This window comes from Phaseolus vulgaris, chromosome 3 (genome assembly GCF_000499845.2).
Source record: "Phaseolus vulgaris cultivar G19833 chromosome 3, P. vulgaris v2.0, whole genome shotgun sequence".
NCBI lineage: Eukaryota > Viridiplantae > Streptophyta > Magnoliopsida > Fabales > Fabaceae > Phaseolus > Phaseolus vulgaris.
Genome location: NC_023757.2, coordinates 38,118,189 through 38,190,277, shown reverse-complemented (window position 1 = coordinate 38,190,277; position 72,089 = coordinate 38,118,189). Strand labels below are relative to the sequence as shown.

At 31.5% G+C, this 72,089-nt stretch overlaps 8 protein-coding genes across 8 annotated transcripts in view; 2 read left to right on the top strand and 6 right to left on the bottom strand.

Moving 5' to 3' along the window:
* Positions 1-3,052, bottom strand: part of LOC137807509 (nudix hydrolase 19, chloroplastic) — a 3,802-nt gene extending 750 nt beyond the window's left edge. Inside the window, 6 exon segments of the mRNA XM_068608189.1 lie at positions 127-219; positions 1,161-1,260; positions 1,655-1,759; positions 1,850-1,990; positions 2,419-2,922; positions 2,924-3,052. Coding sequence (XP_068464290.1) covers positions 127-219; positions 1,161-1,260; positions 1,655-1,759; positions 1,850-1,990; positions 2,419-2,922; positions 2,924-3,037 — 1,057 coding nt within the window. The 5' untranslated portion in view covers positions 3,038-3,052.
* A 4,320-nt stretch (positions 3,053-7,372) lies between these two features.
* Positions 7,373-10,123, bottom strand: LOC137807508 (zinc finger CCCH domain-containing protein 39). The gene is made up of 2 exons (XM_068608188.1): positions 8,965-10,123; positions 7,373-7,963 (listed from the first exon to the last, which is right to left on the bottom strand). The coding sequence occupies exons 1-2, from the start codon at positions 9,725-9,727 to the stop codon at positions 7,692-7,694; spliced, it is 1,035 nt and encodes a 344-aa protein (XP_068464289.1). The 5' UTR covers positions 9,728-10,123; the 3' UTR covers positions 7,373-7,691.
* Positions 10,124-27,846: 17,723 nt separating this feature from the next.
* LOC137807507 (RNA-binding protein involved in heterochromatin assembly dri1-like) lies at positions 27,847-29,807 on the bottom strand. Its single transcript, XM_068608187.1, has 4 exons — positions 29,557-29,807; positions 28,900-29,220; positions 28,222-28,292; positions 27,847-28,103 (listed from the first exon to the last, which is right to left on the bottom strand). The coding sequence occupies exons 2-4, from the start codon at positions 29,214-29,216 to the stop codon at positions 28,090-28,092; spliced, it is 402 nt and encodes a 133-aa protein (XP_068464288.1). The 5' UTR covers positions 29,217-29,220; positions 29,557-29,807; the 3' UTR covers positions 27,847-28,089.
* A 6,971-nt stretch (positions 29,808-36,778) lies between these two features.
* Positions 36,779-38,541, top strand: LOC137805911 (uncharacterized). The gene is made up of 4 exons (XM_068605791.1): positions 36,779-36,893; positions 37,372-37,692; positions 38,124-38,194; positions 38,322-38,541. Exons 2-4 carry the CDS (start codon positions 37,376-37,378, stop codon positions 38,324-38,326), a joined length of 393 nt encoding a protein of 130 aa, XP_068461892.1. The 5' UTR covers positions 36,779-36,893; positions 37,372-37,375; the 3' UTR covers positions 38,327-38,541.
* Positions 38,542-49,889: 11,348 nt separating this feature from the next.
* LOC137807504 (pentatricopeptide repeat-containing protein At1g08070, chloroplastic) lies at positions 49,890-52,400 on the top strand. Its single transcript, XM_068608185.1, has one exon. The coding sequence runs from the start codon at positions 50,026-50,028 to the stop codon at positions 52,225-52,227; it is 2,202 nt and encodes a 733-aa protein (XP_068464286.1). The 5' UTR covers positions 49,890-50,025; the 3' UTR covers positions 52,228-52,400.
* A 95-nt stretch (positions 52,401-52,495) lies between these two features.
* Positions 52,496-53,621, bottom strand: LOC137807506 (early nodulin-93-like). Its single transcript, XM_068608186.1, has 4 exons — positions 53,291-53,621; positions 53,063-53,124; positions 52,882-52,957; positions 52,496-52,784 (listed from the first exon to the last, which is right to left on the bottom strand). The coding sequence occupies exons 1-4, from the start codon at positions 53,385-53,387 to the stop codon at positions 52,696-52,698; spliced, it is 324 nt and encodes a 107-aa protein (XP_068464287.1). The 5' UTR covers positions 53,388-53,621; the 3' UTR covers positions 52,496-52,695.
* A 5,096-nt stretch (positions 53,622-58,717) lies between these two features.
* LOC137805910 (early nodulin-93-like) lies at positions 58,718-59,715 on the bottom strand. The gene is made up of 4 exons (XM_068605790.1): positions 59,529-59,715; positions 59,301-59,362; positions 59,120-59,195; positions 58,718-59,022 (listed from the first exon to the last, which is right to left on the bottom strand). The coding sequence occupies exons 1-4, from the start codon at positions 59,623-59,625 to the stop codon at positions 58,934-58,936; spliced, it is 324 nt and encodes a 107-aa protein (XP_068461891.1). The 5' UTR covers positions 59,626-59,715; the 3' UTR covers positions 58,718-58,933.
* A 9,363-nt stretch (positions 59,716-69,078) lies between these two features.
* LOC137807503 (protein kinase PINOID 2-like) lies at positions 69,079-71,770 on the bottom strand. Its single transcript, XM_068608184.1, has 2 exons — positions 70,493-71,770; positions 69,079-70,089 (listed from the first exon to the last, which is right to left on the bottom strand). Exons 1-2 carry the CDS (start codon positions 71,197-71,199, stop codon positions 69,237-69,239), a joined length of 1,560 nt encoding a protein of 519 aa, XP_068464285.1. The 5' UTR covers positions 71,200-71,770; the 3' UTR covers positions 69,079-69,236.
* Positions 71,771-72,089: the final 319 nt, after the last annotated feature.

Here is a 72,089-nt window from a genome sequence, read left to right as displayed (position 1 = left end):
CATACACATGCTGTGCCTAAATCTCTCTAACAAATACAGTTTTACAGACTAACTCACCATTTTAAGTTATGCATATAAATAAATGGGAAGGGCTAAGTTATAGTAAAAGAAACGAGGTCAATGCACCTTCTAACTCTTTCTTGTCCACAGTTATTTCAAGGGATTTTGCATATGCAAAGAACCCAACCATCAACTGGCATGGAATGCCACTTGGTCCAACTAGAAACAAAAACAATAAAAATTGTGTAATTAATAGACAATAAGGGGAGGAATATAATTACAAAATTGATAAGAAAAATGGTAAAATCACAGAATTATGTTAACTCATCATTACATGAGATTATGTTCACCTATAGTTAAATTCTGAAAGCTGCCCACGTGTGTGAGAAGAATTAAGAGTTTCAAACATATTTAAGATATCAACAAGTTTTAAGTTACTTTGAACATGTCCAAACCACAACAGAACTACCAGCAATTAATTTCAAGAATTCATTCATGTTCTCCATTAGCCACATGCAACTACGCAAATAAAAGTAAGGTGTAAATAAATGGACAGGGACAATTCCTATTGCTAAGTGCGAATTATTTGAGCTTTTTCATGCTTGACCAAGTTCATTTGCGAGTTTGTGCCTCAAGCTAAGGTTTCTAAAGCTCGATGTCAAAAGCTCACGGGTAGCCCTTCTACATGTGTATGAGTGTGTACATAGAAGTACTATAGTGACCAAGCAATTTTAGTTTGACTTGTGAGGAAAGAGGCATTATGTTCCAGAAATGATCATACTTAATATGCAAATAAAAACTATATAAGATCATTAAAGTTATCTCAAAATGAATTATGAAAAGAAAATAAAAACTTCTATTTCAATTTTTTCTTCATTTTCAATCACAAATATGAATACTTAATTTGAAATTAACCAAATTCTTTTTTTATAAGCAAAGCTTGAGCTTCAAATGCTTATCTTGACTCAATTTGTTTCAACCCTAGTTAATACTATACAAGTAAAAGCATATTCAAATAATACAAATTGCCAATAAGATTTTAAATCACAAAGTTGTAAACTGAAAACCCTAAATGTTTCTCATGCAAACAAAAGAGAAATGATAAAATTATTAAAGAACATAGTTAAATTAAAATTAGGTGATGTTGCATAAGTTATAACCAGGCCACGGCTGAGAACTGTGATATACAACTTCTCCCACTTCAACACGAGTCTCTTCCCATGTTTCTCTTCTCACAGCTTCCTCCAAGCTTTCTCCTGGCTAAATGCCACAAGGGGATAGAAACTAATTAAATTTTTGTATAGAAGGAAAAAGGGATCAAATATAAAACAACTACGAAATGATGCCCGGACAAAAATGAATTCTCAAGCTCATGAAACCTGGCCTTATAGACATCATTTTTCCTTTTAAGGAGAAGGTTGAACTTTTCACAGATAAAAAAGTACACAGTTTTTGGCTGTCAGCACCTATAATACTGACCAATTTACAGAACCAAAGGAAGTTCAAGATTTCCAGACCACACATAAAAGGGAGGCTTTAAGGAACACAAACAGAAAAATGTCAATTTAGTAAGCTATGTTTCCTCATGCTATAACAACAAAAAACCTTTTTGAGTCCCTACAAAATGAAAGGTCTTAAAACTGTCGAAATCTACCTCTGTGAAACCTGATAAACAAGTATACAATCGATGTAGACGCATTGGTCGTTTAGCCAAAAGAGCACGGTCATTCTCTCTATCAATTACAAGCATAATGACCACCTACATAAGATCATGTAAGCAACAAATAATTGAGCAAACACTTGATCATCCTTTTATCAAATCAACACTTAAAAACAGAAGACAACTAACCGGATCAACACGTGGGTATATCTTTTTTTTGCATGAACCATTTGAACATTGCTTCCGTCTCCCAGCTTCCATAGGGACTGTTTTCTCACCACAATGTCCACAAAATCGTGAAATATTATGCCATTCTAGCAGTGCCTTAGCCTGGCCAGGCCAAACCCGGTTATTAAGAAGTTGCACTGACATTGCTCCGACAGTATCATACACTAATTCACTATAAAAGTAATAATTTGATAATAGGCCAACTAAAATAAGATAAGTAGATAACTACGAATTTGACTCCTCAAGTCAATTACGCATTTTAAATGTATAAAATGTTTGATTAAAATCCACAGTGGCAGTCACCAATTAAAGTGATAACTTTGATAACTCAAATATTACTTAATAGCAATATTTATAGTTTTTATTTCTCACAGTAACAAGAGTTTTTATTTTATATGCTTCATATATATATATATATATATTCGAATTTGTAACTATTTTAGTGAAAATGAATTGAGAAATCCATATACATATGTGTATTATGTAACAAAAAAACTTAGTGGATTGATCATGTTGCAAAATGAACTTACATGACCAGCAATAGCCAAGTTTCCCATTGCTTGCAAATCCGACCAGTCGGTAGCCACCATGAGAGTTCGAAGCTCCACAAAACGCAAACCCGTTTTGCTACCCAATTCAATTGCCTCAGCAGAAACATCGATTGCCCAGTAAACGGCGTCGTCCTCTGCACTCGAATTCAGATACACCAACGAGTCCACACTCAACTGGGCACCGGAATTGTCGTAAATAACCCTGAGATCGTCCAAGCCGAGCCAACCCAGATGCCAAATCGGCGGCGAGTCGCCGGAGCTGGTCTCGGAAGAAGCCAAGGGCCTCCCATTTCGGAAAGGTAGTACCTTGAAGCTCAGGGAGGGATACGAATGAGTATTTGGTTGACCAATTCGCACGTTGAGGGCTTCAAGAGCTGAAGAGGGTGGAAGGGGGTGGCCTGAAAGTGAGAATTTGGAGAGAAGAGGGTTGCCGGCGAAGGCATGGGAATGAACGTTTATGGACATGGTGGCGGGAGAAGCCTTGCTTTTGCGAGAAAGCTCTTGTTAGAGATAACAGGGTTTGGTGGGAGAGTCTGTTATGGAAGAAGAATTTTGCAAAGCATTTGAGAAACTTAACAAGTTCAAGTTTTGCTTCCATTTTTCTAGGTAAAAGGTCAAAAGGGAGACTAGTAATTGTAAGTGGTGATGATTGGTTGCGCAAGAGTATCAATGATGACGACACGTGTGACTTTTTCCAGTTTCAGTCCCACTCATGACTTGGCTAAACTACAAACCATAAAAAAAACATCAAAATACTAAATATTTTCCTATTCTTTTATATATGTATAAGTTAGGAATATCTATCTATCTATATATATTTTATTTTTTTTCTTTACTGGATGAATCTATGTATATAGTATAATATAATTTGTTATTTAATAAGAATGAATTGACAATAATACACGTAGTTAGAGTAAAAGTTTAGCACTTTATATTTTTTTATTAAATCTCAAAAACAATTAAATATAAATATATTATACTTCATCCATAAGACACTAACTTAATTCAAATATAGATGATATAAGATGTAAGTGTCTTGTTTGATAAACATAGAATATCTATGTAGTTGTATCTTTATGTTTGATAAACATAAAATATGTACATAATCTAAGTTAATCTAGTATCTTTCGAACTTTGTACCTCTCAAATATCTATATACTTATTCTATGTTGTAGGTGTTTCCCAGTTTCATCTACTAATGAAATTTGTTGTAAGCACAAGTCACATCAAATGATCTTTTGATTCTAAAACTATATTTCTTTAATAATTCTTTGGCGCTAACATTGACAATCCTGGAAAGACTATTTGTTTCGTATGATTATGTACTTTAAAAAAAGTCAAGACAAGACACACTATCCGAAGAGATAAGTACATCTAGTTTTTGGGAGATTACATAAAAGAAGAAAATGACATTTAATGCATAATTCACATCCAAGTTCCTCACATGAAAAAAGGATATTCAGAAAAGCTAAAGTTGCTCAACAACCTTAAATAGATTTACAACGGTTACTTTCTTCAAAACCTATATAAATCAATTCAAAAACAAGAAGAAGAAGAAGAAATGGTTAGACCATGTTGTATTTGTTTTAAAACTCTCCTAAAGTTTTTATGTTCCTCAAAAGTTTCAATGACAATGTTCTGTGTTCAATTAACAAACTATAGGAGAGTGTACAATTTTTGTGAGCAAGTATGTGATTTGTTGATCACCACTCAAATAATATTTTTATCTTAGTAAAAAATGATTGTTTGATAAATAATACTCGGTCATTAGTCAATAATGACTATTGTTCAAAGAATACTCGGTTAAATCAATAATGACTTATGAAAGAATATTTGATTAAGTAAATAGTGACTTGTGAAACAATACTTAATTAAGTCAATAGTGACTTGTGGAAAGAATACTTGGTTGAGTTAGGAGTGACTCGTTGAAAGAATATTTAGTTGAGTGTTTTGGAAAAGAATACCCAAAGGTTTAGTCATGAGTAACTATGAACCCAAACAATACTCAAGGAATTAGTAAGAACCGACTTCAAGCCCAAGCAATACAAAGAGTTAATCATTAGTGAATAAGAGCTCAAACAATACTTGTATTGGACTTTGAAACATTAGCTTAATTAGTGAAACTAAATTTATTGATCGAGAACTGAATGTAGTTTGCATGGTCAAATGAACCACTATAAAGATATCTTGGATATCTTGTATATTTATTCTTTCCTTTTATCATTTTTCAATACATTTTGTTCCATACAAAATATAATATGTTAAATAATTAAGAGGAAATGATATAATTATGTTAATTCCGATTATTTTACTTTGATAATATTATTCTTATGTAAAATATAAAATAATTGAGAGGAAATTATATAAATATGTTTAGTTGAATTACTCCACTTACACAAGATAAGATTATATTTGCCTTTTCTATTTTGTAAGTGATTTTTTTAGAGATTTTGTTATTGTTTGGGAGAATATTAAAAACTTATTTTATAAATTAAAAGGAATAAATGTAAGTTAATTGAAGAATGAATATATTATTATTTAAAAGTTATAAATATTTTACATAATATAAAAGAAATATATTCTTCATTTAGCTAACACATTTCCTCTTTATAAAATATACAAATTTTGTAATTTTTTTTACAGATTTATAATGTTCATTCTCGTCACCTTTACATCCTACTAAAGTATACCAATTAAAAAGTTAAAAAAAAAATAATTTGATCCATTAAGTATTTTAGTTTTAAGTTAATTTCTTCTTAAGTATCTAATTTTCTGCTTTGTTATTGCACGAATGTAGAATGATGGTTAAGGAACCAACCACCTTTAAAAGAAGAGTATTTTTTTTCTAACTATTAATTTTTTCTTTGCACTCTACCAATTAGGTGCAATAACCAAAGCGTTCCACCTAACTCCTCATTATTCTGAAAAATTTATTTTAAAAAACACATTCTGAAACGTATATAATACGTTTTAGAAAGTTTATTTTGGAAAATATTTTCTAAAAATATATTTCATGATTTCAAAAAGTATGTCATGAAAATATTCTAAAAAAATTATGTAATTTTTAAAAAGGATAAAACAATCTTTTCCAAAATTGATGGATTACAGGAAAAAAATTGTTAGGTGAAGGAAGAAACATCCTTAAAGGAGTTAATTTTTAGCATATGGGTCAATGGACTATTTTGGGTTACTTTAAAAAATAAAACATTTTTTTTAAAAGTATATATTTTTAAAATTTAAGTCATATTATTGAATTTAAATTTATATTTTAAGCATAAAAATATGTTTGGACTGAATCATACCTTTATGAGTAAGTATTTACTAGTTTTTCTTGTCTTAGAACAATTTCTTAAAGAACACAAAAATCAAGGTAATATAAACTAGTTTTAAAATGAAAACTGAAAGATTTAAATTTGGAAATAAAAAATTTATTAAGAGTAGGCTTTTAATTTTACATTCACATAAAAGTTGTGAGTAATTTGTATAAAATATGAAATCTATACCTATAAATGAAAAAGGAGATTTTCTATTATAATATTTTTTTTTTAGCGTACATAATTTTTTTTATTCTATTCTTATTTAATATATTTTATTAATACAATGAAATATTTTGTTATTTCATATGAATTACTTAAAAAATATTTTTAAATATTTTTAAAATTAATATTAATGTATCGTTTTTATATGACTCTCACTCTTTCCTTAATTTCTTATTTTAAGACAATAACAGAAAGTTGACCACACTATCACACATTTTTACACAAAATCTCATATAAATCATTTACCATCACTCTCTGCACTCTAATTTTTGCTTTCCAATTTTGATTCATATAAAATTATTTATGTATATGTGTTAAATTTCTATCATAAAAATCGAGTAAAAGAGAAAATCGTAGATACATAGTCACGCGCATTTATTTCAGTTACTATATAATATCTATTAAATTTTGTGTTGACTCACTTCTCATTCTCTACAGTGATAATCTTGATATATAAACCAATGATGTTGACATGTTTAAACCTTTAATTATGTAAACTTTTTTGTTGAATAGTTTAAATAACTAAACTTGGTAAATACATATACATGAATATATATATATATATAGTTTATTTGTGAACAGTCAGTTTGAAGTATTACCGTTAATGTATTAAATTTATATAATTATTTACTTTCTCCATTATTAAGCATGATGATCACATATCATCAAAAAAACACATGTTGAACTTAAACAAGATTTATAAAATTATTGAAAAATAAATATACAAGGTTCTTATTAATAAAATGAGTTTCTTAAAATATATAATAATATAATAAAAGTATATTTTTTAAAAAAAAATCCTGGATTAGACTAAACCTTTCTAAAATGTCTATAAGAAGTAGCTAAGTCAAACTTAAGCCTACCACTTAACCCATACATTTGTTTGATTATTCGGAGGCATGGGTATTCAAGGGTTATTTAAATATTCTAGCTATAATTATTTAGTAACTATATTATTATATATAATATAAAAATATCATAATTAAATTATAACTAATCTTTCTTAACAAATTTTGGTTTCTTAATCAGTTTTAATTTTAAAAAAGTTAGTTACATCACCAGTTATAATCAGAAATAACAAATCAGAAAATTACTATCAAAACCTGAATTTCAAACAGTTTTATTTCTATGCAGTTCTATATCTTACCCACCAAGCAGGAAGTAGTGTTAGGGAGATTCATGCAATCTTATAAAAATACTCAACCCTTCTTTTACAAATAATCTTACAAAAAATTCATACAATAAGTGTTTTTTCAACATTTCTTTCTATGCATTATTTAGATCATTTGCAATAAGATTTATCCAACTTTGAAACCTAAGAGGCAAGGTATGGTGTGATGGAAGAACTGTAGAAGAAGAAAACGTAACAAAAGACCAGATAATCATATTCCATGTATGAGTAAAAATAGAATACTATAGTTTAACTATTTAAGACCTGGGTTAGGTCCAGAAATTTTGACAATTGATGAACCCGAATCAGGATTTCACACAGTTCAGAATTTGGTTTTTTCTCACCAATGTGGCTTAATTCCTCAGTCCATCAAAATCTCGATATACAATGACAATTGCACATCTCTAATTAGAAAAAGAAAACTATAACAATTAATAGAAAAAATAAATAAGAACAAATAAATCTATGAACTGATCACCATCAATCAGTGATCACACTTCAAAATTCTGTCTGCAGTGAAGAATTCAATCTCCTAATCCAATTCAGATTCCCACTCTGCCTGGTAAGTTGTGAACAAGTGGTAAATCGTCAAGCCAATCACCATAAATTCGGTTGATTTTCTTGGGTCCCTTCCACTTCAGTAAATACTTCTTACCCTGCTCCTCTTCATTTGCAGGAGGTACACTATGGCTAGGAGGTGCATCATTAGAAGAAACTGGTGTTGCTCTTGGTAAGGTTGGAATGGTAGCTTTAGTTGAAATTGGAATGACACCGGCAGTTTCTGCCTCATTGCGTCCACCAGGAAATTGTAGCTCTGGTTTGCAACACAAAAAATAATAAGGAAATCATGGTACTTCTAGAGTGTATGTACATTTTGCTCACAATAAGAATATAAAGTTATTATCACAAGCTGATGAAAGTACATCCAAATTCTTTGTGAGCCAGGCATCAGATATCTAAGCCATTAACAGAAATCAAGGGATGCTTGCAAATTGATCATTCAGAATTATGCAGAAGCAATAACCTATTCATGTGATATATTTGAAAGACAGAAATAATCAAGTGGACCATGACACCATGTTTAGTTTTCCAGCATGAGAACCGCTGGCAAACACTCGGAAGTTTTTTTTTCATAAAGTATGACAAACCAAACTACTATAAACTTCAGTCAAGCAACAAGAGTATACTTTGCAAAATGAAAATAGTTTAAATAACATACTAGAGTAATAGTATTTTAATGCATTACAAAATAGAAATGGTCAACTACTTAATCGTTGAGAAAATCTAGGATATTTCTATCCCAGAAAAAATTCCTAAGGACAGTTTATAATAAATGTATATTTCCATGCATATGTGACATATGCCTTGGACAAAGACATCAAGTAATCACTAGATGAGTGTTTAATTACTTTTGAACACAAGCAACATCAGTTGCACCAAGAAATACTCAATGTTCATACACAGCAACAACAATTATGCTCATACACAACAACAAGAATGACACTTATTCAAGTACATGCTTTGTATCTTGTTTGTTTAGGAAGCAATCTTTGGGAGATTAGATCACTAACAAGTACCGGAACATTATAGAAAATGACCTTCTAGTTCTACTCATAACCTACAAAGATAAACTGCACAAATTGATTTTAACTTGCACATGAAATTCAACTTACTTTCTTCTGTTACAAGTGATTAAGCAAAATTTTAACTAAATAAGGTCTAAATCAACTACAGATTTCAAATTATCTAACAGAACAAATCAAAACAATGTAGAACCAGAACCAACAATCAATCAAAAATGGGAATTTGAAGTACCTGCTTGCCCATGAGCAAAGTGACAGTCATCCCCAAAGGGGCAGTGGCCTGTTGTCTCAAATTTGATGCACAGTTTAGTCTTCCAATAAGTGGACTTAACATTCGGTCGGGAAACATTCAAGCCAGTGTTTACAGCCCTATTACTCTCTAAATAATTAGAAGGATCACCATATGCCTTGGGAGATCCATTAGTTCCGATGCTTATAGCTGTGCTCTCTCTGTACCTCCCCGAATCATCCCTGAACTTGGCAGGGTCTTCATGAAGAAAACTACACTTATCACCATAGGGGCATTCCTCCCCATTGTAATACTTCTTGCACAGCTTCATCTTCTGTATAATTTTCTGGTCATCATCCCAATTCCCTGACGGCAGCCGCTCCTCATTGCGCAATCCAACAAGATCTTGCCAGTTCGGAGGTGGCTGCCTCATGTCCTCAACTCCATGTGCAAAATTGCAATTCTCACCGTTCCTACAAGCCCCAATTCTGAACTTTGCACACATGCGAGTCTTGAAGAAAATGTGGCTGGTTCCCTTGTTAAAACCAGGGTTCTGAGTCACCCTTGGAGGGCATGCCATTGCATACGAGTGGTTGTTATCACCAATCCTTGCCCTCTTGAAAGAAGGGGGTTGATCCTGTGGTGAATGTGGCCCCAACAATTCGTTGTTCATTGGGAATTGAAGCCTCACTTCAATGGCATCTGAGTCTGTGGAAAATGACGGTGGTGACATCATAAAGGATGGAATGTGGTCAGAGAAACTCATGACGAAATTCTGATCAAGTTCTATAAAATTTTGATTCTATTTTGATTTGATTCTTGGCTGATGAACTTAAAGAATCAATAGTCAAATTGAAAACACTGGTATTCAATCGAATGCAATGAATAAAAATCGAATGATCAACACTGAACAGGCAGTGAGGGAAAGAAGAAAGTCTAGACTGTGGCCAGTTTCTGAGAGGGAGAAAGATCAAATCAAAAAATTGGGAAGACCCAGATAAGAATGTTGGAGAGAAACTAGTTGGGTGATCAAAGTTTGATTTTTTAGGGGATTGATCACCAGTATTTAAGAAAAGGGCGAAGAAGAGAAAGAAAGGGAATGTGGGGAGGCAAATGCGAGGTTTAAGCCTTTTGGTGGCATAAGAAAGTCAAAACCCTAGCCGCCTATCTAACCCTGATTGACTGATTAACATGTAAAAAAACAAACCCAACAGGAAATTATATAAATAGAACACAAAAAATATATCTTAACTAAAATGATAAGGAAATATTTGTTCCATTTTCACCCTGATTTTGATGACAAAAAAAAAACTGATTTTATTCAATTAGATTTTGGATAAGTTTGTTTAAACTTAAAAAATACAAAGTAAATAATTCTTATAAAAACATCAAAAAATTGTATTTTTATTAAACATTGAGATGAGTTTTCAACTATTTCTGTTTTTTTTTTAATTTAAAAAATCTAAAAAATACAATAAATGTTTTTTTAAAAAAAGTCATCTAAAAAAATCAAACAAGTTCACCCTTTATCTAATTTTGGTAACAGGATTTAGAGGAATGCTCGTTTTACAAAATTATATTATATTTTCAAAAAAATAAGAATATTTTTCTAAAACATTATTTTTAAAAGAAGTAATTGGTTTTGATTTGTTATTTTTTAAAATAAAATAATTTCAATAAAATTGAAAATTTCATATGTATCAACCAGTAATTGTTTATATTCCAATAAAAATATCATATATCATTCAATCTTCATGGAGAAGAAATATAGAAAAACACGGTAACAATAAAAATGACAACTTTCTTCATAAATCAGTTATACTTAAAAATAAATTTTTAATTTTTGACACTGAAACGTAAATACTTATATATTCACATAAGGAGTGTATTCTTAATCCTTGAAATAAATATACTCTATATTTCATCGAGGATTTATAGGTTGTACAAAATAATTATTATTTATAAATAATAAGTTATATATATTTTTTATTTTAATTTATTTATTAAATTATAAGTATTTACATTCCAATGTCAAAAATACATATAAGTAATCTTTTTTATTCGAAAAGATTTTCAATTTCGATGATTTTTTTTTTATATATTTTAGTTAATGATAAAATTATGAAAAATAATGTTCGAGATTTATGGGGAATAAAAGTATAAATACAAAAAATAAAAACTAAAAAATCCAATTAAAAAGATATTTGATAAATACTCAAAAATAGTGATAACATAATTAAATTTATCTAAAATAAAAAATAATGTAATAAATGTTACTGAAAATTATTTTAACGCGCCTACACACTCAAAACAAAATTTTTAGATCCTAAATAATAATATTTATTTATTTTAAAAGAATTTTTAGAAATTAATTATAGTATTTTTTAAATCAAAATCAAATTGATCTATTTTGCGAAAATTAAAATTGTTTAAGTCTCTAACATTAATTTATTTAAGTCATTAATGAATATTTCCTTTTAATCTAAAAGTTAATCATTTGTACATTAATTTTAAACTCTTATCTTTAACATAATATAATTGTATAATATATATATATAATATTATATAATAATTTATAACAATATATAAATTTTATTTTTGGTATATGTATTTTATATTCTATTATAAATTTTCATTATATTTTAAAAATAAAAATAAAATAAAATTTTCAAATAAGTGTCTGTTGTGGAATCATCAACCATTATTAATATAATTTTTCCCTTAAAATATATAGAGTTACAAAATGTCTATTTTCTACTAGTAATATATAATGAAGATTTTCTAATTTGGTATCTATATTTTATATTCATAATTTATCATTGGTTATATTTTAAAATTTATATTCTTTTACATCCTTAATTATAATATGAATTTGAAAAAAAGAAGAAATAAACTATCCAAGTAATAAACATAACTTATGCACTTCAACCATTTATCCATTATTTTTCTAATTATTTTTTTAATTTAACACTATAAGAAAATCATGAAATACAATAAAATAATGAAATAGAAACCAATTTTAAAAAAATAATAATAATTAGTTGTTATAGTGACAAAATTAGAGACCATTTTAGAGACTAAAAATATTTTTGATTTCTAAATTAGTTTATATTATTATTAAATGGTTTCTAAATTGGTATCTAATTAGCAACCAAAATGGTAAATTTAGAATCTAAATAATTGGTGGTAGTTAAAACCTTAACTAAGAATTATTTAACAATAATAAAAACTAATTTAAAAATCATTTTTTTTTTAGTTTCTAAGATGGTCTCTAATTTAGTCACTATAACAACTAATTATTTTTTATCTCTAAAATTAGTTTATATTTTATGATTTTCTTTTGTATTGTAATCATCATTATTATCATTATTGATATTTTTTTCTTAAAATATATAGATAAAAATACTTATTTTTTACTAAGAAGTGGGAAAGAGACATTTTTTGTTTCTACATTTTTTAATAAAATAAATTTAATAATAATAATTACATAAAAGAAAAATAATTTGTTGTTTGCAACATATTCTACTTCTTGAGAAATATAAATGACTTGTACATTAGTAGAATGTGTGGCCGTTGTTGTTGTTATATTTGGATAATTCATTTTCATTTTTGGTTTTTATTTTTAAAATATAGTTAATTGTAAAAAATATATAAAAGATGCATGTTAAATGATAGAATCCCTCTATATATATTATTATAAATAAATTATAAATATTATAATATAATATATAGTACAAAGACTCTTTTAATACACACCATTTATATTTCTATTTTACTTTTAATTATATTTTAAAATAAAAAACAAAATATTAAAACTGACTAAACCTACATACTTCAATACCAAAAAACATATTACAAACTATATCATTTTTTTTTCAACAGTAAAATGTTTATAAATCACTCACTACTATTTTATATAATCATTACTAATTTTATTTTCTTTAAAAATGAAAAAAGAAAACTATCTACTAGGTCAAAGTGCCAATAATATGTTTAGAATTTTATAATGCTCAAAATATACCTTGGACGTAAGTTTATAAAAGTTTATGCTATATTTATCCATCAAATTAGGTTTTATTATCATATTTATAATTATAGTAATTAATTTAATAATGTAACTTAAAAGAATATAACTACATTATTACATGGAATAATATAATTCTTTATCTGATTTAATGTGAAAATTTATAATCTCTGATTTCGTATTGCAATGGATGTCTTTTTAAAATTAATATATTTATTTAAATTTAAAAAAACTTATTTTTCCTCTTTTAAACGTATATTAAAATGATTTTAATTTATTTAAAACTAAATATGGTCATCTTAATTGAATATGTTTCAACTTTATAATGAATTTAAATTTTCAATCTTAATTAAATTTGGTTCAATTATATTTTGAATTTAATTATATAATTTTAATTCAAATTATTTGAATTTTATATTGAGTTTAATTCTATAATATGAATTTTAACATTTCCATACAAAATTTTGGAGAGAGAATAAGAAAATGAAAGGGAGTAGAGAGAATAGAAGAAACTTAATATACCTTGTGTCCCAATATACCCTCCCAAACACTGATATTAATAATTTATAATTTTATTAATTTCCTAAAACAAAATGGCTGCAAAGTTATTACTGTGACCGATTTTAAATGTAGGTCTTTCTCTTTGATTTGTAGGGACAAATTTTTTTTGTCTAAATACAAGTTCAACATGTGAAGATACAGTCTTAGTAAGATAGATGGTAAAAAGTAAAAAAAAAAAAACATTTGTAGCCAAAACTTTTGTTATTATTATCGTCCATCTTATATTGTTGTAAAAAATTTGTTAATTTTTTTTTTATAAAAGTTTTCATGTTAGGTATCACTATGCAATTTGACATCTCAGCAAGGCTGACACCTCAAGTAACAACAATCATCTGCCATCACATGAAAAAAGTATTATTAAAAAAAGAAAAAGAAAGAAAATACAAAAATATGGGAGATTAGACCAAAACCCACATGTTAACAAAAACGATACATAGGTAGACTATACCTATTAATAAAGAATTCTAAGAACAGACTAGATGAAAGTCTATTATACCAATGAAATGATTCTCTATGAATGAACCCTAAATTAGCCAACTTATCAACACATGCATTCCCCTCCCGAAAAATATGAGTAACCCTAAACCTGATTGTCCCACAGTAATTAAGACAAGAATTCCCTCGATTACGAAGCATCCACGGAACATTAGTCCTAGCAGTAAACGCAACACAAACCAAGACCGAATCACATTCAAGCCAAACATTAGTAAGTCCCATCTTTTGAGCTTCCTCCATAGCATGTATAACTCCATAAAACTCAGCAACCAAAGCAGTTTGAACTTCAAGAAACCCTGAAAAAGCACCAATAAATTCTCCCATACTCCCACGAAAAATACCTCCACAAGTAGCAAGACCAGGATACCCTCTAGCAGCCTCATCCGTGTTAATTTTAACACAACCTGGTGAAGGAAATTCCCATCTAACAAGAAGAGGACAAAGAACTTTCCCACTACGAGTCTTAATACCAAAAAACTTAATCACGTTGAAATCCAACATATCATTCTTCATTGAAGCTTTAGACGAATTTCCCACTAGACAAGTTAAATCTTTAATTACCGAAATAGCCTTAGAAACTTCAATCTTATCCTGAAATCTAGCATAATTCCTCATACGCCATATCATCCATATAGAAAAGGTTGTCACAACAAGCTTAATCAATTTAACCAAAGGACTACCATCACTCTTAATAAAAGAAAGAAGATCATCCTTATTAGAGAAATGAGAAGTAAGAAAAATCTGTCGAACCCAACTCCAAATATGTAATGCAGTAGAACATTCAAAAAATAGATGTTGAATAGATTCTTCATGCTTTTCACAAAGCGTACACATAGAACATATATGCAAACCCTTATTCTGAATATGCTGATCCGTAGGAAGTCGCCCATGAAAATTTTTCTAGAGTACTAGAGTTTTGGAAGGCGGAATAGCTGAAGACCAAATAAACTTACCCCAATCACATGGAACTCCTGGTTCCAAGAAAAAAGTCCTAGCCGATTTAAGAGTGAAACGACCAGACTCCTCTAGAGTCCAATTAGGAATATCTTGTTCCTCTCTAACCATGATATGATTAAAAAACTGTGGCATCTGCTGTAAAGATAAGGGAATATTCCAATCATAACCTGACCAAAATTGAGAGACTGTATCTGGAATGCTAGCCCCATCAGATAACCCTGCAATATTTGCTAAAGAAGTAGTAGAACATCATTTATCATTCCAGAAATTAATAAAAGAACCTGTACCAACAGTCCAAGAAGTATAATCAAGTATGATAGAATAAAATTGCTTAATTCCTAGCCAAAGAGAGGAGGATCTATAAACCATTCTAAACTCGTATTTTGATTTAAGAACTCTGGCTTTCAAGAGTAAAGACCAAGGTTTGTTGCTATAAGCAAAGTTCCAAGCAAGCTTAAGAAGATATGCATTATTTTCATGATGAAGATTAATAATATTCAAGCCTCCATCCTCAAGAGGTGAACAAATTTTCGCCCAATTAACAGTAGCGATACATTTTTTCATAATATCACCAGTCCAAATAAAATTCCGACACCACTGCTCAACTTGCTTAATAAGTGAAGCATGCCATTTATACATATTAAAACTATAAGCTAGAAATCCAGTAATCACTGTATTGACCAGCTGGATCCGACCCATCATGCTAAGAGATTGACCTTTCCAAGATGCTAGCTTCAATTTGATTTTATCAGCCAAAGGTTGAAGAAACCGACACTTTGGAGCGCCAACAAAGATAGGCACTCCTAAATAATTGAAAGGCAAACAACCATGACTACAAGAAAGAATATTTTGAATTTTGGTGACAAATCTTGGAGAATTATCCATGGTGAAGAAACTACTTTTAGAGTTATTAATATATTGACCAGAAAAATCACCATATATTTTAAGAAAAGTACTCAAATTTCGAAGAGACTTAATATCCCCCATACAAAAAATAAAAATGTCATCAACATACAAAATATGAGAGGGAGTGAGATAACCTTTCGGACTAGCCATATTTAAAATCTTCTTATCATTCACAAGCTTAGAGATACCTCTACTAAGAACTTCCTCTGCAAGACAGAAAAGTAAAGGAGACAATGGATCACCTTGTCTTACACCTCGACTGCAGGGAAAAAAACCCACCAAACTACCACTTATTCTGATAGAAAGCATAGCTGAACGAAGAATTGTACTAATCCAACTGACAAACGAGGGGTGAAAACCAAAGCGTTTCAAAACTAATAATAAGAACTTCCAACTCAGAGTGTCAAAAACTTTATGAATATCAACTTTGTAAGCCACATTACCTCCTTTAACCTTTTTAGAAAGCATGTTAATAGCTTCAGAAGCAATACCAATGCAATCCTGAATCTGTCTACCCTGCACAAACCCATATTGATTAGGAGAAATGATTCTAGCAGCCACAAGAGCAAGCCTATCCGCCAGTATCTTGGAAATAATTTTAAATTTGAAATTAGCAACAACAATTGACCTGTAATCTTTAATGGAATCAGCACCCTGAATCTTAGGAATAAGAGATACCACATTACTGTTCATTCCAGGGAGAACCCAATTTTGTTTAAAGAACTGTTGAACAGCATTACAAACATCTGTCCCAATAATTTCCCAGCAAGAATGATAGAAAACACCACCAAAACCATCAGGACCAGGAGCACTATTACCGTTAAGATTAAAAACAACAGTCTTGATTTCAGAAAAATCAGGACATTTAATCAACATCATATTCTCCTCAGAGGAAACCATCGCAGGAATATAAGTACCAATAAAATCTTCCATATTATCAGTATCCAAAACATTAGAAATAGACTCAGCATAAAGATTTTGATAAAAGTCCAAAATATGATCCTCAATGATTTTAGGATCCTCCGTAACCTCATTATCAATCCGTAGACGATGAATCCCACTAGAATTATTTCTCCTTTTGACCACAACATGGAAAAAAGCGGTATTTCGATCTCCATCCTTGAACCATAACATCTTAGCCTTTTCTTTCCAAAACAGATATTGACAGTGAAGAGCATGATCAAGCTCCTCCTTAGCAATCTTTTCTTGACAAAGAAGCCCATCACTATCAGACAAACTAGCAGTCTCTAAGTTTTTTTGAATACCAAAGAGGATACCCTGCTTAAGAAGAACTGCATTGTGAACATTACCAAAAGAATTTTCATTCCAGTATCGGAGCTCAAGTTTCAACCTTTTTAACTTATGTTGCAAGATAAACATAGGACAACCAACAACCTTATTATCCCAAGAATCATGAATAAGCTTCATACACGAAGTGTCCTGAAGCCACATAGAAAAGAAACGAAAATTGCTAACCTTCCGCAAAGAATTACTAGCAAGACTAGCAAGAATAGGGGAATGATCAGAACAATTTTTAACAAGAACCTGATAAGTACAAGAATCCCATTCATCCAGACACACTCCATTACATAAAGCCCTATCCAGTCTTCTATGAATTCTATGCAACCCTCTCCTTCCGTTACACCAAGTATAACAAGACCCAGTAAAAGGCATACAAGAAAGATCATTAGTATTAATCCAGTCTAGGAAGTCATTACAAGAAACCTGATTAGGAGCCACCCCCCCTTTACAGTCATCCGCCGAGAGCACAACATTAAAATCTCTCAGAATACACCAAGGCCCTGTAAAGAAACTAAGATCCCTCCACAAAAATCGTCTAGACAAGTATGTGTTAGCACCATAAACACCTGCAAAGCTAAAACTTTTATCCTGTAGAAGACAAGTTACAGAGATAAATTGATCATGAACCAAGAAATTTTGGACAAGATTAGGAACCGACAAACACCAAAGCTTAGCAACTTTATTAACAATAGGAGACGTAGCCACCAAATGCATATTAACAGATTTGAAAAGGACATCGAAAGCATTAGTGTACGGCATCATGGGTTCAGCAAGAAAAACCAGGAGAGGTTTATGTAGATTAAGTAAACTAAGCAACATCTCCACAGTTTTGTGGTTTCCCAATCCTCTGACATTCCAAAAAAATGAAGAGACCTTCATTGCGACGTTGTAGAGAGAACTGCCTTAGCAGTTTTCCTGGATTTACCAGTCCCCTTAGGTGGTCTCCCTGGTTTTCTTTTAGTGCGAACTGTTTCCTCCCCATTATCACTGTCATCATCCTCCATGTCATTAGAGTCAACCCAAAATTTTGAAACAACCTGATTTTCAATATGATCAGAATTAATTCCAACAATGGTAGGCGGAATATTTGATGCTCCAATATGAGAATCACCTCCCACATCTGTAGTCTCCAAACCATCAAGAGAGGAAAAGTGATTTTGAAGGACCAACGATATTGCGTTAACATCCCCAATATATTTAGCCTTCCGAGGGGAGGTATGAGGCGGCTGAGATGGTACAGTCACAATACCAGAGACCTCCACATTAGGATTATTATCTGCATGTGATTTAGTCCTCCGAGGAGAGGTAGTACGCAACAGAGATGGTACAATCACAGGAGCAGAGGCCTCCACATGATGATCATCAATAAGAGTCGTTGAATGTGACTCTGAGTCCTTAGCTTGCATAACAACAAGTGAGTCCAAAGTGGGAGTGGACAACCCCTGCTTGGGTGAGGACCTATCATGATCTGAAGCATCCTCAAGAGGAGGCATATATACAAAATCATCCTCCCGTCCATTTGTTTTATCAGCAAGGGTGACCCTACATTAACCCCACCAGTAGCATCAACTTTCAAATTATCAATGGGACCTTCTAAGAGCTTCGTCTGCAGATCTTTTTTCCAATATTCTTTACGTTGGTTTGGAATCGTGGTCCTCCCTTGTTCCTGTTCATCAGAAGGTGTCTTCTGAGAAGGTTTATGTTGAGGCCCAGGAACACGACCCTGGTCATGGATCACCCTGTTGGGTTTAATAGTGCCAAAGTTCAAGAGGGGGGTGAATTGACCTTTTAAAACTTTCTCCCAGAAACAGTGTTTAACACAGTTTTACAGAAAATAAATCGATTTATGTGAAAATGAACAGATTTATTTCAGCACTGTTTTTTGTTTGAAAAGCGTTTATACAGCAAGGTTAATCACAAGATTATGCAGATAGATTTTCCAGATGCACACACACAGATATCAGATTGAAAAACAGTGAAACACAAAAAACAGCAAACCTTAATTCCAATTAATGTGATTTAGGTTCAGTTAAGGGCTTGACAATTAGTGAGACAATCTATCACACTCAACTTGTTTTATTAGCCTTTAACAGATTATTAGTGTTCTTATTGAAACCAGACAGTTTTCCAGAAATTAAGAACAGTATGCACAGCGCCCAGAAAGAACATATTTATTTTCAATTGAACAAATTTATTTCTTTGCTGTTTTATCAATTATGCAGAAACGAAATTGCAGAGAGTGAGAGAGAGTGAACACAAGCAGTTATACTGGTTCACTCAACTGAGCTACATCCAGTCTTCACCAAAACCAGGTGGAAATCACTAAAACACAGTACAACCAAGTACAATTCCCACTGTTCTTGAAACCTACAAGAACTTAGGTACTCTTGCTGAAAAAACCTATTTCAGCACACACCCACTCTTCAAGAAAACCTATCAAGAAGAGTGTTCAACCAAACTATTACAAGAAATGAGAAGTGAAACGATTACACCTGATTGAGGATACAAAGATCTGTCTTAAACCAGTAGGCAAGATTGCTAGAACAATAGCAGCACCTCACACAAAGCTTTTGGAACCAAACCAAAAACAAGCACTTTTTGATTTTTGAAATCTTTGAAGAACAAATGCTAATCCTTTGTAAACTTTTAATCCTCTGCTGTCAAAACTTGTTTTTGCAAATGTATGAACGATTTTTAAACTCAGAAACAAGTTTTCATTTTATAGAAAACCAACTTATAACAGAATTTTGAAAAACAGTTAAAGCTGTTATAAAATGAACAGATTGAAAATAAAATAAACAGATTTATTTTCAATAGCAGTTAGAGAATTTGTTAAGTGAGGAGACTTAGTCAACCATTCTGGTGCTGAGATAAAACTGAAAATCGTTTAAGCTTGACATGGCACCAGAGACAAAAAGAATCTATTCATTTACAGATGAACAGATTTATTTTTCAAAACGAAAACAGAGAAAGTTTAACTATTTAAAACTCAGTCGTTTTGAAAGATAGAAGACTTAGTCAAAATACATGATGCACAAAATCTAATTTTTACAAGACTTAGCCAAGGCATCAATGTAAAAATGAATCTGTTTATTTAGAAAAGAACAGATTTATTTTTATGCAGTAAACGTGTTTTTTTTTTAAAACATGTGAAAAACAGTTTAAGAAGACTTATGTTTGTTCTTATCACATGGCCAGTGGTTATGAGGTGAGTTACTCAGCAAAAAGCCCACTCTTAGACAACCTCTAAGCACTACCTAAGACACACTTAAAGCAAAGCAAAAAACATATGAAATGTACATAAAAGTCTTCATCAAACACAATCTTGAAGGGGTAGCAACCATCTTCAACACACCCGACATTGAGCAAGCTCGTGCCCAATCATCTTACAATGAGAGCAAAATGGAGGGAGCCATTCATATTCCACACCAGCTACAAAAGCAAAGTCTGGACGTTCAACCAAGAGATGATCAGGAAGAGGGGATAACATATCAATATCCATCAGCACTCTAGCAAACATACCCCTATTCTTTCTCATAGTATGCTCATCCAAAGACAAAGGAGTACCAAGGCCTCTGACGATGGAAAATATTGTCCTTGGTTTCGAATACTCCAAAGGCAAATGGAAAATTCTAACCCAGGTCTGAGCTTTGGTACTCCTCATGGTAGCTGGGACAAAGTCTTTTGTCCAGGCAAACAGTCTCAATAAACCAGGAGATAACTTCAGGGAACCCATCCTGAGGGCCCATCACATGTCCTCTATAGAAGCGAACTCAAACTCATAGAAACCCTTTCCAAGAGGAATTGCTTTCCATGGTCCAAGAGCTTTCCACACCAGCTGCAACTTTTTAGTTAAATCCAGGTGTGTGAGAGGTTTATCCCCCTTAAATAGAATAACCCGACCATGGAGAGGGTTTTGCAATCCTCAAGACCAGCCAAGTAATCTGCCTCATCAATCTGGACAGCAATCATGTCACCCTTAATACAAGGAGTAGGTAGCTGGGACAAAGGAATGTCACATGTATTTCCCAAAGCCTGAGCAAAAGTCTTCCTTTGATCGGACATAGAATATACTTTATTATCAGGACATCATTTTCGATCCATCAAACAAGTCCATGGAATGAGGAAACCCGCAGAGCCCTCCGCCATTTTAAAAGGCTAACAAGTTGCCGCCAAGAACTTCCGCAAGACACAAAATAGCGACCGCCTTCGTTGTCGCGCGAGCCACCACCTGTGCAGTCACCGCCGTCGGCCGCACCGGACGCCTCGCACTAGCCCAGCAACCACCGCACTCCGTCGACGTCGTCGCACAAACGCGAAAGCACACGCTGCTGCACAGGACTCTTGCACCGCACCACGTCGTCTTCTACAGCTCTCGCACCACCAGAGAACCACCGTGTCTCCCACTGTAGCACCGCCGCACCTCCAGTTCCGTTGCCGCCAGAAAACCTTAAAACCCTCAAATCTTCAATTTAGGGTTTGGGTTTCGTAAATTTACGTTCCTGTGTTCTACAATTGCTATTATCTTACGTTCTCTCTTCAATCCTCGTAGACAGAGAAAGAGACTATGGTCACAATATATAAAATTTAATGCAGTGTACAATTTATTTTCAAAAAATTTGTTACATTGTTACTTCAACAATTTTGTCTTTATTGTCATTGTTAATAGCATGGCACACTAACCATTACTATCTTTTTCACTCTCACGTTATTACCAATATTTTATTGTTATTATTATTGTCTTGGTTGTAATAATAAGTATTATCATTCTCTCATTCTTACTGTCCTATTGTTATTCTATTATTGTTTTCTTATTGTATAATCACCATTATCATAATCATATCACTATTACCACTATAACCTATTAATATTAGTTTTTATTAAGATGCACAGTAAATAAAATTAATGTTTATTTTATTTGTATTCTATCGTACTTTTATTCTACTCTTATAATATAGGTAAAGTTCAAATATATTTAGCTAAATGTTATAAATTTTCAACTCCAATAGTTGAATTGTATCACGCAAATACATATAAATAAATTTTATAAGATTTTGACATTTATCTTAATATACTTGTTGAAGTGATGTAAAGAAGATAAATGAAATTGATCAACTCAAGGAGACGTGGAGAAGAGAAATGCGATGAATGAATGACCAAAGCTTGCATAACCATGAATTTTCATTAGTATTCAATTCAGAATTCATGGAAACCAAAGGAAAAATAAGAATAAGTAAAGAAATGAAATTTAAAAGTGGATCAAGACAAAGAATAGAGAAAGAATAACACACCATATTCAATGATAAATCAAAAGATAACTGTGTGGAGATTTGTCACTTGAGAAATTTTTTAAGATAAGAATAAAAGTAAGATAAGAGAACTTTTGAGACTCTCAAATATGAAATCACAAAGAGAATTTCATTCAATATTCAAGTGAGTTTTATGAATTGAAGTGAATTCTTTTTATAGTAAGGAAGCTCAACCTAGGTGGAAGAGACAACAAAAATGAGTTAACTTTACTAATCAAAGTTAACTCTCCTAATCATGATTAATACATGATAATCCCTTAAAATTAAGTAGCTCATATGGATAGTTCCTTGAATCTAGAAAGTAATGATGACTCTTATGAGAGTCACATGTTAGGCGCATACTTTGCTCTCCAAAGGACACTTGAAATATTTAAGGGTAAAGTGGAAAAGTCAAACTACCCATGTGCACTTCAAAAGAAACTTCTAACTCCATGAGTTTGTTGAATGCATTCTCAAATTCAAAACATCAAATTCTTTTCCTCTTAAGTTCATTGAAGACTATAAACTACAAATGTACATGTCTTTTTCTCTTCTTGCAAAACTTGAAGTCTTCCTATGGTTAATCTTCTTTAAAATCTTCCCGATATTTATTATTCTTTATTCTTTCTAATCATGCTTCTTATGTATACTCCTCTTGTCTATTTTCAATCTTCTTTATTTATATCATAAAGGTAATTGTCATAATTTTTTTTATCAATTCTAACTTCTTTCTCAAAATATAAATTATAACCCTCACTATTTGAGAATCATTAAATAGAAATCAATTCTAGAGACAAAAAATAATTAGTTGTTAGTTGTGAGTAAAGTAACGACGGTTAAGTGGGAAATCGCCATTAAAAGAGCGAAAATTAATCCTAAAGCTCAGTCCGCGCTCTTATCCATTTTTTTTCTCATACGTGCCTCTCTCCCTCTCCACTACACTCAACACAATTCTCCCCGCCCCAAGCTTTCTTCTTGCACCTCTCTCCCTCTCCACCATAGTGAATGTCGCTCCTCTGTGTGTGCATCTCTTCTATTCTTTTCTCTCCTCTGTGCATTTCTTCTCCATGTGCGCAAGCAGCTGCCTCCATCCCCAACCCTTTTGTACACTGCCAACACCTCCACACACCACCCACACGCTGCCAGGACGTCCACACGCCTCACCTCTCAGACCTCATTTTCACTTAGACCTCAACACGTAAGTTTGAAGTATTTTAAATTTTTTAATTAAATATTTGAATGTATGTGTTGATTACTTAGTATTTTTGGATTTGTGGGAACTTCATTTAGTGGATACTTGATGGAGGAGTTCTGACATTGAAGAGAATAGTGATAGTTTTGGAGTTGCCAAAAATTAGCCCGAAAAAACTTCAAATGGTCATAACTTTTGACATAAAAGTCGGATGGAGACGTGTAAATAATGAAAGTTTCTCGAAACAAGGTAACGAATCACGTGGCCAAAATTCCAAAAATCCACCATTTATTATTATTATTATTATTATTTAGTATTATTTAGATCTTTTTCAAGTATTTTAAGGTTTTAGTTTCCATACTTTCATTTTTCAGAAAATTCTAAAATTTTGCATGATTTTCCTAGTTTAAATTAGAGATTCATCAAACCATTATGATTATATTACATCCACAAATTTATTACTCATAATGTTATGTGTTCTAACATGAAATCTTATTATTTTAGTGCTTATTCTGAATATAACATGTTGAGTGGGAGGAAAAGTTAAAATGCGAAAAAACCTAAAGATATTCATTCATTTAATATTTGTTCACTCCTTTTAATGTGTCTAATTCATTCATTTAATAACATTTATTTTCACTTGCAATGCAATAAGCAATTTGAAAATTATGAATACGATTACTATGTTATGCAATGGACAACGACTATTTTGCAAGCTGGAATTGATAGAGATTGAGATCAGATGATTCCTCAATACAAAATCACTTTAAAATTTGGGGTTTAGAATGAGATATAACTCTTTGTAGAATGTTATGTACTAATTTATTGTATGTAGATTTTCATATTTAAATTATGATATTACATGCATTATTGTTAATGAAAAATTGATATTTTATGCAGGATTAGAGTATATATAATAATATTTTTTTTCTTAAAATATATTTATAACGACGATTCCAAATCGTCTTTAAAAGCCTTTTTAAGGTTTATAATGACGATTTCAATCTAAAATCGTCATTATAAATATATATTTTTTATTTTTTTCATTTATTTTGATAGAATAATGACCATTTTTTCATGTGTCGTTAATGTGATTTTATAACGATGATTTTAAAACCGCCATTATAAACAATTAATTTATAATGACACCTGCAATAACGATGATTTTAGAATCGTCTTTATATACATTTTCAATCGTCATTAAAGTACTGTTTTGTACTAGTGAGAATTTTAGGAACATGGTAAAATAAGATAATAAAAAAAAAGAGTAATATAGCAAATTATTTATAATGCCATAAAACCATTTATTTAGCACAATTTTTGAAGTAAAATTGGGAAGGTTAAACTTAAATTTCTTCAGGTATGCATTTCCCTCTTCACACTATGCATGTTGTTTGTACCAGAAAATAAAACGAGTCGTCCAAAAGCCACTTCCCAATATATGGCGTAATACATATTACAGTATATAGTATATAAAGCATCCAATAACTTCGTTCCAAAGTCACTCTTGAAACAAATTAATGTTTAAATTCTTGTCATATGAGATATCTTATTTTCCTTTATTCCCTTTTCCAATTTCCATGAGGCACATTTCAGTGTTATTTATTAGTATCACTGTTACTTTACCAGCAACAAGCCTTTCAGAGTGTTCTCTAAAGCTGTTGTTACGTTTTCAGAAAGGAGTCAGGGAAGTCTTATTTCACTATGTTCTAAAGGTGGACAAAAAAGACTGGATATTTGGATTCAGGGGAGATTGATGCTTGCATGAGCCATAAGGTAAGTATGTTCTTCTCACATTTTCCAAGATAACTCAACAACTTATTAGCATTTTTATGCCAAGAATTGTCTCAAGAGGATACCTTTTTTGGGGTGATTCTTCATTACAACTAGAAAAGTCAGAGAAACTACCCTGCATCTGCATGTCTGCATATAATCAAGCATTTACTGCACATGCCCAGGTATTTTTCAGTAGCAGCTAGTTTCATGGCTATTGGGTGTGTTTAAGTAAACAGTAATTTTTATAAAATTATATGAAAGCTTACTTGATAAAGAATAGTGATATATTTAGTTAATTATCTGTCATGACATTATTGACTGCTTTAGATATTATATTACTATTGTTATCATTATAAAAAAGTTGCCAATAATTTGTATTTAGAATAAGAGATGTCAAAAAACATCCTACAGTATATGAAACTTAAAAACAACTTACTGAAAAAAGTTGAAAAGACTCTTATTAGAGTTACAAACTATTTTCATAAGTCTAACTAAATTCTATTAAGTTATTTCTTACACCCCTTAATATGAAATAATGTCCTTTTCACTTTGATTGTCGTGCTGTTTCGTGTGTAAATTCTCTAATGTTCGTTTGGGAGAGATTAATGATGGATAAAAAATCATTCATGGACCAAAGTAGAAAATAAAAGTGAATAAAGGTACTGCAGGAAGAAAGATAAAAATTGTAAATTAGAAAATAAAAGAGAGTCTGTATCAGTTCGTTGACACACTTTATCACTGGGGTGAAGTCAATCGTGACAGCTTTAAAGCAAGGAAACAAACGAGTATGCACTAGCCAAGAAGAAATTGTTATAAAAATTTACAAATACAAAATTCACTGTGGGAGATTAACCAGTGTGCTAAGGCTATAGTTTGATATATTTTGGTTTGACCTCACGCAGAAGATAACCAAACCAAGCCACTATGAAGAAAAGGTTTGATGGCGAGTAATATTCCAATTTTTGTCTGTGACAGAAATAAGGAATTTAGGCATTAGTGATGGAGATGAGAGATCCCAAGTTAACTCCTATACAAGTGATGTTAACTCCTGTATAACTGAAGTGAAAACTTTATCTTAAAAACGAGGTTGAATTAGGAAAAAACCATTTTATAAAAAGTTATCTTAATTTTCCTTTTCTCTTCTATCCAACCCCCTCCCTCTAATTTCATTTTGGCCGGAAGGAAAATACTTATTCTGATTAATATGTTTAATGTCATGTAATATGTAATATGTTTTTTTGTTAAATTCCTATTTGTTTTTCATTTTTTTGGCCTTTTAAGTCAACCTTTTTTTTGGCAAAGTGCAAAATATAGTTAAGGAATGTAACATTGCAGATTTTAGATGCCTCTTGAAAGTGATTCTTTAGTTGTTGTTGTTTTTTTAATTTAAAAAGTCCTTTAATAATCCCTTCATTATTTTTGCATCATCTAATGTGCTCCAACAAGATAAAGGAACATTGAGAAAGTCATTGTTTATAAATAGTATTACTTCCTTAATCTGGTGCGTCTTTTTCCTAGATGAGGATACTAGAAAGGAGAAGCACCCACTGTACTCAGATAGATTGTCCAACACTTGGGATCCCTGCAATATGCTGGGGGAACTAGTTCATTAAAAGTGGGGTCCTATCTTAACATCTTCAAAGCATATAAAAGAAAAGCTAGCCTAATGAAAGCCCAGAATATTTTATGACAGGGCACAGTGAGAAAGAAAGAACATATATATGCTTTTTAGTCAACCTCCACTTTCTAAAGTTGCTATGAAGTCAGTGAAGGTTAGAAAAAGATAATGAAGCACTATCATGATGTGAAATTTAGAATTCCTTCCCAGTTGTGCTCAATAAGCAATCAAGATACTACTCATGCCACAGCAACAAATTAATTAGTATAAATAATTATGTTTGATTTGTTTGAAGTTCAGTTCAAACATGCATGCTTTTGTATGCTGCATTAGATTCTTGCAAGTTTAATTATTTCCTTGCTTAGAACTTATACATATTTGGTCTTCATTAGAGATTAGGCTGAATTTTGAAGCAAACTTTCCAAATAGGATCGTTGCATGTAAACTCGTTTTGATTTCCCTTAGTCTTGTTGAATCTGGTGCTTATTGTGATCCATGACTTGGGTCTGATTTCTCAGTCTGATGTATGAATTATGAAAAGCATTCTTTGGACCACCCCAACTGTAGTAACTCAACAAAATAAATGTTTCCCACCAGCACACAATGTCTCCCTCTTGCCTTTCCACTCTCTTTCACACGTGTGTGAAGAATACAGAAGCAAGTATTCATGAACACTTGCATTAGAATTGGTCAAGCTAACAAGGGAAACTTTGGGGAGGAAGGGTTAACATAAGGTGTTAAAGCTTAGTTATGTCAGTAAGGAATATGGAAAATAAAGTATATGGATTTCATAACCTTCTTGTCAGTACATCATCTAGCAAGAAACAATGACAACCTGATACCATATTTTCTTCCTAATGAAAAAAACATTGCTATGATTCTAACAGAGGCCTTCATCCATGATTTATCTAGAACTTGACATAGGAAAAACAAGATAGGGTATTGTTAGGATAAGAAAGACGCCAAGGGAAAAATCAATGACATTGCTGGTCTTGTGAAATTTCTTCTTTCAATCTGCACCACCTGAAAGAAAAGTAATAAATGTCATTGGAATTTAGGTTAAATGGTATGATTTAGAAAGATCTTGACTATATTTTTCAAAAAGAACAGATGAAACTTCAGAAAACTAAACTTTTCTCACCAAAATCCCTTGGCATTTTGCATTTATAGCATTCTGTCCTGCTAGCATAATTATGCACTCCACATCCAAGTCTGTTATATTTGAAAAAGAAAAAGGTGAAATGCTTAGAATTAGAAAGATACTTTTAGGACAAAATTATTTGTATCATGTTTCATATTTTATTTCTTGAATGCAATAAAATAAACTGAATTCTTTTACACTGGTCACCATCCGTACTGTAATTATCGTGTCACTCTACATGCCTCTTTACAACAATTTTGAGTATAATTCTGTCTTTCTTTGGAAGGAAGAAAAAAAGATTGTACCTTCTATACAATGCAGCTAGTGTGTACATCAGTCACATGTTCTTAAATTACATTGTTCAGATTTTATGATAGTTGAACGGATCCTCTAACTCAACCTAAAGAAGTCTATCATAGATTATTGGTGCATTTAAGTAATTGTTTTGTACCAACCATCTTGAAATACACAAGACAGGCACCAGTCATTGTACTGTAGGGTTAACCCCATTTTTACTTGGACTAGTTGGACATGTAGGTGGCATGTAGTTAGTGTTTGTATATGCAATTAAATGCAGGCTCTTTAATGGACTGAAACAGCTGAAAATGTGATGACAATGTAGAATAAAATAGAGTCACTCTTCCGAATACTGAAAATATGAGGATAATGTGAAAAGACCTTGGGCAAAGCCAGTCTCCACTCTTCCATCCTGGGGGGAAAGTGTCAGATCCATATCCTCCAGAGTTGTTGCCATATCCTGAAGAATAATCATCTTTCATTGCACCACATCTGTAGCAGTTTGATCGACTGGCATAGTTGTGACCTCCACAGTTGCAAAACCAGTCCCCTGCCAAAGCCTCAGTCCTGTTATATCTGTAGGTTGAAGGGTCAGGTCCCCCATACTTGGGGTATCCACAACTCTGGCATGCTTCCCTCTTCTTGAAATTTATGTGCTCGCAGACACCACACATCCAATCTCCTCCAGACCAGCTCATTTTCCTGATCAATACACACACTTGAAGTTGTAAACCATAACTTTTTGTTCCATTACTCAGTGTAACCAAATAAGGACTATATATTCATGCAGCCTAGTCAAACAGTTAAAGAAATATTATCAATCCTTTTTTTATGCAATATGAGTTATGACCCTAACTTCTATAAAAGGCATGCAATTTTTTATCCACATATAGGTTATTTGCATTAGGAAGTAGTGTCTTAGGAGATAGAATACTCTGTCAACCTAACATCAATCTTGTCATTTTTTCTACTCTACTGCATTAACAAAGAAATTGACACAAAAAATGGTAATGGCAAGCATAGAAACAAGAAATTTACCCTTGAAGAAGAATGATGAATAACAGAAGTATGAGGCGAGAAATGAGTTGTTATTGGTATAGTAGAGGTTTTAGGATAGTTTGAGAGTAAAGATGGTGAGTGTGTTGTTTGTGCTGTGAAGCTTTATATACTGGTTGTAAGAGCTATTGGGTGGGACATAAATGCCTGTTTTCATTCTCTGGTAATCTGAAAATGGTTTTCTTCACAAGGAATTTTAAATGAAAGAATTTACTGGAAGATGTGGATGAAAATATGTAGTACAGCCTTGGCTTGTTATTTTTTAAAAATGGTGGGTAATAATAATTATAATAATAATAATAGTGCATGCATTCGCATACACGTTTATTTGTTGTATCTAGTCTTTTGGCCCATCTTTACTTGATTCCTATGCATTATTGAGAAGAACATATCCAGGGGATGTAAGGTTATATGAGGGGTAGTTGTTATGTGGTAGGCTGAAAATCTACTACAGAATCCCATATCTCTTTAATTCCACCTACGGCTTAATAACAATATGAACTCATCTCCCACCCAATGCCTATCTCATCCATGCATTCTAAATAAGCCTTCAATGGGTAGGCTTATGCAGTGCTGTGCTGTGCAGTTAAAGGGGGAGTAGTGATAGTGAAATTATTATTATTATGGGGAATTGATTCCAACCTCATGCACATCCATTTCCATCTTCTTTCCTTTCTTTCAATTCCTTTAGGACAATAATTGAAATGCCATTCCAATATTCATATCCATTGCCAACACTTTCTTTTCCTCCTTACATACACTAGTATTAATCTCACAGTCACATTCTCCATTTTTATACACTTTAAAGCTTCTCCTCTTTCTTCTTTTCATTCATAAAATCAACAGAAAAAAAACAACAACTCATTCTCTTGCTACATATTAGTGTCACAATTATTGTTTATTCTCTTACTACATATTAATATCTCCAAAAACTAATCTTTCACTTTAAAGATTTCGGAGTCATACAAAAATTCTCCATCAGACAATTATTATTTTTTAGTGTAAAAGAAAAGTAGTCAGAAATATTTTGTGGAAAAGTATGCAGCGGCTCGACGCTGGGAAAATTCTAGGGGTGAACGAACTACTTATGTAGGTTTCAAAAAGTGCTATAGCAGAATCAAAGTCTTTGGACCTCCAAACTAATATATATACATCAGAGGTAGAAATGGATCATAGAGTAATTATAGTTATGTATTATATCTATTATATTCTAACTATTTTATTATATTATATTTGTCACTTTCTTTTTCATTTTTCTATTCTCTGTTCCAGTTCACCTCAAAAATGGGCTGAAACATCATCACACTTTTACACGTGGCATAACTACACTGTTAGATTTTCATGTAATATGTTGGTCTACACATAAAATAAGTATTTTTTTAGTCTTAATATTGATTTTTTCACAAAAATATTATATCTCAGTTATCTTGTTTATCTATAATTACATTGTTTTGCCTAGTTAAGTATCCAATTTATCTCTGTTATTTACTATTAATATATCTGTTTTAGTGTTATTCCAAGGATGACATATGTTGCCATGTGAATGTCACGTGATTGTTGGTATGGTATATATTACTGATGTGACATGTTGAATAAGTTGCAAATAGTTGTGTTTCATCCTTTAACAATATAAATTTAGTGAAAATAACAATATATATATATAATATTAAATGAATAATAAAAGTTAAATGCATTTCTTTTCTTAAATAGTTCTAGATGATAATTTGCACAAAAGTAAAATATTTTTATACTCTTTTTGCAACTTCTTTATAACATTTTTTGCACTGTTCTGATTCATTATAATTTTTTTGTTTAAGTTTAATTTTTTTAATCCATATTTTATCTTTTCTATATTATGCTTCTATTTTATTTATGCAAATTTTAATCTAAATTTCATTAAGCTAACTAAAAACTACACTGTTCCATAGACAATATCAGAGGAGTGCAATTTAAATTTAAACGATCCTATACTATCTTCACTTCTTTTTTTATCTGTTTAAGTATAAAACTTTTCTTATAATCATGAATTAAAATTATCATTAAACTTTTAATTAAATTCTGAGAAGTATTCATGCCATAGAGAAATAATTTCATTCTCTGGTTTAAAAACTATATAGTAACCAGTTCATTTTAATAATTTTATTCTCATTTCCAACCTTTTCTAAATACAGTAAGGTCCTAAATGAATAAAATTAAAATATTAGACAAAAATATTTATACTTTATACATATTTTTTTAAAAGATATATAAATTAATTTATATTAAACATTTAAGAATTCATATATTCATATTTAAGAATTTTAAAAATAAATATATTCTCTCAATAAGTATAAAAGTTTTTTTCCAAATAATAATAATAAAAAAGGAACATTCAAGGTGAGCTTAATTGCTTAATAATAATAATAATAATAATAATAATAATAACTTTGTCAATAGCTGAATTTGATCGAAGCCTTCTGCCAGATTTTCATCAGACTTGTTACTAAGGTCCTTCTTGCCAGACATGATATCTTATTTAGCAGATAAAAATGGAGAGGTTCTCGAACTAAAATCGGTGCTCTGATACCATATAAAAAAATTATATAATTTTTTCTTTGGGTGTATTTACATAATTTCATATAAAAAAATAAAATATATACGACTTTTTTTCTCCAAAATTATAAGTTAATTATGACGGAAGAGTAGAAATGAAAATAAAAATGAAGTTTAATGCAACATTATAATTGAAGTTATAAGGTTTACATACCAAATATATGTTTACGCTATTTTAATCGGTTTTGGTAATATTTACTTAATAAGTTGACATTTTCTTCGACACACATCTCTTCTGGTTACTTCCACAATATCTGAAAATTCAAAAGCACAAATGAATACTTACTAAAGTCATATGAAAGACTAAAGTCATATGAAAGACTTGTATGGCACAGATTCTACTATTTTCTTAATATCAACTCTCTTTTTTTCACTTTGTCTAAATTCTGTGTTTAAAGAGTATTTTTGGCAGGAGAAATAGTATTTGCATTGCAATGGTTCTTAATTATTTTGTATTGTAAAGAAGTATTTAATTTTTGAGTTGATGGTGTGGGTTTGGTGAGATGGCTGAAATGGGTGGAATCCAGCGTGGGTGAATGCTGGATTGTTAGCCCAGGTTCGATAAGGAGGAATCGTAATCACTAATTTTCTGCAGACAAGATGAATATTCTGCATGTATTGACATCAAATAAAACCTTAGACTCACAGTTCATACACCCCACTATCAACCTTTTCTCTCTATTCTATTCAATAATACTTGGAGAATCCACACCCAATAATCACAAGGCCTCTAAAATATAGCCGTTGCTTTTAGAATTTTAAACATATCACAAATTTAGCATAATCAATGTCTTTATGCCAATCTAAACCCAAAAATACTCATTTATGTTTACCATATAATAAGCTACTTGGCATCTGAAAGAATTTTAAAAAGTCACATCAAGTTTATGTAAAAAAAATTACATTAAATGTAACGTGTCACACCACTGTATAAATATATCGTTTTCTGAAAATCCACAAGATATAGAGCTAAATATACCAAATCATACAAATGATAACGAGGTAGATGGGGATGGATATAAGAGAAAAAAAAGTCATAATTTGTTTCTTAAAATACATCAGATCACAAAAAAATCATAAAAATGCACGAACAGCTAAAATTTCATAGTTTAAATAAAGAAAATGATGCTGAAAAGTTATATTTTCATTCAATTTTTGAAAATTAAATTTGAATCTCTGCTTTCCATTGTCATTAAATTTAAGGTTGAATCTTCAGAATGTAAACAAGAGTTACTTGTTTAATCCTTTGATTTGATTTGAGTTCTTCCAAAGTAATTAATTAATTCGACGGTTTTGAAAGAGGACAAGGAATTAAAACAGATAAACTCACCCAGTCGATTTCATCCATTCGGAGACATGTAATGCATTATCAAATGGATCATCTTTTATATATATATATATATTATATATATATATATATATATATAATTTCAAACATGATAAAGTCACATGTTTAAATATATATTATATGTTGTTTATGCTGTCAAAAAAAGATTATTTATATAACCTTTTAGACCCATTCCGAATTGAATCTTTAGATGGAATGCCATATGCGTTAATTTATTTAATTGATACATAGAATAACTAAAGTTAATTAAAAAATTGAAACAAATATTTAGTCTATCAAATATACTTTGACTAATATATAATTGTCTGAGGACACAAGCAACAGTGTGATCATCATCTTGACTGCTACTACAGTAACTCACAAGTCATTATCTGATGTGTTCTCTTCTGTAATTTTTCCACCATTTTTCTTGCCTGTTTCATCTTTTCTCCATGCCTTCTTAGTGCTAATCTTGTGAGCTTTATTTTTGTCCTTTCTTCCTGCTTGATTTGCGGGTTTTTTTGTTTGATTCTCATTAATTTTCTTGGTTGCTCTTGTTTTCACATGATTAATGCTTTCATAAGATTAGTTCGTGGTTACCCTGCATGCCCCTGCTCTTACACTCAGCATAGAAGAAGCCATATCTGACCAAGGGAGCAGCAATTCATGACCTGATTCTTTGTCTCATTGTCCCGAGCTTCTTTCATTTAAATAAATAAAATGAATAGACAAGAAAAGGAGTAGAAGGGATTATGCTTTTGGTTTGTATTGTGTTGACTGCTAGGACAAATGTTCTTTGGATGCTTTGTGATCGATAGAATACTGGTCTTAATTAGTGTGAGAAAATTAAATTTAGAGTTACTCATATTTTTCGTGAAGGAAATGTGTGTGCTGATAAGTTGGTGAACTTAGAATTTATTCATATTTTTTTAATACTTTTTTCATGTGATGACAAATGATTGTTGTTACTTGATACGTCAATGTAACTAAAATCTTAAATTGCATAATAATACCTAACATAAAAGCTTTTATTTTAAAAATAACATGAAAGCTTTTATTTTTTTTTTTTAAAAAAAGAAAAGAAGTAGAAGGAGAACTAGAATAGAATAAAAAAAATATTGAACAAATATCTACCACATTAACTATTCCACCTCCCTTGGATATGTTCCTCTCAATAATGCATAGGAATCACGTAAAGATGGGCAAAAGACTAGATAAAAAAAACGTGTATCCATGCACTTTTGTTACCCTTTTTCTCACTTTCCACTAAAAACAGCATTAGTCTAAATGCACTAAGATAGGTTACATAGATGTCACAATGTTATTCGACTTAACAACCAGTTTCCTAAATATTATTTATTATGAGATTTTCTTTAATAATTTACTTTTGTTACTCTTTTCTATCTTATTCTTTTCATATATGGCTAAAATTCCTACATTTTACTTTCCTCCTAGATGCCTCTCTAGTTGTCTTGATCAAGTCATTTTAATTATTTTTTAATTATTTTTCTTATACTAAATTTCTTTTATATGCAATCTAATAGTATTAAAAGATTTTAAATGTGAGTGTGACTTCGAATTTGAAAGGTGACTTTTGCATGACTCAAACGGGTGAGGAACAAACATATGAGTAGGTGAGGAGTCTTAGATTTTGATGATTTTTATATTAAAAGTCTTCTAGTATAAGGACTATTGCATTAAGATTATGGGAGAGTATGTAATTCGGTGAAGAGTCCTACATTTAATAGTTTTCATGACTCAAACTGATGTGATGAATGTGAAAATGTAAGTCCTAGATTTGAGGATTCCTTATATTAAAAGTTTTAATACGAATTGTTATATTAAGATTATGAGGAAGATATGAGTAGGTGAAGAGTCCTAAATGTGAGAATTCTTTGTATTAAAAAGTATAAGGACCATTGTTTTAGGATTATGTGGGATGTGGTGAATGTGATGTCTCAAATTGTGAGTGGGTGAAAGTCCTAAATTAAATGGTTTGTTCATAACTGAAACTGAATGTCAAACTAAGAATCCTAGATTTAAGAATTCTTTATATTAAAATTAAAAGTCTTATGGAACTATTGCCTTGAGATAATGAAAGGACATTGGATGAAAATTTTTAAATTTAAAAATTCTTTGCATTAAAAAACTTTTAGTACAAAGACAATTTTCTTAAGATTACAAGATAAATATACAATATTTCCTCTCACAATTACCTAACAAATAAATACATAATATTTCTTACTATAACAATTAAATATATTCACTACAAGAAAATATTATTTAGTGTTCAATTTTAGCAGTCAATTTGATTTTGGTCGTTAAATAAGTGAAAATTAGCGATCAATCTAATTTTCGTCACTAATTTCTACTGATTTAGCGATCAAAATCAAATTGATCTAAGTACAAATCTATCACTACAAACTAGTGACCAAAATTTTGATCGCTAATCCGTATAAATCAACGACCGAATTTAGTTTTCGTCACTAATTTGCACCGATTTAGCAATCGTCAAATTATTCGCTAAATACAAATATATCACTACAAATTAGTCATCGATTTATAATTATTTTATTATTATGATTGTAATTGTTTTATTATTATGATTATAATTATTTTATTATTATGATTATAATTATTTTATTATTATTAATAATATAGTAATAATATTAATTTTAATATTAAAATTAATAATAATAAACTTAATACTAATTATTATTATAATAGTAATAAACATTACAATAATAATTATTATAAAGATAATAATAATAATAATAGTAATAATAATAATTTCGAAATAGTTACTATTTAATTTTAATTATTAAATTTAACTCTTTTAGTGATGAAATTAACTATCCATTTTTCAACTCTAATTTTTTGTAGTCACTAAAAGAAAAGTGATGATAACTAGTTAGCAAATAAGTTATGGGGATAACACCTTCATTTCTGGAAACATAATTTTATAACACATCTATTGAGACTCAATTGCATGTAAGTATCTTTAATATTTCAAGTAATTTCTATTTTAATAGATTACTTGGAAATTAAGAGACATTGTATTTACAGTAAATATCCTTTGACAACCTAGTTTTTCAAAAACATCTGCATACAACTATTTTAAATAATAGAATATTATATTTAAATGATAATAATAAATATAAATGAAGTATTATAATAAAATAATATTTTATGTAGCTGTGATGTGGTTGTTGAAAAAAATATAGTGTAAAATGATCATGACTCTTGTATATATACCACATTGGGTTTTACAGCTAATATATGAAGTCTCGCAAGCAACAGTGTCATCATCTTGGCTCCTGCTATTCCAAAACTGCTACTATACTAACTCACAAGTCATTACTTGCTTAATACTTCTATTGCTCATCATTCTTCTTGAAAGGTAAATATTTGCTTCTATATTCCTCATTCTTATCTTAGACAATTTCTTATTAGTGGATGCTGTGATAGATTTGGACTAAAATATATTTAAATTAAGCTTAATTTTCTATGTAAAGTCATTGAAGTTCTTGATGCCAATCTCCGCCACTGCGAGGATGTTATGTGTGAACTTTCTTTGTTAATGCAGAGCAGTGGAACTTCATATGGCTCCACACCTATGAATAGATTTAGTAGAGTAGAAAAAATGACAATTACCATGACACACTATTCTATCACCCTAGACAGTAGTTATTCAAATAGCCAAATACTGCATGTTTTTCATAGAAGTTAGGATCATAACTCGTAAGGCATTATAGAAGGATTGATAATATTTCTCATTTCTGGGAGGCTACATGAACATATATCCCTTTTCTGTTGCACTGAGAAATGATGGAACACAAATTTATTAATTTAGGACTTAAACTGAGTATATTGATTAGGAAAATGAGCTGGTCTGGAGGAGATTGGATGTGTGGTGTTTGCGAGCACATAAATTTCAAGAAGAGGGAAGCATGCCAGAGTTGTGGATACCCCAAGTATGGGGGACCTGACCCTTCAACCTACAGATACAACAAGACTGAAGCTTTGGCAGGGGACTGGTTCTGCAACTGTGGAGGTCACAACTATGGCAGTAGATCAAGGTGCTATAGATGTGGTGCAGTTAAAGATTATTACTCTTCAGTATATGGCAGCAACTCTGGAGAATATGGATCTAACACTTTCCCTCCAGGATGGAAGACTGGAGACTGGTTTTGCCCAAGGTCCATTCACATTCTCAGTACTCAAAAAATAGGATCTCTTTCTTATCCTGCATTATCATCACTTTAACAGCTGCTTCATTTCAATTTGTGACTACAAATTGAAATGTACACTGACTATATCACCTACATGTCCAAATATCATAAAACATGTAACTCATGTCTACACATAAAAGCCATTTTTCATGTATTGAGTTAAACATGTACAATCTCTTCTTCTTCATCCCAAAGACAGAGAATTCTATTCAGCCTTCAGAAAACGCATGCATAGTGTCAGTAATTACAATATCAACAGTGGCCATTCGCATGAAAGAAAGCTGGTTTTTTTGCACTCAAGAAATAGGATAAAATATGCAACAAATACTTGCATCCATATTAATTCCTAACTAATTCAAAATATTTCACCTTGTTTTTTCCAACTTCTTATGTAACAGAATCGGCTGTGGAGGGCATAATTATGCTAGCAGGACAGAATGCTTTAAATGCAAAATGCCTAGGGATTTTGGTGAGGGACTACTTTTGATGTTTCAGTTGTTCTTTGTTCAAAGTACTCTCAGGATGATCTTTTATTTTTCAATTGCTATTAACCTCAGGTTCATTGATACACATTACTTTTGTTTCTGGTTCTGCAGACTAGAAGAAGGAATTTCAGATTACCCTCAACTTTCTTCTTCAAACAACATTCTACGATAAATCATGGATCAAGGCTCCCTCTGTAATAGTCATAGCATTGTTTTTTCATTAGGATGAAATAAGGATGTTATGTCATATTGCTTCTATTCTAATTACTAGATGTAGTGACAAGAAGTTTATGAAAACCATATGTCTTGTTTTCCATATTCATTTACTGAGATAATTAAGGTTCCGAACCTTTTTTACTTAAAACCTTGCATATCAGTTTCTCTTGTTAGCTTCTACAATTCAATAATTCAAATCAATTGCATTTGCATTGCATGAGTTGTTTTTCTCATATGTTGAATTTCTACTTATAAAAAAATGTGTAGGAGTATCATTTAATTGAGTTGTTTATGTCATGCTGTTCCAAATAAAGTTTTGCATAACAATACTCCAACCCATAAATGAGGTAGAGTGGTCAGACCTTGTCATTTTTTTCACTAGAGAAGGATTTCTTCTTTCTATAAGTTATGGCTGAGAATTAATAGAAAAGTAATTAATGTGTTTTTCCTTAAAAAAATATTTTAAAATATATATTGGTTTTATTTTTAATAAAATTTAATATGTTTTTAATCCTTATCACTACAAGAAAATCATGAAATAGAAACCAATTAGTAGAAACTAAAATAATTAGTTGCAATAGTAACTAAATTAGAAACCATTTTAGAAACTAATTTAGAAACCAATTTTTTTTTTAGTTTTTAAAATGGTCTCTATTTTAGTTCCTATTGTAACTAATTATTTTGGTGTCTAAAAATTGATTTCTATTTCATGATTTTCTTGTAGTGTATATATTTACTAAACATGTTGTAATTCTAGTAATTTATCATATACAATAAAATCTTATATTTCTGAATAAATATATAGACCGTAGATATACTAAATTGTTACAAGGATTAAGATAAACACTCTGAACTATTTTTAAGATAAAAAACATAATTACGGTTTAAGAAAAGCATAGAGGTGTTACATATGGCAGATTGAGCCCAATGGACCCTATCAATATCCCTTATTATATTACATAAATGTCTTCATTATGTTACCGAATATTCAAATATATTCAGATTTTATGGAAAGTTACCATAATATGACACGATAATGCTTGGAGGAACCAGAGTCAAAAATCTAAGTCCGGGGAGGCTTATAAATAGACAACCACCCACAAAAAGTATCACAACTCATATATTTGCATTATATTCACTGGATACATTGTATTTTGTGTTTTTACTGGCTTGAGTGTCGGAATGTAATCGCAGGTGGGGTCCCCTTTTTGTTCCTGAAGGTTACACCACCCAAACTTGAAGGAGATCACGAGAAGCTCATCCAAATTCTAACCGACCTCGAGTCGGCGCGAATAATTTTTAAACAAAATGGTTACAAATATTATTATGAATTTGTATATTAAAAATAATCACTTTAATCATTCTTGTGGTCCGTACCGGACGAAGAATATAGGTCTCAACATTCGGTCGAGGGCAACTAACATGATCAAATTCCTTAAGTCCAAAAGAGAATTAACAAGCATAAAACAATGGTTAAATATTAATTAATATGCTTTAATTATGATTTAAATATTAATTGAGTCCAACAACAAAGTGTTTATAATAATTATATAAATAGTTACAAGTTTCATAAAAAATTAAATCATCATTACATATTTATTATACCAAGATTTCATTTGTCGGAGTATTTTTTATAAGTATCTTCTAGAAATTTAGAAAAGAGAAGAAGCAAAAGCAAAAAAAAAAAAAAAAAAAGTCGCTTAAAAAGGAAACAGAAGATAGCCCAACTAAAGAAAATGATAATAGCTTTCTCAGTTTTATACATGTGAGAAGGCAATTAATTCTTATATTTTATTGTTATGTTACTAAACTAGTAGACAAATACCCACGCACATAATTCCCCGTTGATGAAAATCATAAATTATTCAAATTCAAAAGAAGGAATGAGAAGATTTTAAGGAAGTGAGGACTCAATAAGTTAGAATCAATCATTTAATATAGTTTGTATTGATTTTATATTATTTTAATCAAAATCTTATAATTTATTTGTTTCTTATTCGTTATATATGGTAGTTGTTTTATAATTTCTTATTCACAAGTTTATTCACTTATCTCTCCCACGCATCAATAATAATTTAGTAGTGCTAAAATGTACTTTAATTTATATACTTTGATTAATATAATTTTACAAAATAGGATGATAACTAAAGATGGACTTTTCAAAATATAAATATTTTAAAAACTATTATTTTCATGTTTTAATTTTTGTAAAAATCTAAATGGAATACACCTAAGTAACATTGGGACCTACCTTATAACAGAAGAGAAATGTATAATATTTTAATGTCATGATTTAGTTATGTCTTTAAACACATAAAAAAAACTTAAAGTGAATGGGAATCCCATGCTAAATATATATAATTGATTGGATGTGACGTATGAATGAAAGGATAAGAATAATGGGAGACATTGTTTGGCTATAAAACTTTTGAGCGTGGCGTCATGGCGCCGATTATAAAAGTTAGAAGAAGTGGAATTGTCACTTGTTTCAATGTTTCTCAGTATCTGCTGCTATACTTAATTCCAGATTCCACATGCTGCTATACAATGCTTCAATGTTCTCTCTCACTAATCATCTCACTCCTGTCGATTGTTTAACATCATTTTCACAAATTCAATGGATTCTTCAAGAATAAATGTTTTTTAAGATTTAGAGTTATTCATATAATATTTAAAAGAATGTGTATGGATAAATTGGTTAAATTTATTTTATTAGAATAATAAGTTTTTATTTAATTTTTTTAAAAAAAATTAAGAATAAATTTTTTATTAACATGAATTTTAATCTAATTTTTTATATTTTTATTTTATTTTATTTTAATAATATATTTTTATGTGTAGTAAATGATTGTTGTTAGGTTAAGTTTACTAATAATACATTTTTCTAACATCAAAGTTTTATATATAAAAAAAATAACCCACTTAACTTTAATTTTTTTATATATTTTTATAAATTTATCACTTTTATTTTATTTAACAATTATATTTTGACAAAATATACTTGCAAGTTTATTCTAATGAAACCTACAATTTCAGATGCACAAAATTCATTTCCTTTACTATCCACTTCTACAATTTTATATGCACAAAATTCACTACCTTACTCCACTTTTTAAGTGTCCGTATGTTTCCAGCGACCAATTTATGCAAGCAAAAAAAATAAAATGAAGGAAGCACAAAAATAAAAACTCAATTAAAAATAAAATATTCGGATAATTCTTTTTACAATGTTTCTCTGTAACTATGTCAAAAATTGCAGAAAAAATTGACTGTTATGTATATATAACATAATATGTATTCATAATAAATTCACATAATGGATTATGAATCTATATATATATATATATTAATTATTACATTAATTTTACATTTTACATTTTATCTTTTTTAATTTATTATTTTTTATATTTATATAATAATAAAATAAATATAATTAATTATGTAATATAAATAATAATTTAAAAGAAATAAATATATATAATCAATTTTTTTACAAATTATTACTCCATCACACAATATTTACATAATTTAATTTATTAAATTGTACAAGTTTTAAAATAAAACTACTCATAGAAAAAGCAATTCCTTAGCGCCGCGCTGGTTCTCCCCACCGAGAATGTGAAAAAGTGGTGCCCTAATCTTAATTCCGATCAACACCTTCGCAGTCGTCGCTCTCACCAGCACAAAGGTGATTGGTTGAAACGAGACTTCAATTGACGGAGCTCCAAGCACCGCCAGCAAAACCCTAATTTGAAGATTTGGGGGTTTTAGGGTTTTCTACTACAGGTCCGGCGCGGCTGACGGCGTTGACTGCAGAGGTGGTGGCTCACGTGGTGGTGCGATGCGGTCGCTATTTCGTGTGTCTTGCGGAGGTTTTTGGCGGCAACTTGTTAGCCTTTTAAAATGGCGGAGGGCTCTGCGGGTTTCCTCATTCCATGGACTTGTTTGATGGATCGAAAAGTATGTCCTGATAATAAAGTATATTCTAGGTCCGGTCAAAGGAAGACTTTTGCTCAGGCTTTGGGAAATACATGTGACATTCCTTTGTCCCAGCTACCTACCCCTTGTATTAAGGGGGACATGATTACTGTTCGGATTGATGAGGCAGATTACATGGCTGGTCTTGAGGATTGCAAAACCCATCTCCATGGTCGGGTTATTCTATCTAAGGGGGATAAACCTCTCACACACATAGATTTAACTAAAAAGTTGCAGCCGGTGTGGAAAGCTCTTGGACCATGGAAAGCAATTCCTCTTGGAAAGGGTTTCTATGAGTTTGAGTTCGCTTCTATAGAAGACATGCGATGGGCTCTCGGGATGGGTTCCCTGAAGTTATCTCCTGGTTTATTGAGACTGTTTGCCTGGACAAAAGACTTTGTCCCAGCTACCATGAGGAGTACCAAAGCTCAGACCTGGGTTAGAATTTACCATTTGCCTTTGGAGTATTGGAAACCAAGGACAATATTTTCCATCGTCAGAGGCCTTGGTACTCCGTTGTCTTTGGATGAGCATACTATGAGAAAGAATAGGGGTATGTTTGCTAGAGTGCTGGCGGATATTGATATGTTGTCCCCTCTTCCTGATCACCTCTTGGTTGAACGTCCAGACTTTGCTTTTGTAGCTGGTGTGGAATATGAATGGCTCCCTCCATTTTGCTCTCATTGTAAAATGATTGGGCACGAGCTTGCTCAGTGCCGAGTGATCCATGACCAGGGTCGTGTTCTTGGGCCTCGACATAAATCTTCTCAGAAGACACCTTCTGATAAACAGGAACAAGGGAGGACCACAATTCCAACCCAACGTGAATATCGGGAAAAAGATCTGCAGACGAAGCTCTTAGAAGATCCCATGGATAATTTGAAAGTTGATGCTACTGGGGTTAATGTAGGGTCACCCTTGGGACACCTTACAGATAAAACAGATGGCGGGGAGGATGATTTTGCAGATATGCCTCCTCTTGAGGATGCTTCAGATCATGATAGGTCCTCACCCAAGCAGGGGTTGTCTCCTCCCACTTTGGATTCACTTGTCGTTATTCAAGCTAAGGACTCACAGTCACATTCAATGACTCTTATTGATGATCATCATGTGGAGGCCTCTGCTCCTGTGACTGTACCTTCTCTGTGGCGTACTACCTCTCCTCGGAGGGCTAAATCACATGCAGATACTAATCCTAATGTGGAGGTCTCTGCTATTGTGACTGTACCATCTCAATCGCCTCATACCTCCCCTCGGAAGGCTAAATATATTGGGGATGTTAAAGCAATATCGTTGGTCCTTCAAAATCACTTTTCCTCTCTTGATGGTTTGGAAACTACAGATGTGGAAGGTGATTCTCATATTGGAGCGTCAACTATTCCGCCTACCATTGTTGGAATTAATTATGATCATATTGAAAATCAGGTTGTTTCAAAATTTTGGGCTGACTCTACTGAGATGGAGAAGGATGACAGTGATAATGGGGAAGAAACAGTTCGCACTAAAAGAAAACCAGGGAGACCACCTAAGGGGACTGGTAAATCCAGGAAAACTGCTAAGGCAGTTCTCTCTACAACGTCGCAATGAAGGTCTCTTCTTTTTTTGGAATGTCAGAGGATTGGGAAACCACAAAACTGTGCAGATGTTGCTTAGTTTACTTAACCTACATAAACCTCTCCTGGTTTTTCTTGCTGAACCCATGATGTCGTACACTACTGCTTTCGACATCCTTTTCAAATCTGTCAATATGCATTTGGTGGCTACGTCTCCTATTGTTAATAAAGTTTCTAAGCTTTGGTGTTTGTCGGTTCCTAATCTTGTCCAAAATTTCTTGGTTAATGATCTTTGTAACTTGTCTTTGGCATGATAAAAGTTTTAGCTTTGCAGGTGTTTATGGTGCTAACACATACTTGTCTAGACGATTTTTGTGGAGGGATCTTAGTTTCTTCACAGGGCCTTGGTGCATTCTGGAAGATTTTAATGTTGTGCTCTCGGCGGATGACTGTAAAGGGGGGGTGGCTCCTAATCAGGTTTCTTGTAATGAATTCCTAGACTGGATTAATACTAATGATCTTTCTTGTATGCCTTTTATTGGAACTTGTTATACTTGGTGTAACGGAAGGAGAGGGTTGCATAGAATTCACAGAAGACTGGATAGGGCTTTATGTAATGGAGTGTGTCTGGATGAATGGGATTCTGGTACTTATCAAGTTCTTGTTAAAAATTGTTCTGATCATTCCCTTATTCTTGCTAGTCTTGTTCTGATCATTCCCTTATTCTTGCTAGTCTTGCTAGTAATTCTTTGCGGAAGGTTAGCAATTTTCGTTTCTTTTCTATGTTGCTTCAGGACACTTCGTGTATGAAGCTTATTCATGATTCTTGGGCTAATAATGTTCACAATGCAGTTCTTCTTAAGCAGGGTATCCTCCTTGGTATTCAAAAAAACTTAGAGACTGCTAGTTTGTCTGATAGTGATGGACTTCTCTGTCAAGAAAAGATTGCTAAGGAGGAGCTTGATCATGCTCTTCACTGTCAATATCTGTTTTGGAAAGAAAAGGCTAAGATGTTATGGTTCAAGGATGGAGATCGAAATACCGCTTTTTTCCATGTTGTGGTCAAAAGGAGAAATAATTCTAGTGGGATTCATCGTCTACGGATTGATAATGAGGTTACGGAGGATCCTAAAATCATTGAGGATCATATTTTGGACTTTTATAAAAATCTTTATGCTGAGTCTATTTCTAATGTTCTGGATGTTGATAATATGGAAGATTTTATTGGTACTTATATTCCTACGATGGTTTCCTCTGAGGAGAATATGATGTTGATTAAATGTCCTGATTTTTCTGAAATCAAGAATGTTGTTTTTAATCTTAACGATAATAGTGCTCCTGGTCTTGATGGTTTTGGTGGTGTTTTCTATCATTCTTGCTGAGAAATTATTGGGACAGATGTTTGTAATGCTGTTCAACAATTTTTTAAACAAAATTGGGTTCTCCCTGGAATGAACAGTAATGTGGTATCTCTTATTCCTAAGATTCAGGGTGCTGATTCCATTAAAGATTACAGGCCAATTGTTGTTGCTAATTTCAAATTTAAAATTATTTCCAAGATACTGGCGGATAGGCTTGCTCTTGTGGCTGCTAGAATCATTTCTCCTAATCAATATGGGTTTGTGCAGGGTAGACAAATTCAGGATTGCATTGGTATTGCTTCTGAAGCTATTAATATGCTTTCTAAAAAGGTTAGAGGAGGTAATGTGGCTTACAAAGTTGATATTCATAAAGCTTTTGACACTCTGAGTTGGAAGTTCTTATTATTAGTTTTGAAACGCTTTGGTTTTCACCCCTCGTTTGTCAGTTGGATTAGTACAATTCTCTGTTCAGCTATGCTTTCTTTCAGAATAAGTGGTAGTTTGGTGGGTTTTTTTCCCTGCAGTCGAGGTGTAAGACAAGGTGATTCATTGTCTCCTTTACTTTTTTGTCTTGCAGAGGAAGTTCTTAGTAGAGCTATTTCTAAGCTTGTGAATGATAAGAAGATTTTAAATATGGCTAGTCCGAAAGGTTATCTCACTCCCTCTCATATTTTGTATGCTGATGACATTTTTATTTTCTGTAGGGGGGATATTAAGTCTCTTTGAAATTTGAGTACTTTTCTTAAAACATATGGTGATTTTTCTGGTCAATATATTAATAACTCTAAAAGTAGTTTCTTCACCATGGATAATTCTCCAAGATTTGTCACCAAAATTCAAAATATTATTTCTTGTAGTCATGGTTGTTTGCCTTTCAATTATTTAGGAGTGTCTATCTTTGTTAGTGCTCCAAAGTGTCGATTTCTTCAACCTTTGGCTGATAAAGTCAAATTGAAGCTAGCATCTTGGAAAGGTAAATCTCTTAACATGATGGGTCGGATCCAGCTGGTCAATACAGTGATTACTGGATTTCTAGCTTATAGTTTTAATATGTATAAATGGTCAGTTTCACTTATTAAGCAAGTTGAGCAGTGGTGCCAGAATTTTATTTGGACTGGTGATATTATGAAAAAAGGTATCGCTACTGTTAATTGGGCGAAAATTTGTTCACCTCTTGAGGATGGAGGCTTGAATATTATTAATCTTCATCATGAAAATAATGCATATCTTCTTAAGCTTGCTTGGAACTTCGCTTATAGCAACAAACTTTGGTCTTTACTCTTGAAAGCCAGAGTTCTTAAATCAAAATACGAGTTTAGAATGGTTTATAGATCCTCATCTCTTTGGCTTGGAATTAAACAATTTTATTCTATCATACTTGATTATACTTCTTGGACTGTTGGTACAGGTTCTTTTATTAATTTCTGGAATGATAAATGGTGTTCTACTACTTCTTTAGCAAATATTGCAGGGTTATATGATGGGGCTAACATTCCGGATACAGTCTTTCAATTTTGGTCAGGTTATGATTGGAATATTCCCTTATCTTTACAGTAGATGCCGCATTTTTTTAATCATATCATGGTTAGAGAGGAACAATATATTCCTAATTGGATTCTAGATGAGTTTGGTCGTTTCACTCTTAAATCGGCTAGGACTTTTTTCTTGGAACCAGGAGTTCCAGGTGGTTGGGGTAAGTTCATTTGGTCTTCATCTATTCCGCCTTCCAAAACTTTAGTACTCTGGAAAAATTTTCATGGGCGACTTCCTACAGATCTGCATATTCAGAATAAGGGTCTGTATAAATGTTCTATGTGTACGCTTTGTGAAAAGCATGAAGAATCTATTCAACATCTATTTTTTGAATGTTCTAATGCATTACATATTTGGAGTTAGGTTCGACAGATTTTTCTTACTTCTCATTTCTCTAATAAGGATGATCTTCTTTCTTTTATTAAGAGTGATGGTAGTCCTTTGGTTAAATTGATTAAACTTGCTGTGATAACCTTTTCTATATGGATGGTATGGCGTATGAGGAATTATGCTAGATTTCAGGATAAGATTGAGGTTTCTAAGGCTATTTCGGTAATTAAAGATTTAACTTGTCTAGTGGGAAATTCGTCTGAAGCTTCAATGAAGAATGATATGTTGGATTTCAACGTGATTAAGTTTTTTGGTATTAAGACTCGTAGTGGGAAAGTTCTTCATCCTCTTCCAGTTAGATGCGAATTTCCTTCACCAGGCTGGGTTAAAATTAACACTAATGGGGCTGCTAGGGGGTATCCTGGTCTTGCTACTTGTGGAGGTATTTTTCGTGGGAGTATGGGAGAATTTATTGGTGCTTTTTCAGGGTTTCTTGAAGTTCAGACTGCTTTAGTTGCTGAGTTTTATGGAGTTATACATGCTATGGAGGAAGCTCAAAAGATGAGACTTATTGATGTTTGGCTTGAATGTGATTTTGTCTTGGTTTGTGCTGCGTTTACTGCTAGGACTAATGTTCCGTGGATGCTTCGTAATCGATGGAATACTTGTCTTAATTTTTGTAGGACAATCAGGTTTAGGGTTACTCATATTTTTCGTGAGGGAAATACATGTGCTGATAAATTGACTAATTTAGGGTTCATTCATAGAGATTAATTTCATTGGTATAATAGACTTCCATCTAGTTTGTTCTTAGAATTCTTTATGAATAAGTATAGTCTACCTATGTATCGTTTTTGTTAGCATGTGAGTTTTGGTCTAGTCCCCCATATTTTTGTATTTTCTTTCTTTTTCCTTTTTTTAATAATACTTTTTTCATGTGATGACAGATGATTGTTGTTACTTAAGGTATCAGCCTAGCTGAGATGTCAAGTTGCATAGTAATGCCTAACATGAAAACTTTCATTAAAAAAAATAAAACTACTCATACTTCAAACTAAATTATCAATTATAAAATTAGACTTTTGACTAATCATTTCATAGTTTAATCGGTTATTAATAGAGAATTGGTCTAAAATATACAATGGAAGTAAAATGCATAGACATATGCAAACCAACCTAACTGAATTTGCGAAACCTGTTTTGATGGCAACAATTTTTATGACTTATTTTTGTCTTTGTTAAGTCAATCTTTAAAAAATAACAAAATTATGGTTTGTTAAATAATACATCAAGATAGAATGTATTTAATGAGCAGTGACGAATCTTCATAAAATATTTTGGGGGTGTCAATATTTTTTTTTATAAGTGTGCAAAAATTTAGAGATTTCAAATATATAAAATATACTAAATTAAAAAATATATATTTTTATTTATACACAAATTTATGTATATAAAAAAAAGGAGGGATCAAGGCCTTCCTCGTACAATACTAAGTTTCACCACTAGTTGCGAGTAGGATATCAATAGTGTAAATATATCACTACCTTACTCAATAAAGAAAGAACAAAAATCAATCATGTATTATGTCAAAATCTTTAAAAGAGAAAACTTTGAGTTTGATGTTCAGGAGATATCAACTCCTCAAATTGGTCAACTATCAATACATTGTTAAATTAAATGATTTTGTGTAGTTTCAAACTACTTGTTCTCGCATCATTATCACTTATTTCTCTTACCATTTATGAATATTGAACATTATTGTCTCAATGTGTTTGAATATTTATAAAACTTGTAAAATTTAGTTTCATTCAATTTAAAATAAGATGATTCATCATGTTATATGACACCAAATTTCATTCCAATCCTCACATGTCCTCAGAAAGTCAAGAAAATCATATACTACTAAAATTCATACCAAAATTAATGAACCAATTAAAAATAAACCAAACAAATATTCCTATTATCAACACTAGAAGTCATATCAACACTAGAAGTCATAGTGTAAGAAAAGTTATCCATATAAACAATAACAATTTTTAATTTTAATTTTAATTTATTTAAAATATTCATCTCCTTAATATTTTTTTCATTCAAATTAGTGATCTACTTATTATTTTTTATTTCTCAAATTACATTAAATTAAAATCATTAATGAACTACATTATGCAAAAATGTGGTATACGTACTTAAAAAAATACAAACATTAATTTAAAATTAAGAAAAACATGTTAACTTTTAATTTTTCAAAAAAAATAATAAATCACATTTTTAAAAAAATTAAAAAAATTGATTGAAGAAAAAAAAATCTACTTAAATAAATCATTAAAAGTGTGCTTAGAAGCATGATTTTAATAAAATAAATTAAAATAACGATTTAAATAGGAAAAAACAGAATTTAAAAAATAAAAATAATAAAAAGTTCTTGAAGACACGATTTAAAAAAAGTTAAATAAAAGGAAGTTATGTTTCTAAATACAATTTCACTAGTCGCTGAACATAATGTATCCAAATCCATAGAAATTTTAAAATTTCTTTATTTCGATAATAAAAAGAATGAATTATTATCTATAGTTATAGTTGACAACTAGTATTTATTTCTTAAAATATAAAAGATAACTAACATTTACGTGTATATATTTGAAAATAACAATTTTTGGAAAGAAATTACAAAAAATAACAAGTGATATTTTAATGTGTTTTGTAGCATGGTAGAGAAGGACAGGCTCTGAAACTAACTCTTATCACTGGCCAATGGCTTGTGTTGCAGGCAAGTAATCATCAAGAAGAAGAAGAAGAAGAAAAGAAGAAGAAGAAGAAAAGAAGAAGAAGAAGAGAGGCAAAACCATGGCGTGTGTGTCAGTGTCCCCTTCCATTCTCCACTTTCTCCCCGCCTCCTCTGATCCTCCCTACAACCTTCTCCAAAACCACCCTTATCTCACTCTCCTCTCCAATTGCCCCAACATCGCTACCCTCAAACAAATCCACTCCCTCATCATCAAAACGGGTCTCCACAATACCCTCTTCGCTCAGAGCAAGCTCATTGAGTTCTGCGCCCTTTCCCCTTCCCAGGACCTCTCCTACGCCCTCTCTCTCTTCCATTCCATCCAACATCCCAACATCTTCATCTGTAACACCCTCATTCGGGCCCACTCCCTCACCCATTCTCCCAACTCCTCATTAGAACTCTACAACCAGATGTTACACTCTGGCCTCCACCCCAATTCCCACACCTTCCCCTTTCTATTTAAGTCCTGCGCCAAAGCCAGAGCCACCCACCTGGGGAAACAGCTCCACGCCCACGTCCTCAAGTTCGCCCTCCATTGTCACCCCCACGTCCATACTTCCCTCATTCACATGTACTCCCAATTGGGTGAATTGAAGAATGCGCGGTTGGTGTTTGATAAAAGTGTTTTGAGAGATGCTGTGTCATTCACCGCTCTTATTACTGGGTATGTCTCCGAGGGCCACGTGGACGATGCCCGACGCCTTTTTGATGAAATTCCCGCCAAGGATGTGGTTTCGTGGAATGCCATGATTGCCGGGTATGTTCAAGGTGGTCGCTTTGAAGAAGCCCTGGCTTGCTTTAGCAGCATGCAAGAGGCTGACGTGTCGCCGAATAAGAGTACAATGGTCAGTGTTCTTTCTGCTTGTGGGCATTTGGGATCGCTGGAGTTGGGAAAATGGATTGGTTCTTGGGTTAGAGATCATGGGCTTGGTTCGAATATTCAGCTTGTTAACGCTCTCGTTGATATGTATTGCAAGTGTGGTGAAATTGATACGGCTCGTGAGCTGTTTGATGGGATAAGGGAAAAAGATTTGATTTCGTGGAATACTATGATTGGTGGGTATTCCTACCTGAGTTTGTACGCGGAGGCCTTGGCGCTGTTTGATCTCATGCTTAGAGAAAAAGTGACGCCTAACGATGTAACGTTCTTGGGCGTTCTTCCGGCTTGTGCTTGCCTAGGTGCTCTTGACCTTGGCAAGTGGGTTCATGCATATGTTGATAAAATCTTGAAAGGCACGGATAATGCTTCTCTTTGGACTAGTATCATCGACATGTATGCAAAGTGTGGCTGCGTTGAGGCCGCAGAACAAGTGTTTAGAAGTAATGGGTCTAGAAGTTTGGCTTCTAGGAATGCTATGATATCAGGGTTCGCTATGAATGGACATGCAGAGAGGGCTCTTGCACTTTTCGAAGAAATGATCAAGGAGGGGTTCCAGCCCGATGATATCACGTTTGTTGGAGTATTGTCTGCTTGTACTCAAGCTGGTTTGGTAGATCTTGGACACCGATATTTCAGTTCAATGAACCAAGATTTCGGGATCTCACCAAAATTGCAACACTATGGTTGCATGATAGATCTCCTAGCTAGAGGTGGGAAGTTCGAAGAAGCTAAAGTTATGATGGGAAATATGCAAATGGAACCGGATGGGGCTATTTGGGGTTCCCTGCTTAATGCTTGTAGGATTCATGGACAGGTTGAATTCGGTGAATATGTTGCAGAACAACTCTTTCAATTAGAGCCAGAAAATTCTGGGGCATACGTTCTTCTGTCAAACATATATGCAGGAGCTGGCAGGTGGGACGATGTTGCAAGGATAAGAACCAGGTTAAACGACAAAGGAATGAAGAAAGTTCCCGGATGCACCTCCATAGAGATTGATGGTATTGTGCATGAGTTCCTCGTTGGTGATAAGTTGCACTCACAGAGTGAATATATTTATAGAATGTTGGACGAGGTAGATAAGCTTTTGGAGGAGTCTGGGTTTGTGCCTGATACTTCTGAGGTACTCTATGATATGGATGAGGAATGGAAGGAAGGGGCTTTGACTCAACACAGTGAGAAGTTGGCTATCGCCTTCGGTTTGATAAGCACAAAGCCAGGGACTACAATTAGGATCGTCAAGAATCTTCGTGTTTGTGGAAATTGTCATTCGGCTACCAAGCTAATATCTAAGATCTTCAATAGAGAAATAATTGCGAGGGATAGAAACCGTTTTCACCATTTCAAAGACGGGTTTTGCTCATGCAATGACTGCTGGTGAAACTTTATCTCTGTTCAATGGTATATAAAATTTGCACTTGCGTAGAAGAAAGACCAATGATTTTTCATTCTTGTGATTAACTGATGTTTGGTACATATGTGTTCTCTCATTGTATATTGAATGCAAACCTTTCTTTATCATAAATTATAAATACACATACAACAAAATAAAATTATCTTTATCATTTATGAAAGACGGGTTCTGTTCAAGCAATTAGTGGTGGTGAAACTTTATCTACCTGTTCAATGGTAGATAACAAACACTTGGGTAGAAGAAAGGCTAATGATTTGCATTCATATAACTGATAATCGGTACAGATTTGATCTCTCACTATATATTGAAATGCAAGTCTTTCTTTATTTTAAATACATATATATTTTAAATACATTAACCCATGATCGGGTTAATGCTACTAGCCCGATTAGAGTAGTGCAGCTGAATCCAACAACCAAGTTGTCGGTTTGGAATTCATGGGTTGGAGGGTGCGTTGAAGGAGTTCTTTCTTGCAGTTGCCAAAACTGTCTTGTCAGCTACTATGAAATATGCTGCTCCAGCCACTGCTTATACAATGTGCTAGTTAGATCACTAATTCCAACAATGATAGTAATTGTTATGAGGAAATCATTGGAGCACCCAAGAATGAGTAATAGTTACCTGTCGAAATTATGAGAGCTTGAGCAGTGTGATTCAGATTTGCTTTTGCCCAAGGCAGCATCTTTACACTAGCCATCTGCAGATCAAAGAAATGTAAACAGATTATGATTCATGATAATTTCATGTCTAAAATAAGAGGAAACAAAGAAAATTGAATAGGTGGAATGGAAGTATTAGTTACAGTTGGGATGGCAGTGGCAATAGTAGCAACAACAGCTGCCTTGGCTCCTGCCATCACACCCTCTGTTGCACACAAATGAAAAATGCAAATTAAAACCAAATAATATTCAGATATAGCAAAATTTGCAGATCTCATCAATGAGCATAATTCTGAACCACTTACACTCCAAAGCTTATCACTCCAGACATGAAATAAGGGAAAGAAAAGAGAATGTTATGCATGCATTACCTTTAGAACAGCGCTTGGCCAAGGCCAACTTTTGATCCAGGGAAGCCAAGCTTGTCCTTTCAAAAGAAGAATTAGCAGCAACATTTCTCTTGGCCATCTTCGAAAATTTTGTTGGACAAAAAAGTTAAGAATGGAAGTGTTGTTAAAACAGATGAAAAACAGGAGTAGCTTTGGTTGAGTAGCTGATGAAGTTGCTGGCATATTTATACTGAAATTTGGAGAAGAAATTAACTAATTTACTTAAAACTATTTCCGAAAAAAAGAGAAGTTGAGGAGTTTGGCAGGGTGCAGTTTGATGGTTTCAATTGAAATCCACTGTCTCAGACAGTTGTTTTCACTCTAGTTTCGGTTTCGGTTGATGCTTTTGTTGCTTCCTAAATTATTTTCAGACTTTATCCAAATTTGGGTATGTTGGATTTTTGTGGGAATGGTCACGTGTCTAGTGTAGGAAGGAATGAAGGTGCTTGTGTTATACACAGGTGGCATAAAAGTCCAAAAACAATTTCACTCTCTTTTGTTTTTACCTATGGTTCTGTATCTCATTGTTTACTCCGCAACATTCTAGTAAGATAATTAAAGGTAGAGCTGGTGGTTTAGATGGAAGATGGACAAAAACCATGGGCATTTCCTATTTATCAATCCCAAAAAAATAAATATTTTACAAGCTTCAAGATATCAGTCAATATCATAATACATTTTCAGGGATAGGTTAATAGATTATTGTACTTGTATCTACCACTGGAGTCTTTTTCTTAAAACAGAACAAACAAATAAAGGATGTGATAAAGTTTCTATATAAATTACAAATACATTTATAACCTCGAAACATGTTCTGATTTTTTTGGAACCAGCAGAATCTGTGCAATGTAATAATTTTATTTATATGATCAAGTGCGTGGGCAAAAACTGTTTGTTAAACGTGATGAATCATTACGCACAATAACCATGAACGACATTAAACATCGGCATCTTTGTTAGATTGCAACACACGTGGTACTCAGCATGTGCTGTAAATTCTCACTGTCGCACTCTAAAAAACAGTGGCAGTATAATAAGTTTTTATTTTCAAAGAGAGAAAAACCTAGGAAACATATTTAATAGATATACCCAAAAATAAAATAATTAATACTGAAAATATAATATTATAAAAATTGAAACAAACTGATTTAGTCATCATGAGTTGCAATCACTTATACTTTTTCCTCTTTTAAACTGATGCTATATATGTTCATCATCTCCACATGATATAGTTATTTTCCAGTTTCCAACATTTAATATAGTAGCCTGAAAATGTATATGCTCAAATCTAAATTAGGAAAATACAACAAATTTTATTAAACTATTAGCCTGAAGTATTAAGTGTTCATGACTTTAATTTACTAAGCATTTATTTCTCTGTCTTTCACACAAAAATTGTGGTCTTATTACCATCTTAACTCACTATCAAATAGGTTATTAGGGGTAGTTTCCAGAGAGGTTTTGGGGAAAAAAGCTGTACGTAAAAATGTGAGATATTTGTCGGTATTGTTATGTGAATTACTAATTTACTTCCCATATATTTTCTCAGTTAATAATTTTTTAACAAAAAATTTAATATTTTAAAAATATATTTAAGGATAAATTTAACATTATAAATAATCTACTAATATTTATTGATTCAATAAAATTAATTACATATAGTAATAAATTTTTTTGTGGCTAAGCAGAGGAAATTTTAAGTCTGCTAAGAGCTAAGATAACATTTATAATGAGTCAGTTGCTTCATCCAAAACATTGTCTCAATCACTCTATCATAACTAAAAGTTTTTTATATACAAATTCCTTCTTAATCTGATAAAACACATTTTAAAAATTAAACCGTTACAAAGTCATCAAGTTCTAAAATAAAGAATAATTTAAACATATTAATATTTAAAATATTAGTGTTATATATCACTGTGACATATCTGATGATTGTAATTCTAGTTCAATTAAATTATTTGTTTTTCTCTATTTAGTTGTTCAAAGAAAGAAATAAAGGAAGTGAGATAAAAATGGGTGAAAATAGAAATGATTTGATGAAAAAGAAATATATTAAAATAATAATAAAAGAGTTATTTAATTGATTAATTTGTTGACAGTATTACTTTATTATTTATTATATATTTTCTAATTATAGGGAGTAAATGACACTTGCAGAAGAAGTTGGGGGAAATAATATTAAAATGGTAAAAATTTCAATGTAAAGTACACTTCGAATGGAGTGTGATTAGTATTCGTGGGTGTATGTTTTAATCAAATAATCTATATTGAAATCTTCATGTGAGTTTGTTTGAGTGGTTCTAAGAAGAAAAAATTCTAACAAAAAAAATATTACATTTCCTAGATGTTTATTTAAACTTTAACATAAGAAAAACATATTTTTTCAATAAATAAGTTAAAATAACTTATTTTGATAAATTACTGTAACTTATTAAAAAAAGTTGGTCTGGAAGCTATTTTAAAATACACGGAGAAACATATTTAATAAAAGTATGTTTGTTTCAATCAACAATTTGAGTCGAGCTTTTTATTAAAAATTTTTAGCTTTATTTTACTTTTTATTTAAACTTTAACTTACAGGTTATAACTTTAAAATAAACCAGACAAAAACAGAGTTTTAGCGTTAATATTTGTTTGAGTTTGTTGGTCATGTTTTGACGTGATTAATGCTTTATAATTCATGTTTTTCCTCCATTGTACAGGGCAGTTAGCACAGAAGAAGCCATACTTTACCAGGTTAGGAACAATGTTCATGACTCCATCTATTGTCTTATTGTTTCAATTTTTTTTAACTTTTTAATCTTACGTAAATGAATAAAAAGTTATAGCATATTTTATTATTTAAGTATTTAATTTTATAAACTTTACCGCTCAAATTTAAGTTTGATACATTTTTTTATTCCTATATTTTTTTTATACATTTTATCATTATTCTTTTCTACGTTTTACTTATTTATATATTATATATTACATTGATTAATTAATGATGTGATAGTGTTGATCCGCGATACCAGATTTTATTTGATGATAACAATACATGTAATATTGATATTGACATGAACTAAAGAAATAGATAACTTAATTTTGCTACTTAAAATAAATACAATTTTTATTTAAAATTGTGAGGAGGAAAATATATATTAAGAGAGTCTTAAATATAGGATATTACACTTTGGAAAATGAGTCTTAAGTATAAGATATTACACTCTAAAAAAATAGGTGATAAACTTAATTAAGAAAGTTTAATTTATAGCTTAACTTCTAAGTATTTATACACATGTGTTTGTTTATCCGTGTTTTTATATATATATATATATATATATATATATATATATATATATATATATATATATATATATATATATAAAATGGTTGTTGTTAAGTAGCCATGACCACTCGCCTTCACATTTACCTTAGTACAGCGAGTCACTGTTTTTATTTTTTTCACTCTAGCAAAAGGCAATATTGTCAATAGTGTCAATATATCTATAATGTTAGGGAGTGTTTGGATAGGTGGATGGTTTTAAAGTAAGGAATGAGAGGATATTGATTGAGAAGTCATCTTTGTGCAAAAACGATTATAAGATTAACAAATTCCCTCTATCCTTGTAGCTTCAATGGATCAATACTGGTATTGCAGCTCTCCCATATATACATTAACCATTCTTTAACCAACAACATATGTCCCTATGTCATCCCTTGATAATAATTTACACTCAAACAATATGAATTGTGTTCTTTAGTTCACATCAAAAGAAAAAAAATAAAAATCTTATAGTCAAACATGTACTATCAATTCATACAATATTTTTAAAACAATATTATTAGATATTACATCTAACCACAAATAGTTAATTTAAAAAATTTATGTAACTCAAACTTCTTTTAGAACAATTATTGTCCATCTTTTGATGAGAGTTGTGAAATTATATTTTTTTTTAATTTTAAAATATTAAAAAAAATGGTAGATTTCTCAATTGCTTGAAGAAAAAATGGTTATTTAAATAAATCTTGATTTGTCCAATTGGACATTATTTTTCATAATTTGCTAATGCGTAAGATTAATTATTTTTTTAGTTTTGTAATTCATTTTTGTGTATCTCTAGTTTTTATTCTGAGTTTTGTGATTTTTAGATTGTACCATAAACAAATGAAAACACTCTCATCTCCAATAAAAATATCATAAATTTTACCTTAACCACTAACATTTACCACCAATAATTACAAGCAATGATAAAAAGCAATCAACACACTTTTTTTTTCACTGAATGAATATTGTTGGACAAAAGAAAGCATACAGTGCAGGGAGAAATTGGAATTCAAATAGTCCATAAGTACCTCCAATATCCTTTACTTTCAAAAATTTGTTTGAATGAAAAACTTGAGTGTAAAGATAAAATATGTGCAATTTTAAAAGTAAAAAAAATAAAATGTGCGAAATGAATAAATAAATATTAAAATAAAGTACTTTTTGTGTTATTTTATTATACACCAAATAAGTCACATGAATATTTAATTAATAAATAAAAAATAATTTTATAAGTACTATTATTACATTTTTATAAATTATATATTTTATCTCCTTTACTATGAATCATTTTACAAATTAGTTATAATTTCTTGAAATAATAATAAATCAGTTGAAACATGCATGCTAAATCTCCAAAACTAGAGGTGGGGAGTTCGAAGAAGAGAAGGCTATTTGGGATTTTGCAGTTGATGTTTGTACGATTCATGAACAGGTTGAATTGGGTGATCAGAATAAGTCTGAATAAGTCTTTCAATGAGAGCAAGAAAATCTTGAGGCATACTTGTGCCTTTTGTCAAACATATATGTTGTACCTCTGTAAACATTCAGGGTCAAAATATTCACAGAATAATACTCTGAGGCAGATAAAGAAAGTGTTCTCCATTCACCTAATTATAAAAAAACAAAGTAAAGTATCATATATGTAAATGTTTTTATCCAAACTCTAACTTATTATATGGAATTCTTAATGTTCTTTTCTTTTTGTTTTACTATTCCTCTCTTGTTTCAAAAAAACTTATTTGTCAATCAATTTCTAAAAAAAAATCATTTTCATACACATCTGTTCGGCATATTTGAATAAATAATTACAATTCAAGAATTGCCTTTAATTAAAAATTTATGTTATTTGTCCAATTTTTATTGAATGAATGTAATTCGCTGAGCAAATTTCTGAAATTAGATTTTTCTTGGTTTCTCTTCAATCTATCGCAAATTTTTACTTTCATATCATCAACATAATTTGAATTAATATTCTATTTGGTATTCTAATATCAAACCTGTTTTTTCCTATTTTATTCACAAATTAATATATTTAGATTTATTGTACAACAATAAACAATAGAGCTATTGGAGGAAACTGGGTTTGTGCCTAATACTTCTGAAATGAAAGGCCAATGATTTGCATTCTTATGATTAACTGATGTTTGATACATATTTGATCTCTCACTGTATCCTTGAATGCAAACCCTTTTTTATTATAAATTGTAAATACATATTATTTCATTTGTGATGAGTTCGATGATCGGTTAATGCTACGCAATAGCTCGATGAGAGTAGTGCAGCTGAATCCATTAACCAAGTTGTCGGTTAATTTATGGGTTGGAGGGTGCGTTGAAGGAGTTCTTTCTAGCAGTTGCCAAAACTGTCTTGTCAGCTACTATGAAATATGCTGCTCCAGCCACTGCTTATACAATGTGCTACTTAGATCACTAATTCCAACAATGATAGTAATTGTTATGAGAAGATCATTGAAGCACCCAAGGATGAGTAATAGTTACCTGTGGATATTATGAGAGCTTGAGCAGTGTGATTCAGATTTGCTTTTGCCCAAGGCAGCATCTTTACACTAGCCATCTGCAGATCAAAGAAATGTAAACAGATTATGATTCATGATAATTTCATGTCTAAAATAAGAGGAAACAGAGAAAATTGAATAGGTGGAATGGAAGTATTAGTTACAGTTGGGATGGCAGTGGCAATAGTAGCAACAACAGCTGCCTTGGCTCCTGCCATCACACCCTCTGTTGCACACAAATGAAAAATGCAAATTAAAACCAAATAATATTCAGATATAGCAAAATTTGCAGATCTCATCAATGAGCATAATTCTGAACCACTTACACTCCAAAGCTTATCACTCCAGACATGAAATAAGGGAAAGAAAAGAGAGTGTTATGCATGCATTACCTCGAGAACAGCGCTTGGCCAAGGCCAACTTTTGATCCAGGGAAGCCAAGGTTGTCCTTTCAAAAGAAGAATTAGAAGCAACATTTCTATTGGCCATCTTCGAAAATTTGGTTGGACAAAAGCTAAGAATGGAAGAAGTGTTGGTTAAAACAGATGAATAAGAGGAGTAGCTTTGATTGAATAGCTGATGAAGTTGCTGGCATACTTATACTGAGATTTGGATAAGAAAATAAATAATTTATTTTAAACTATTTCCGAAAAAAGAGAAGGAGAGGAGTTTGGCAGGGTGCAGTTTGATGGTTTCAACTGAAAACCACAGTCTCAGACAGTTGTTTTCACTCTTTTTTTTATCATCTCAGTTGTTTTCACTTTAGTTTTGATACTTCATGTTTTTGCTGTTCCCTACTCCTAGATTTGCTACTTTACTTTTCATAAAGTTGCAAATGACATTAGTTTTATCCAAATTCGTTCATGAATTCTGGTCCATCCTCTGAAATTGTGTTTATAAGTAGTTTAATCTTATAAAATTAAATTTAAAAATAAAGATTATTCTTACTTAGATGATATTTTAATTTAGTCATATATTACTGGTCAGTGTCTCACAATTTGACAAATTGAATGGAAAATTTGCAAGATCAAAAATAATTTGATTGCTAAATTAAACTTTAAAACCATGTTAGAACTGGATTTTTTGTACTCAACTTATTTCTATATAACTAACTTTTAAGTTGAAAATTCTGGCTCAGTTATACTGTTGAATCGGATTATATGTTTTCCACAGGTTGACTTATCCTGTTATAACCAGGCAAGAAACAACGTGCTTACATTATCCAAACGTGGGACATAAAAATGAATAAAACCAAATATTCCGCCTTTTCACTAGTGATCCTGCATGTCTTTGTTTTCCTGCTGCATTGAATAAAACTCTCTCTTTTTTGGCAATCGCAAGGGCAGGAGCAGGTGGTTTAGAGTTTAGAGCAGAGATAGCCACAACAAAACCATGGGCACTGAGCTCTGATGCAATAATGAATCCAAATATTTAAAAACCAAACATTAAACGCAGTAGAAGAGGGGTTAATCTACATTCTCATTTGTAAAAAAAATCACATTTTTCTTACAACTTTATTTTATTTATTAATATTTTCTAAAATATATTCATTGTAATTCATGCCTGGTATTTGGTTATACCATCATAACATGTATTGTTGTAAAACGATGGATTGCAGCTAGTGGGTTAGCACTTATCTTCATTGGATCCGTTGGAGTGGTTCTGCTATGTTGCTTTAGATTGCAACACGTGTTGAACTGAATGCAGAGAATGGCACTAACAGCAGAGAGGTGTTTGGCGTATTTTTTTTGGCAAAGGGAGGGAGAGGCCCTGGTTTTGGTGGTGAAGTGGGTGGCCAATTGTAAAGTTAAGCGTCAACATCTTAAGTTACTCTTTTCTGCAATTTCGGCATCTAACTTTGATTCTCTATCACATCCTCACTTTCCAATATTTTTTTTCTATTGTATAACTCAAAATCCATACAAAAATTTGCATTCTATTTATCTCTGCAATAACCACGCCATCTTTTCAACACAGAACAAAAAATCAGTAATCACTATTTTGTATACTGTGATACTTATACCTCTTAGTTTCAAAATAAACATCTTTATTTCTTTCTTATCGTTCTTTTTCGTGAAATGACGTTCACATCTTTAATTTTTACGTGGACACTTATATTTATAATAAACAACATTTACCTCACTTATATTTTAAAATACCATATAAGATAAAAACATAAGCATTAAATTTTTAAATATAAAATTAATATTTTTTATATAAAATTTGAATGATTTAATTATTATATATTAAAATATTATAATAAACAAATTATAAATTGTCTTTAAAAATATAAATATTATATTTATGAGAAAATAATAATTTAATATCAAAATAAATAAATATACTATCATATTTTTTTTATAAAACTCTCATAATTATGAAACTTTACATATCAAACTAAAATATTGAATAACAATAATTATCAGTCATCACATGAAAAAAAAATATTATCAGAAAAGGAAATACAATAAATATAGAAAACTAAACCAGCATTTCCTTCACAGAAAATATAAAAAATCTTAAATTTGATTTTACTACAATAATATTAACTTATTATATACTTACATATAATTTTAAAGCAAACACAGATATAAATATAATGGATTGTGATAGGTACTTCATTAAAAAGAATATAAGAAAAAGTTAATAACTGTTTTAAAATTAAAATATGGTAATATTCTTTTAATCTTAGAAACCGATTTTTAGGTTATTGATTATAACCTAATATTGCGATATTATGATTATGGGTCATGATAATTGACACATTGCGCCAAAATACACCTTCAATAAAATTTTGATTGATGAAGTAGATAGATTTGTTAAAGGGTAAAAATAACCTTTAAATGTGTTGTAATCTGGTGCAACTTAAAAAAGCAGTTGTCAAATAATAATTTTTCTATGATTATTAATTGTCCGACGAAATATTTGTAAATTATGTAGATTGAGCATGAGTACAACTCTCCGAGTCACACCGTGTATGCTATTTAAAAATATATTAGTAAGATAAAAGTTAATTTTCTATTATTAAATCATTTATTTTTCTTTTTCTTTTTTAATTTTTATTTATATTTTAGTAGATATTTTATTTGTAAATAAACTAAGAAACATTTTTTTTGGTAAACATAAAAATGATATTCATTTAAAAAACTAGAGATACGAGTATTATTATATTAAAAATATTAAAAAGATGTATCTATTTTAAAATTGTAACGAGGTGTGAGATTTATTTAACATGGCTTTAATAAATATAATTTCCTCTAATTTTTTATACGAAATATGCTATGCATAATGAATTTAATTTTAATTTGGACATGACAGTTTTGACGGGCTCCGTTGGGGTATATAAAAAGGTGTTTACATACAGAGGTTAAGAGTCACATTACAAAAAAAATTGTTTTATTTTACCTTTACCTTCTTTGAGTTGAATAAATCAAGAGTTATATTCTCACTAAAATTAAATTAATGAATCCACCTTTACATAAAAAAAAAACTTTAGAGAATCCACCTAGAAATGGTATAATAAGGCAAAGGTTCTAGCAAAAAGTTAACGAAACCCCACATAAAAATTTTCAAACTCACCTAAACCAATATGAGATATGTTTCGATGTTCCATCATACTTTCACCTACAATTTATGCATGGTTAAATAGATAGATAGATTATGTTATTATTATTTTTTTTTGTCTCTTGGGGTGTTACATGGTTAAAAATGGAGATGCCCCAACTTCGGTGAAACCGCGAAAATAGATTAAAAATTGAGAAGTTAGTTACCAATATTTATTAAGGAAATATTAATTTAAAAAAAAAGTCTAAAAAATTAAATTTGAATTTGGAGAATACAAAAAATATAACAATGTAATTTTTCAAATGAAATAAATATTGCACACATTTTAGATCTAATTAAAGAGAGAAAATGTAAAACAAAAAAAATAAAAGTTAGACACATGTAAAAAAAATCTAAGAATATGAAAACACAAAATAAAGGTTAGACACTTATTCAAAGAAAAACAACTAAGATTCATGTCATTTGATATTTAAGCTCAGAGCAAAGATTGGTGAGACCCAGCTTTGAACAAATACTCTTGAAAGATTAAGGACTTAAGACTTTGGTAAAAATATCTTTTAGAAGTCTGGTATTCATGTCATTTGATACTCAAGCTCAAAGCAAAGATCGGTGAGACCCAGCTTTAAACAAATACTCTTGAAAGATTGAGAACTTAAAGATTGAGAACTTAAGACTTTGGTAAAAATGTCACTTAGTTGTTATGTGGTGAAAATGAGAAGTAAATGGATGAGACCATTCTTCAATTTTTCTCTAACAATGTGACAATCTATTTGTATGTATTTCATACGCTCCTAAAACAAATGGATTTGTTGTAACTTGTTGAGTCATCGTCACAATATAAAAGAGATGGAGAAACAACCTTGAACATCAATGAAACAACTAACATATTAACTTTCTGCCATGATGTAAACAATAAGTTGGTAAGAGTAGAAGCTTTTATGGTTTCATCAATGAAACCTATATTATTCTTTGAAATGAGACTCATTTGAAATGAATGAGACCAATGATGATAGTTTGCTCCCTCAAGAATAATATTGACAATGAAAAATGAATGATTATGATATGAACGAACATGATAAGGTGAACAAAGATCTTGTGAGAGATAACAACTTTATCCATAGATAAATGTAGCTATTGATATCATGTTATAAAAAATAACAGAGATGAACAAAAGAGAATAAAGAAGACAAATGATATGAAAATAAATATTTCTTCTATGTTTCTCCTAAAATCAAAGCAGAGGGTCTGATTATATACAAATAGAATACTCATTCTAAGTCTAACTAAAGAAAAAGAGTGTAAAACAAAGAACTAATAAATGTTAGATACCTCTGAAAAGAAAAACAACTAAGAATTAGAAAAAGACAAAGTAATGCATTACAAGAAAATCATTAAATAAAAACAAAAAAAAATAATTAATCACTATATTAACTAAATTATATACTATTTTAGAGACTATAAAAATTATTGGTATATAAAGTAATTTCTATTACTAAAAAAATTTATAAACTAATTTTTAAATTGATATTTAATTAATTATGAAGGTTCTATCTACCAATTATCTAAAATTGATTTTTATTTAATAATTTTTTGGTAGTGATTAAATTGATATTAGTTTTCTTATAAAAATTATGTATCCATATATATATATATATATATATATATATCAAAAATATATATATACTTTGTAAAGTAATATTATGTTCTTTCAATTTTTTTTATTTGGAGATAACAAATACTTTGTTGAAGCATTTTCGTAACTGTCTCTGCTTCATTGGAGTTAAACATGTGTTATAAAAATTCAAGCGTCTTATTCAACGAAGCTATTTGACAAAATATTTTTATATATGTAGACAACTAATAAGTAACTATAATAATGTGTCTCTATTAAGGTTGGCACATACTTTAAATACTTTATTTTATTAATTTATTTTTTATAGATAAAAAAAGTGTCTCTAATTTTCTATGTATGTATATGTATGCGTTTCCACCGTGGACCATTTAACGGAAATGTTTTCCCAGCATTCATACACTACATCTCAGGTACATTGAATTCTATAACAAGAGATTAAAATATATTCAATTTAACAATTTAACTTGTTAATATAATCACCCACGAAGATGTTGTGACAAGATTTTGATGCTGCAATGGGCATGTAGAAATTCACATGGCAACAGTTATTTGAATATCCATTATTATTGTATCCACCAATGATTCATGAAGCACTAGGTTGAATACCTATGTACCCTAACACTAGATTAAATACAAAATTTATAATGCATGAATTAGTTGTTCAACATCCTCGTAATTGTCCATGTTATGGATCCTGTGCAACTATATATAGTTGTTTATATAAAGACTTTTTAACAACGGAACAAATTGTGTATGCCTCTATAGACTATTAGAGAGATTTTTTTTTTGCCTAAAATGATTAAAAGGAAAGAGAGAGAGAGAGCAGAAAGGTGATGAAGATGGTGAAAGAGACGCTCAAGACAGGGAAAATGATATGATAGATCACTATACTTATGATATTCAAAGTGAACTATATGAGTTATTATTAGTTTTAATTTAATTATTTCGCTGTCTTTACAGCAATTTAACTATTTAATACATGTTTCTCTTAAAACCAATAATAATTAATGTAATGATTAGTGTAATAAGTTCTCTTTCTAAATAAATAAAATAGTCTATAAGTGGTTTCACATGAGGTAAAATAAAAGACAAGAAGGGGTAAAATAAAAATGAGGAGAATGTAAATTACGAAAAACATATATTTACATAATTTTTATATATGAATAATATAACCATCAAGCCATAAAAGACAAACAATGTCCTGCGGAACGAGTAGCGTACAAACAAAAATGACCTTCCATGTTCCGCTTGTTGGAAAATGGTTAGAAATCTATATTAAGGCATTCCTAATAGAAGATGTTGCAACACAACATTGGATGAACTTTTTTTATCATGAACTCCTAATCCTAGTACATACAACACCTCACCATAAACTAAAACCCACATAATCCATTTTTCTCCAATAGCCCCACACATGCACGTCTTTCTATTAAGAAGTAGAAAAAAAAACTTATTAAGAACGACCAATAATGAGGTTTTATACTCTCCTGGTAGATAGCTTGCCATAAGGATGTACAAGATATGGAGAAGGAAGAAAAAATCCTTGGAAGAGAGAAAGAGAGAAGTTAATTTTGGAGAATGAGATTCTTGTTATTGAAAAGAAGAATTAAAATGTCCAAATTTCTAATAGCACGCTTACCTTGCAAAATTCACCCCTTACTCACTAGCTAACACCTCACTCTCATATTATTTTTTTTTAACTTTAAAATGTTCTTATCCCACTCATTGCTAAAAAAAGTTCAAAACCTTCAGATTCAATTTTGTCTTTAGTATCTATAACTCTCGTATAAGCACCCATTAGATAATATATATATAATCAAATAAATTAAAACTCCAACAAAATTTTAAATTTAATTTTCACTTTCACACACTTATATAAGTTTAAATTAAACTTTAATGGCAATTTTATTAATCTATAGAAGTACTTACCTTAATTCATTTTACAGTACCACAAAAATATACATTAATAAAATATGAATGATTATTAAAAAATATAAGTTATACATGATAATGTTGTATAACATGGTTGTGGTGCTGTTTATTCAAATAAAAACAATACAGCTTGAAAGATTATCGGTACATGTTGATGGTGAGAATAAATTCATATATAGTTTATCATACTATTACATTGGATCTCCACGTAAGTATACTTAAGCAAGATTAATATTAGAAAATGTGACTTACAAATAATTTATATCTCATTCTTTTTTATGTCAAAAATAGTTTCCCTGTATACTTTACCTCTTTCTCATCAATCATCCCTTCAACTTGTAAAATCAATGTTTCAAATTCTGTTTCGATTAGGAGACTATTGTAATAATTACCCCTATAGAATTAAATTAACTCTAATATTTTCTGAAAACCCTGTGACTTTTATTACCAAACTTAATAATTGATTACCCATTTCAATTGAACTTGAGTAAAGAGAAGCAGCACCCCTCAATTTAAACATAGAAAGCATTAGATAATCACCATACATAAAACTGAAAAATCTGATTTTCAATCTTAATTGTTGTTGAGAATTCAACTTAATTTTTGGATGCTTACGTCACCAAATAGTTCTGACCTGCTTGTGCTTCAGTTTTGCAGGATGGGAAAGAAGGAAAATTTGAAGTGCGTGGATATCCATGCTAAAAAAGTGAAGGTGAAACTAGGCTGAGATGGAAGAGAGATCACGAGTAACGAGGGAAATCCAAGAAAGAAAAAGAACTATCAAATCATATTAGTTGGGTTGGAATGGTATAGTGGCTCCAACATAATTAAGCTTTTTCACACAACACATCTGATGCAAATTAAAAGCATGATTACTTTTGTTGCCTCTAATTATTTGATGAAAGTTGTGATTTTCTGTTCTGTGCTGAAGGAAAGGAGAAGGGTGCCAATTTATGTGTGTCTGCAATTGGACGACATTGTCTGTAACCTGAGGGGTCTGTTTCTGCTAATAGACATGTCACCTCTGAGAGTACAGTGTATCAGTCCATAATTTTATCAATGAAACTCATTTTCAAATACATCTTATGTTACTCATATCTTCTTCATTGATCAAATTAATAAATTTTTCACGAAGATGATGATAAATTTATTTTAAAGAACTTATAGAAAGTCTCGTCCCAAGGTAAAAAATGAAATTGTTGGCGGCCAAACCTTTGATAAACAACCTTCAAAGCCCCGAGATTGAAACTTACCATGCGCTGTCACAAAGAAAGGAAAAAACTGCAGCACTGACATAAACTACGCAGTCCTCAGTCACTTCAACCCGAGATCTAACCTTCAAAAGAAAACAAAAGGGCTGAAAGAAATGAGAAAAAGTCAAGTAAGTACTTGACTATTTGGACACATAATCTTACAGCTCATTCATGCTTAAAGAACTGAACCAATGACATGATAAAAGCTGATGCTTGCCCATATAATGCTGTACTCCATTAGAATGAAAATCTAAATTGTGACTCATGCTGTCTTCTTTTTATTGATATATGGCAATATTTACCACTTAAATGACAGAGTCTGTGTCAAATTTAGGAAACTCTTCTCTATGGAGAAGAAAGTCACCACACCACCATGGTTTTTGAGTTAAAGGGGTGTGGTTCCATTTGTCAGTATGTATGAATATGTTATATATTACTTTTTTAGTTTTTCTCATTATATTCTTTAGTGGAGATGTGAAATGAATCTTAGGAAGTCACAGTCCACGTAAGATACTTCCAACTAAGACTAAGGCACAATGTAAAATTGAAATAAGTTGTTCTCTCTCTATACATATACAGATAAAAGATACTAGTCTGCATCTTTATGTTGCATTTTTATAACCAATAGAAAATGAAGAACTTTTACTCCAGGAGGAAAACAGTCCCTTTCTTTTGATTACGGAGGCAGAGAAAGAGAAGGGATTCGAAGTACGTAATGAACGTTTATTGTAATTCGAGCTGCCATGGAAGAGAGCACCAAAGTTTTGGTTGTCATCCATAATGCACTGACTCATGGTAGGCATTTGATTTATTGATACTTTAGGTAAGAAAAGGGTTCCTGTTGGATTTTGATTGGTTTTCTTTGGTTTAAATGTTACGATCAAATTATTGCTGTGATTTTTTCACTGCATTCAAAATGGTCCACACTGCCTACAAGCCTTTTATTCCCCTCTCACCTCATCATTACTGTTAGCAACACATTCCCAAATCGCCTCTACTTATATTATTAACTAATTCCAGACATTCATTACCCCTGATTTGAGAGATTTGAGAAATTAAGGGCTGTTTAGATACATTTCTCTCTCCTAAAACCATGTAACCCAATGATCATAAAAACTCAGATGAGCTTTAAGAACCTTAGTTTATTATAAAGGGCAGTAGATAATCACCACAATTTATATTTTACCAAAAAACAATCAGAAAAAAAGAGCCCCATGAAACGTTTTCTTTTTTATTTCTTTTCTTCGTTCGGTGAAAAGGACATGTGAATGCGCAGATGTGAAAATAGCCATACGAGAAAAAGGTATACAATGTTATAAAGTATTGTTAGAATAAAGTGATTTTTATCTTTTCTTCCCTGCAATTTTCTCATCAATGAGAAGTGTAATTATTGTCATCACATGACTTCTTAAGCTTTCATGAAAATCACATTAGGACAATTATGGGATCCCACTTTTTTTACACCTACAAATCCTCAACTACTGATAATTTTATTGGTAGAGACATATCGGTATTATTATAATGAGAAATAAACTGTGAGTTCAATGCATAGTGCCCTGGTCATACATATACTACCTTTTCTAATTCTTTCTCTCATCAGTACATAGAAAAAAGAAAAAAAAAACAGAAAACAAGGGGAAAAGAGCCCTTAATATCTTTAATGGCAAACACATATTTGCGGGAAATCCTATTTTTGCTACTATTTACATTTTTTGCAGTTAGAAGTATTCAAAATGATGATTTCTAAGCTGATATGGCTGATCCCTGTCTGTTTTGCTTAGTTTTGGTACCAAAACCCTACTCCTAATTTTGTTCATATCATTAGGGACTTCAGGTGGCCTAACTGATCTAATTAAGGCCCAATTTACACCCTTGAAGAACTCATGCCTTTTGATCTCAACAGAACCCATACAGCTTCCAATTCTCTTATTTGGATTCTTCACTAACAGCTTGCTTATAAGGTCTTGAACTTTCACCATCTCTTCATAATCCTTGCTGCTGCTAGCTGCAATTCTAGGGAAAGCCAATGGTTGCTTCAAAATGTTGACGAGAGTTTTCTCATTATTTTCACCTTTGAAGGGTGTTCTCCCGTATAACATCTCATACAAGAACACCCCAAACGTCCACCAGTCCACTGCACTCCCATGTCCTTGCCCCAATATCACTTCTGGTGCCAAGTACTCATGTGTCCCCACAAATGACTTGGATTTGGCATCAATAGGCTCAGCCACCAGCTCCGGATCAAGCTCTTCCACCTCAACATTTTCCCTTATAACTGTTGTCACAGTCGCTTTCTTTTTCTTGCTTGATGCCAAGAAACATGACAGCACAGGCTGCATGGGGGCAGTGCAGGCTGGCACAGATCTCTTTGTACTCTTGATACTGCGTTCCACTCTCGTCTTACTCCTTAACAGCTTGGGAACAACGTCACATTTGAGCGAAAGATCAAAATCTGAAAGCATAATGTGTCCATCCTCCCTCACAAGCACATTCTCTGGCTTCAAATCCCTGTACACTATGCCCATCATGTGAAGATACTCTAATGCCAATAGAGTCTCAGCCGCATAAAACCTGTGTAGCGTTTTCCAAAATTTACCCCAACGTTAACACCTCACAATAAATAATCATCATAATTGATGTTAAGTTAATTACACTCTCATTCGACCATAAATTACTTTATAGGTTTTATGAACTTTTAAAATATTACTATAAAATTGTCAGTGGTTGAGTACTCAGATATAATTACTTATTTTTCAAATGCAATATTAAAAAGTTGAGAAAAGAATAAACATAGTTCTGAAAAAATAAGCTGAAACTTTCGTAAAGGAGAGAGGGTAAAAGGCTTCGGATTCTCTACACTTGAATGAAAAAGCATGATTAAGAAGAGAGAGTCGGATTAGTGATGAATGAAGTAATAAATGGTTTGTATGAGAAACATGATTAAAAAGGTAAGGAGATAAGAAAAAGTGCTTACTTAGTGGAAGTAATGGAAAAGCGCTTCCCGGGCTGGCGTTGGCGTGCAGCGTACAAGTCACCTCCGGGGCAGAACTCCATGACCAAGCAAGAGTAATGAGAAGCGTCAAACTCAGTGTACAAAGTAGGCAAGAAGGGGTGATCAAGCATGGCAAGAATCTCCTTCTCCATCTCCGCCCTCTGCAGCTTCTTCCTTATCGCAAGTGCCTCTCGGTCCACCACCTTCATCGCATAAAAGCACTGCGGCAACCCCACCACAGGGTTCCTTATCTGGCAAAGGTACACGTTCCCGATGTCGCCGCTTCCCAGCCGCCGCAGCAGGCGGAAGTGCTCCAGACCCACCTGCCCCTTGTCCCGCCGGAGCCGCCGCATGACCTCCCATGCAGCCTGGTTCGCCTTGTGGGGCCTCGCGTGCGGGCTCTCCAGGGTGGAGGAGCACAGAGAGACCGAGCTCCGGCGGCGCCGACTGCCGAAGCTGAGGTTGGTCATCCAGCTCCGGCTGGATTCCGGCACCGTGATGGAGGAGGAGCTGCTGTCGTAGTCGGGTTCATCCCTACTCGGAGGTGTGGTGGTGATAGCGGTTACAGTGGTAGGAGCATTCATGGTGGGTGCATGTAGGTGTGCGAGAGTTTTTGAAAGTGTGTGGGTTTGTGATGAAGTGAGGTTTTTATATTGCATAAGTTGGCTTTGGTATGGTAGCTTGCACATGCGAGACCAAACAGTGACGTGGAACAAGGAGCAATTAACAATTTTACAAACTCACTTTTAGTAAATTAATTGAATGGCATGTTAACTAAAACTAGGTTCTGAAACAATTAAAGCCAATTTTTGAGCGTCCATTTCGTGTTAATTTTTTGGGTATATAAATTGACAGAATGTATATATAAATAGAAATGGGAATCTTTTTTACTGAATGAGAGGCTACAGGGCGGCAAGATGTTGATCCTAGGAAGAAAATATGTCAAAAGAAGAATAGTGAAGATTCCTAAAATATTAATATTCTGTGTGATAGGCTACGTTTAGGATTGGATTAATTTTTGGTGGTTGAAAGATGAGATTTTGTGTTGAGAAGGAGTGGTGGGAAGAGGGCATCAAGGTATTTTTTGGATGATCCTCACGTTCTTACCCTGTGGGATTGTATGAAATGTAACGACCAAAAGGTGTAGCAACTAAGCTTTTCAACTTGTTTATGTTTGAGGCATGTTATCTCAGGCACCAGAACTTCTCCTGACCAACCCACTACCTTTTGTTCACTCTAAAACTTATTTCCAAAAAAACCAATTCCCAAACTCCACTATTCATTCTCTAAGCTTAAAATTCTCACTTTTCTTTTTTCCAATCATTTTTTTTATTATCTACTCTCTCGTAACATTTACTGCTTATTTTAATCTAATACATCAATATTCATCTATAATAGTTTTTTTTTTAAATACTTTTATATTATACTTATTATTTTAAATTTACTATTCTTATTATTTATTTTATCACTTTTAGCCTAATATAATTCAAGATATTTTAACTATTACACAGATTAACACCATAAAAATAAAACATTTATTTAAGTTTATATTCTTTATACTTTATTTATTTTGTTTTTT

What these genes read in the sequence shown, in the direction of transcription:
- LOC137805910 (XM_068605790.1), bottom strand. Translation starts at nt 59,625, where the DNA reads ATGGCCAATAGAAATGTTGCTTCTAATTCTTCTTTTGAAAGGACAACC. An exon ending in GGCCAAGCGCTGTTCTCGAG is followed by an intron (nt 59,363 to 59,528) that starts GTAATGCATGCA and finishes TGTGTGCAACAG; the next exon opens with AGGGTGTGATGGCAGGAGCC. An exon ending in AGCTCTCATAATATCCACAG is followed by an intron (nt 59,023 to 59,119) that starts GTAACTATTACT and finishes TTGTATAAGCAG; the next exon opens with TGGCTGGAGCAGCATATTTC.
- LOC137807504 (XM_068608185.1), top strand. Translation starts at nt 50,026, where the DNA reads ATGGCGTGTGTGTCAGTGTCCCCTTCCATTCTCCACTTTCTCCCCGCC.
- LOC137807508 (XM_068608188.1), bottom strand. Translation starts at nt 9,727, where the DNA reads ATGAGTTTCTCTGACCACATTCCATCCTTTATGATGTCACCACCGTCA. An exon ending in CTTTGCTCATGGGCAAGCAG is followed by an intron (nt 7,964 to 8,964) that starts GTACTTCAAATT and finishes GTTGCAAACCAG; the next exon opens with AGCTACAATTTCCTGGTGGA.
- LOC137807503 (XM_068608184.1), bottom strand. Translation starts at nt 71,199, where the DNA reads ATGTGCAAGCTACCATACCAAAGCCAACTTATGCAATATAAAAACCTC. An exon ending in TTTTCCATTACTTCCACTAA is followed by an intron (nt 70,090 to 70,492) that starts GTAAGCACTTTT and finishes AACGCTACACAG; the next exon opens with GTTTTATGCGGCTGAGACTC.
- LOC137805911 (XM_068605791.1), top strand. Translation starts at nt 37,376, where the DNA reads ATGAGCTGGTCTGGAGGAGATTGGATGTGTGGTGTTTGCGAGCACATA. An exon ending in GGAGACTGGTTTTGCCCAAG is followed by an intron (nt 37,693 to 38,123) that starts GTCCATTCACAT and finishes CTTATGTAACAG; the next exon opens with AATCGGCTGTGGAGGGCATA.
- LOC137807506 (XM_068608186.1), bottom strand. Translation starts at nt 53,387, where the DNA reads ATGGCCAAGAGAAATGTTGCTGCTAATTCTTCTTTTGAAAGGACAAGC. An exon ending in GGCCAAGCGCTGTTCTAAAG is followed by an intron (nt 53,125 to 53,290) that starts GTAATGCATGCA and finishes TGTGTGCAACAG; the next exon opens with AGGGTGTGATGGCAGGAGCC. An exon ending in TTGCCACTGCCATCCCAACT is followed by an intron (nt 52,958 to 53,062) that starts GTAACTAATACT and finishes TTTGATCTGCAG; the next exon opens with ATGGCTAGTGTAAAGATGCT.
- LOC137807507 (XM_068608187.1), bottom strand. Translation starts at nt 29,216, where the DNA reads ATGAGCTGGTCTGGAGGAGATTGGATGTGTGGTGTCTGCGAGCACATA. An exon ending in GGAGACTGGCTTTGCCCAAG is followed by an intron (nt 28,293 to 28,899) that starts GTCTTTTCACAT and finishes CAAATATAACAG; the next exon opens with ACTTGGATGTGGAGTGCATA.